This window comes from Arachis ipaensis, chromosome B5 (genome assembly GCF_059453495.1).
Source record: "Arachis ipaensis isolate K30076 ecotype BB chromosome B5, ASM5945349v1, whole genome shotgun sequence".
NCBI lineage: Eukaryota > Viridiplantae > Streptophyta > Magnoliopsida > Fabales > Fabaceae > Arachis > Arachis ipaensis.
In genome coordinates this window covers 86,025,322-86,097,410 of record NC_142440.1, presented here as the reverse complement: position 1 = coordinate 86,097,410, position 72,089 = coordinate 86,025,322, and the positions used below count along the sequence as shown (strand labels likewise).

At 36.7% G+C, this 72,089-nt stretch overlaps 4 non-coding genes across 4 annotated transcripts; 1 reads left to right on the top strand and 3 right to left on the bottom strand.

Moving 5' to 3' along the window:
* The first annotated feature begins 12,223 nt into the window (after positions 1-12,223).
* LOC148564844 (small nucleolar RNA R71) lies at positions 12,224-12,331 on the top strand. The gene has a single exon (XR_015885142.1). It is a non-coding gene; the product is annotated as a small nucleolar RNA R71 (small nucleolar RNA).
* Positions 12,332-27,542: 15,211 nt separating this feature from the next.
* On the bottom strand, positions 27,543-27,650 carry LOC148564843 (small nucleolar RNA R71). The gene has a single exon (XR_015885514.1). It is a non-coding gene; the product is annotated as a small nucleolar RNA R71 (small nucleolar RNA).
* Positions 27,651-38,283: 10,633 nt separating this feature from the next.
* On the bottom strand, positions 38,284-38,391 carry LOC148564842 (small nucleolar RNA R71). The gene has a single exon (XR_015883878.1). It is a non-coding gene; the product is annotated as a small nucleolar RNA R71 (small nucleolar RNA).
* Positions 38,392-43,626: 5,235 nt separating this feature from the next.
* LOC148564841 (small nucleolar RNA R71) lies at positions 43,627-43,733 on the bottom strand. Its single transcript, XR_015883857.1, has one exon. It is a non-coding gene; the product is annotated as a small nucleolar RNA R71 (small nucleolar RNA).
* Between the last annotated feature and the right edge of the window lie 28,356 nt (positions 43,734-72,089).

Genomic DNA, 72,089 nt, shown 5'->3' with positions numbered 1-72,089 from the left:
CTAAACTTTTACCTAACATACATATACTCTATATAACTTTAGGATCATGCCTAGCTACCCAAAATGCCTTCATTTTGCATTACCTACTCATGCATAAGCTTTTTCTTTAATTTTATCACATATGCATTGATTTTTCATTAGCTTATCATTGGGGTAATTTTGTCCCCTTATTTACTTATTTATTGAATATTATTTTTGGATTTTTTTTTTGGAAATTTTTTTTAACTGAAACATAAAAACTGAAATATCATATCAATGCATATGGAATTTTTGATTTTCTATTTTACATGAGTAGGTTCCCAAATTTTCCAATCTTCAAAATCAGCAACATGATACATTCCCTTTATTAACCCATGTTCCCACAGTTTCCCCACACTTAGTTGATACACAATCTCTATCTTAAGCTAACCAAAGATTCAATTGGGGTAATTAATTATTTTTCCGCTTAAGATTAGTGATGTGGTAAAATATAGAATAAATGGGGTTAAAAGGCTCAAAGTGGCTAACAAGGGTGACATAAAAGGGTATGAATAAGTGGGTAAAGAGTTGATAAAAACCACTCAATTGAACACAAGATAAACCATAAAATAGTGGTTTATCAATCAAGAAAAGAATGCATGAGTATGTGAAAAAGTGAAGAATGGGTAGTTAGGTTAGATTTGAATTGCATAGGTTGCTATATAGGTTAGGAGGAAAGTTTAAGTTAATCAAAGATTCAAATTTAGTGTCCACTTGACCATATGCATCCTACCTTGACCCTAGCCACATTACAACCTTTGGATTTTTTGAAAATTAATTTGAAATAGAAAAATAAGGATTTCAAAATTTCTAATGAGAATTCCAGGAATCATGCAATATTAGCCTAAAGCTCCGGTCCAGGAATTAGACATGGCTTACTAGCCAGCCAAGCTTTCAGTGAAAGCTCCGGTCCAAAACAGTAGACATGGCCAATGGCCAGCCAAGCTTTAGCAGATCATTACATACAAAATCCAAATTTCTTAGAAAGACAAAGAAGCTCTTCTCTAATGATAGTTGAATCCTCTGTCCAAAGGGTTAGACATGGCTTAACAGCCAGCAAGGATTCAATATATCACCATGAAACTCTAGAATTCATTCTTAAAAATTCTGAAGAACATAGAATAATTAGAATTTTTTTTTTGAAAATTTTTTGAGAATAAAAAGAATAAAAACAAAAACTTAAAATTAAAATAAAATTACCTAATCTGAGCAACAAGATGAACCGTCAGTTGTCCAAACTCGAACAATCCCCGGCAACGGTGCCAAAAACTTGGTATGCAAAATCGTGATCGTTCATTCCTTTGTAACGGCGCTAAAAACTTAATACGCACGTCCATAATCTTAGTTCTTTGTCACAATTCCGCACAACTAACCAGCAAGTGCACTGTGTCGTCCAAGTAATAAACCTTACGTGAGTAAGGGTCGATCCCACAGAGATTGTCGGCTTGAAGCAAGCTATGGTCACCTTGTAAATCTCATTCAGGCGGATTCAAATGGTTATAGAGTTTTAATAATTAAAAGATAAATAAAACGTAAAATAGGATAGAGGTACTTATGTAATTCATTGGTGAGAATTTTAGATAAGCGTATGGAGATGCTTAGTTCCTTCTGAATCTCTGCTTTCCTACTGCTTTCATCCAATCCTTCATACTCCTTTCTATGGCAAGCTGTATGTAGGGCATCACCGTTGTCAATGGCTACTTCCCGCCCTCTCAGTGAAAATGGTCCAAGATGCGCTATCACCGCACGGCTAATCATCTGTCGGTTCTCGATCCTGCTGGAATAGGATTCAGTAATCCTTTTGTGTCTGTCACTACGCCCAGCACTCGCGAGTTTGAAGCTCGTCATAGCCATCCCTTCCCGGATCCTACTCGGAATACCACAGACAAGGTTTAGACTTTCCGGATCTCAAGAATGGCCACCAATAATTCTAGCCTATACCACGAAGACTCTGATCGTTGATCAGGAGGCTAAGAGATACACATTCAGGCTTGTTTCCATGTCGAACGGAAGTGTTTGTCAGGCACGCGTTCATAGGTGAGAATGGTGATGAGCGTCACATAATCATCACATTCATCATGTTCTTGTGTGCGAATGAATATCTTAGAGAAGAAATAGGCTTGAGTTGAATAGAAAAACAATAGTACTTTGCATTAATTCATGAGGAACATCAGAGCTCCACACCTTAATCTATGGTGTGTAGAAACTCTACCGTTGAAAATACATAAGTGAAAATAGGGTAGACATGGCCGAGTGGCCAGCCTCCCATGGAGGTCTAAGATAGCATAAAACTGATCAAAGATGATCCCAAGATGTAAATACAATAGTAAAAAGTCCTATTTATACTAAACTAGTTACTAGGGTTTACAGAAATGAGTAAATGATGCATAAATCCACTTCCGGGCCCACTTGGTGTGTGCTTAGGCTGAGTATTGAAGCTTTCATGTGTAGAGGTCTTCCTTGGAGTTGAACGCCAGTTTGTAACTTTTTTCTGGCGTTTAACTCTGCTTTGCAACTTGTTTCTAGCGTTTAACGCCAGAATAGGGCAGAAAGCTGGTGTTGAACGCCGGTTTGTGTCATCTAAACTCGAAAAAAGTATAGACTATTATATATTGCTGGAAAGCTTTGGATGTCTACTTTCCAACGAAATTGAGAGCGCGCCATTCGAACTTCTATAGCTCCAGAAAATCTACTTTGAGTGCAGGGAGGTCAGAATCCAACAGCATCTGCAGTCCTTCTTCAGCCTCTGAATCTGATTTTTGCTCAAGTCCCTCAATTTCAGCCAGAAATTACCTGAAATCACAGAAAAACACATAAACTCATAGTAAAGTCCAGAATTGTGATTTTTAATTAAAAACTAATAAAAATATACTAAAAACTAACTAAATCATACTAAAAACTATGTAAAAACAATGCCAAAAAGCGTATAAATTATCCGCTCATCAGGGTTCGATTGCTCAATTACATGTTTCCACCTATGATCATCTCCTTTCTTGCAAGTTTGTTAAATCTTTAATAACTTAATTCAATTGTGGGTTTGGCTTGGTTGTTAATACCTTTAGCCCTTATGCTTATATTGGTTTTCTTGGGAATTGATTTATTTGGACCAAGTAATTGCATCCATTTAGATAGTTGCATGAAGGTAGATTGCATATAGTTTAGTTTCATTGAATAAATGATAGTACCCTTTCTTTCTTTCTTGGTTAAGCATGAGGACATGCTTGGTTTAAGTGTGGGGAGATTTGATGCACCACTATTTCGTGGTACATTTTATGCTTAATAGAGTGGATTTTATCACCTTTTCCCACATTTATTCAATGAAATAGCATGGTTTCATGATTTTCTCCTAATTTGTGCTTAAGAGTGAAAACATGCTTTTTAGGCATTTAATTGGTTAATTTTAATTCACCTTTGATTCCACTAGATGCCTTGATGTGTTTGTTGAGTGATTTCAGGTTGGCAAGGCTAGGAATGGATCAAAGGAGTGAAGATAAAAGCATGCAAAGTGGAGAAATCATGGAAAATCAAGGATTTGGGATGCATTCATTGATGCGCACGCGTAACAAACGCACACACGTGAATTTGAAGTCGCATGGTGACGCATACGCGTGACATGACGCGTATGCGTGGAAAGCAAAAACACCAATCGACGCGTACGCGTGACCCATGCGTATGCGTTGATGCTCGCACATGACCTCATTAAAGTGAAAATGCTGGGGTCAATTTATGGGCTTCCCAGGCTCAAATCCAACTCATTCCAGAGCCTATTACATGCAGAAATCAAGAGGAGTCAAGGGGGGAAAACACATAATTAAATTTCATCATGCTTTAGGATAGTTTCTAGAGAGAGAGAAGCTCTCTCTTCTCTCTAGAATTAGGTTAGATGTAGATTAGGATTTCTTAGATCTAGGTTTAATTCATGCCTTGATTTACTTTTCCTTTACAATTTCTTGTTCCTCTACCTTTGCTTTCTCTACTTTAGCATTTCATTCTTGTAATTGTTTACTTTGTTATTGATGCACTCTTGTTTCTTCTATTTTTCTTTAATGCAATTTATGTTTGATTTACTTTATTGTTGATTTGCCTTATTGTTGTTAATTCCTTGCTTTTGGTAGTTGTAGATCTACTTTCCTTGCAATTTTATCTTGCTTTCCTTTTATGCCTTCCAAGTGTTTGATTGAATGCTTGGAAGGATGTTAGAATAGATTTTGTGTTCTTGGCTTGGGATGGTAACTTAGGTGAACTTGAGTTGCTAATGTCCAAGTCTTAATAATTGGTGTCCATTGACTCTAGCCTTCCCTAAATTAATTAGTGAGATGGCTAAGACTTATGGATTAGGATTGGTGTAGCTCTTTTGATTTTCTTTTACTCGTTAGAGGATTACTTAATGAGATTGATCCTTGCGATTATCATATTGTGGTTAGTGACAAGGATATAGATCCTTAACCATCATTCCTTACCAAGACCTTTTTATCATTTGAGTTTCCATTTACTTTCTTGCAATTTATCTTTCATATCTCTTATCTCAAAACCCCAAAATATATAACCCATAACCAATAACAAGAACACTTCCCTGCAATTTCTTTGAGAGATGACCCGAGGTTTGAATACTTCAGTTATTTTTATTGGGGTTTGTTACTTGTGACAAAAAATTTTTTGCATGTGAAGATTCATTGATAGTTTAGAACTATACCTGCAACGATAATTTATTGTGAAATTCTAAACCATACAAAAATCCGATCATCAGTGCGTGACCTAATCCCCCCACCCCCAAATCCCCAATTGCCCCAAATGTAAACCTAGCTCTATTCTCTCAGTCTTGTATTCTCAGTCTCGAGCTCGAAGCCCTTCCTCCCACCACCTGGCAGTGCCGCAGAAGCCTTCTTCCCAGCACCACCAAAGCCTTCTTCATAGCGCCACCGAACCTTTCCTCCTCGCAGACACCACTACCGATCCCCAGCCAGCACCACCCTCGCAGAGTCGCAGTCGTTGACACACACCGGCGCTACCCCCAGTACCGTTTCTGGCCACCTTGGTATGCGAAATTGTTACTCTGAGGTTGTAAAATTTGTTGTTCATTCTCTCCCTGGCAATGGCGCCAACAAACTGGTGCACAATACCATGGTCCAAACATGACTTCACAACTTCGCACAACTAACCAGCAAGTGCACTGGGTCGTCCAAGTAATAAAACCTTATGTGAGTAAGGGTCGATCCCACTGAGATTGTCGCTATGAAGCAAGCTATGGTCACCTTGTAAATCTCAGTCAGGCGGATATCAAATGGTTATGGAGTTTTCGAAAATAAATAATAAATAAATAGAAAATAAAGATAGAAATACTTATGTAATTCATTGGTGAGAATTTCAGATAAGCGTATGAAGATACTTTCGTTCTTCTGAATTTCTGCTTTCCTGCTGTCTTCATCCAATCAGTCTTACTCCTTTAGATGGCAAACTTTATGTAAGGGCATCACCGTTGTCAATGGTTACATCCCATCCTCTTGTGAAAAAGGTCCAAATGCTCTGTCACAGCACGGCTAATCATCTGAGGTTCTCGATCATACTGGATTAGGATTCACCCTCCTTTTGCGTCTGTCACTACGCCCAGCACTCGCGAGTTTGAAGTTCGTCACAGTCATTCAATCCCTGAATCCTACTCGGAATACCACAGACAAGATTTAGACTTTCCAGATTCTCATGAATGCCGCCATCAATCTAGCTTATATCACGAAGATTCTGATTAAGAGATCCAAGAGATAATCGTCCAATCTAAGGTGGAACGGAAGTGGTTGTCAGGCACACGTTTGTATGGGAATGATGATGATTGTCACATTCATCACATTCATATTGTAGTGCGAATGAATATCTTAGAAGCGGAATAAGTTGAATTGAATAGAGAAACAGTAGTACTTTGCATTAATTCGTGAGGAACAGCAGAGCTCCACACCTTAATCTATGGAGTGTAGAAACTCTACCGTTGAAAATACATAAGTGATGAAGGTTCAGGCATGGCCAAATGGCCAGCCCCCAAACGTGATCAATATGATCTAAAGATGAACTAAAAATCATAAGATGATCCGAAGATTTAAATACAATAGTAAAAAGTCCTATTTATACTAAACTAGTTACTAGGGTTTACAGAAGTAAGTAATTGATGCATAAATCCACTTCTGGGGCCCACTTGGTGTGTGCTTGGGCTGAGCTTGAAGTTTACACGTGCAGAGGCTCTTTCTGGAGTTGAACGCTAGGTTGTAACGTGTTTCTGGCGTTCAACTCTGGTTCGTGACGTGTTTCTGGCGTTTAACTCCAGACTGCAGCGTAAAACTGGCGTTCAACGCCTTTTTTCGTCATCTAAAATCGGCCAAAGTATGGACTATTATATATTTCTGAAAAGCCCTGGATGTATACTTTCTAACGCAATTAAAAGCGCGCCATTTTGAGTTCTGTAGCTCCAGAAAATCCACTTTGAGTGCAGGGTGGTCAGAATCCAACAGCATCAGCAGTCCTTCTTCTACATCTGAATCTGATTTTTGCTCAAGTTCCTCAATGTCAGCCAGAAAATACCTGAAATCACAGAAAAACACACAAACTCATAGTAAAATCTAGAAATGTGAATTTAACATAAAAACTAATAAAAACATCCCTAAAAGTAACTAGATCCTACTAAAAACATACTAAAAACAATGCCAAAAAGCGTATAAATTATGCGCTCATCACAACACCAAACTTAAATTGTTGCTTGTCCCCAAGCAACTGAAAATCAAATAGTATAAAAAGAAGAGAATATACTATAAATTCCAAAATATCAATGAAACATAGCTCTAATCAGATGAGCGGGACTTGTAGCCTTTTGCCTCTTGAATAGTTTTGGTATCTCACTTTATCCATTGAGGTTCAGAATGATTGGCATCTATAGGAACTCAGAGTTCAGATAGTGTTATTGATTCTCCTAGTTCAGTATGTTGATTCTTGAACATAGCTACTTTATGAGTCTTGGCCGTGGCCCTAAGCACTTTGTTTTCCAGTATTACCACCGGATACATAAATGCCACAGACACATAACTGGGTGAACCTTTTCAGATTGTGACTCAGCTTTGCTAAAGTCCCTAATTAGAGGTGTCCAGGGTTCTTAAGCACACTCTTTTTTTGCTTTGGACCTTGACCTTAGCCGCTCAGTCTCAAGCTTTTGGCTTGACACCTTCACGCCACAAGCATATGGTTAGGGACAGCTTGGTTTAGCCGCTTAGGCCAGGATTTTATCCCTTTAGGCCCTCCTATCCACTGATGCTCAAAGCCTTGGGATCCTTTTTATTTACCCTTGCCTTTTGGTTTTAAGGGCTATTGGCTTTTTGCTCTTGCCTTTTGGTTTTAAGAGCTTTTGGCTTTTTCTGCTTGCTTTTTCTTTTTCTTTCTATTTTTTTTCGCCATTTTTTTCTCTTTTTTTTTCTGCAAGCTTTGTATTCACTGCTTTTTCTTGCTTCAAGAATCATTTTTATGATTTTTCAGATTATCAAATAACATGTCTCCTTGTCATCATTCTTTCAAGAGCCAACATATTTAACATTCATAAACAACAACTTCAAAAGACATATGCACTGTTCAAGCATTCATTCAGAAAACAAAAAGTATTGTCACCACATCAATATAATTAAACTAAGTTCAAGGATAAATTCGAAACTCATGTACTTCTTGTTCTTTTGAATTAAAAACATTTTTCATTTAAGAGAGGTGATGGATTCATATTCACTACTTTAAGGCATAGACACTTAGACACTAATGATCATGTAATAAAGACACAAACATAGATAAACATTTAACATAAGAAAACGAAAAATAGAAAATTTAAGAACAAGGAATGAGTCCACCTTGGTGATGGTGGCTGACAAACCCCATTTGTAGGGTTTATCTTGTATTGATTTTTGGGGATTTTATCACCTCTTACCCATATTTATTCAAGAAATAGCATGGTTTTGTATATTCTCCTTTAATTGTGCTTGAATGTGAAAACATGCTTTTTAGGACTCAAAATAGCTAAATTTAATTCACCTTGATTCTATTAGATGCCTTGATATGTTTGTTAAGTGATTTAAGGTTTAGGAGGCAAATGATTGGATCAAGGGAATGAAGAAAGAAAGCATGAAAAGTTGGAGAACTCATGAAGAAATGGAAGAACCGGAAAGCTGTCAAGCCGACCTCTTCGCACTTAATCGACCATAACTTGAGCTACAGAGGTCCAAATGATGCGGTTACAGTTGGGTTGGAAAGCTAACATCCGGGGCTTCGAAACGATATAAGATTTGCCATAGTTGCTACACGTATGGTGGCGTGCACGCGCAAAGTACGCGCACGCGCCGTTGCTGCCACCTAGTTCACTTAAAGCAAAACGTGGCCAGCGAATTCTAAAGCCTTGTGGGCTCAATCCAACTCATTTCTGATGCTATTTAACCCAAGGAGTGAAGAGGGAAACATGTGTTAGTTACCAATTAGTTTAGTTTAGCCTTGTAGTTAGTTTCTAGAGAGAGAAGCTCTCACTTCTCTCTAGAATTAGGATTAGGTTTAGTTCAATAATCTTAGATCTAGGTTTTAATCTTTGCTTTCTTCTACTTCTACCTTTCAATTCTTTGTTGTTACATTGCAATTTCCTTTATGTTGTTCTTATGTTTTGTTGTAGACCTACTATTGTTCATTCCATTTTCTTTCAATTCAATAAGAGGTAATTCATGTAGATCTTGTTTCCTTTAATTGTTGTTGTTAATTCTTTACATTTGATTGTAGTTAGAATTAATTCTTGTGATTGATTTACTATGTTTTCCTTTTGTGCCTTCCAAGTGTTTGATGAAATGCTTGGTTGGATTTTAGAGTAGAGTTTTATGTTCTTGGCTTGGAAAGGTAACTTAGGAACTCTTGAGTTATTAATGTCCAAGTAATTGATGATTGGGATCCATTAACTCTAGTTCTCACTAATTGAATTAGTGGAGAGTTAGGACTTATGGAGTAGGATTGATATAGCTCATTTGACTTTCCTTCACTACTAGTTAGAGGATGATTTGATGAGATTAATCCTTGCCAATTCTCATATTGTGGTTAGTGATTAGGATAGAGATCCTTGACCACCAACCCTTGCCAAGACCTTTTTAGCCATTAGTTTACTTTCTTGCCATTTATCTTTCATGCCTCTTATCAAAACCCCAAAAATAATTCATAACCAATAACAAGACACTTTATTGTAATTCCTAGGGAGAACGACCCGAGGTTCCAATACTTCGGTTTATAAATTTTAGGGGTTTGTACTAGTGACAAACAACTTTTTGTATGAAAGGATTAGTGATTGGTTTAGAAACTATACTTGCAACGAGAATTCATTTGTGAAATTCTATACCATCAAAAATCCAATCGTCAGTGGCGTTTCCTTCTTGAGGAATCAATGATGTCCTTGAGCTCTTCTATGTCTCTTCCTTGTCTTTGTTACTCCTCCCTCATAGCTCTTTGATCTTCTCTAATTTAATGGAGGATGATGGAGTGCTCTTGATGTTCCACCTTTAGTTGCTCCTAATAATTGTGTGGAGGAAAATGTATCCCCTGAGGTATCTCAGGGATCTCTTGATTTGCAGTCAAATGTTCTACCACTGAGCTATAGACCCTTGATGGAAGCTTTTGTCTTCCCTTTCCTCTTTCTAGAGGTTTCTCTGGCTTAGGTGCCATCAATGGTTATGGAAAAACAAAAAAGCTATGCTTTTACCACACCAAACTTAGAATGTTGCTCGCCCTCGAGCAAAAGAAGAAAGAATAGTAGAAGAAGAAGAAGATATGGAGGAGATGGAGGGGTTTGTGTATTCGGCTATATGGGTGGGCTTGGGTGGGAAAGAGATTTTGAATTTTTGAAGGTAGGTGGGGTGTATGGATGTGAGTGGTGAATGGAAAACAGAAGGGATGACTGTGAATGGAGAGAGAGAGAGAGGGTGATATAGGATTATGAGGAGGTAAGGTGAGTGGAGGTATGTGGGGATCCTGTGGTGTCCACAGATCCTGAGGTGTCAAGGATTTACATCCCTGCACCAATTTGGCATGTAAAATGCCTTTGCATGCAATTCTGGCGTTTAAACGCCGAATTGATGCTTGTTTTGGGCGTTGAACGCCAGCTTCATGCTTGTTTCTGGCGTTCAGCGCCAGCTTTCCTCAGTGTGCATTCCTGGCATCTGAACGCCAGGATGCTGCTTGTTTTTGGCGTTCAACGCCAGATCCATGCTCTGTTCTGGCGTTGAACGCCAGCCAGATGCTCCTTACTGGCGTTTAAACGCCAGTAAGTCCTTCCTCCAGGGTGTGATTTTTCTTCTGCTGTTTTTGATTCTGTTTTTAATTTTTCTATTTATTTTGTGACTCCACATGATCATGAACCTAATAAAACATGAAAGAACAACAAAAATAAAAATAAAATTAGATAAATAAATATTGGGTTGCCTCCCAACAAACGCTTCTTTAATGTCAATAGCTTGACAGTGGGCTCTCATGGAGCCTCACAGATGTTCAGAGCATTTTTGAGACTCCCCAACACCAAACTTAGAGTTCGGATATGGGAGTTCAACACCAAACTTAAAGTTTGGTTGTGGCCTCCCAACACCAAACTTAGAGTTTGACTGTGGGGCTCTGGTTGACTCTGTTTTGAGAGAAGCTTATTGTGCCTCTTTTCCATGTTTACAAAAGGATGTCCTTGAGTTTTAAACTCAAGGGAGTCCTCATTCAATTGAAGGACTAGTTCACCTCTGTTAACATCAATCACAGCTCTTGCTGTGGCTAGGAAGGGTCTTCCAAGGATGATGAATTCATCCTCATCCTTCCCAGTATCTAGGATTATGAAATCAGCAGGGATGTAAAGGCCTTCAACCTTTATTAATATGTCCTCTACTTGTCCATAAGCCTATTTTCTAGAATTGTCTGCCATCTCTAATGAGATTCTAGCAGCTTGCACCTCAAAGATTCCCAGTTTCTCCATTACAGAGAGTGGCATGAGGTTTATTCCTGACCCAAGGTCACATAGAGCCTTCTCAAAGGTCATGGTGCCTATGGTACAAGGTATTAGGAACTTTCCAGGATCCTGTTTCTTCTGAGGCAATCTCAGTTGATCCAATACATTTAGTTCATTGGTGAACAAGGGAGGTTCATCTCCCCAAGTCTCATTACCAAATAAATTGGCATTCAGCTTCATGATTGCACCAAGGAACTTGGCAACTTGCTCTTCAGTAACATCCTTATTCTCTTCAGAAGAAGAATACTCATCAGAACTCATGAAGGGCGTAAGGAGGTTCAATGGAATCTCTATGGTCTCTAGATGAGCCTCAGAGTCCTTTGGTTCCTCAAAGGGAAACTCCTTGTTGATCACTGGACATCCCAGGAGGTCTTCCTTCTTGGGATTCACGTCCTCTTCCTCTCTTGTGGGTTCGGCCATGATGGTCAATTCAATGGCCTTGCACTCTCCTTTTGGATTTTCTTCTGTATTGCTTGGGAGAGTACTAGGAAGGGTTTCAGTGATCTTCTTACTCAGCTGGCCCACTTGTGCCTCCAAATTTCTAATGGAGGACCTTGTTTCATTCATGAAACTCACAGTGGCCTTAGATAGATCAGATACTAAGTTTGCTAAATTAGAGGTATTTTGTTCAGAGTTCTCTGTCTGTTGCTGAGTGGATGATGGAAAAGTCTTACTATTGCTAAACCTGTTTCTTCCACCATTATTAAAGCCTTGTTGAGGCTTTTGTTGATCCTTCCATGAGAGATTTGGGTGATTTCTCCATGAGGGATTATAGGTGTTTCCATAGGGTTCACCCATGTAATTCACCTCTGCGATTGCAGGATTCTCAGGATCATAAGCTTCTTCTTCAGAAGATGCCTCTTGAGTACTGTTGGATGTAGCTTGCATTCCATTCAGACTCTGAGAAATCATATTGACTTGCTGCGTCAATAGTTTATTCTGAGCCAATATGGCATTCAGAGTATCAATTTCAATAACTCTCTTCTTCTGAGGCATCCCATTACTCACAGGATTCCTCTCAGAAGTGTACATGAACTGGTTATTAGCAACCATGTCAATGAGTTCTTGAGCTTCTGCAGGCATTTTCTTTAGGTGAATGGATCCACCTGCAGAAGTATCCAATGACATCTTAGCTAATTCAGACAGGCCATCATAGAATATATCCAGGATGGTCCATTCTGAAAGCATGTCAGAAAGACACTTTTTGGTCAGTTGCTTGTATCTCTCCCAAGCTTCATAGAGGGATTCACCTTCCTTCTGTCTGAAGGTTTGAACATCCACTCTAAGCTTACTCAGCTTTTGAGGAGGAAAGAACTTGGCTAAGAAAGCCTTGACCAGCTTATCCCAAGAGTTCAGGCTATCTTTAGGTTGAGAATCCAACCATATTCTAGCTCTGTCTCTTACAGCAAATGGGAAAAGCATGAGCCTGTAGACTTCAGGATCTTCTCCATTAGTCTTAACAGTATCACAGATCTGCAAGAATTCAGTTAAGAACTGGAAAGGGTCTTCAGATGGAAGTCCATGAAACTTGCAGTTTTGTTGCATCAGAGAAACTAATTGAGGTTTCAGCTCAAAATTGTTTGCTCCAATGGTAGGGATGGAGATACTTCTTCCATGTAAATTGGAATTAGGTGCAGTAAAGTCACCAAGCATCCTCCTTGCATTATTATTATTTTCGGCTGCCATCTCCTCTTCCTGTTCGAAAATTTCTGTAAGGTTATCTCTGGATTATTGTATTTTAGCTTCTCTTAGTTTCCTTTTCAGAGTCCTTTCAGGTTCAGGATCTGCTTCAACAAGAATGTTCTTGTCCTTGCTCCTACTCATATGAAAAAGAGGGAACAGAAAAATAATAATAATAGGGATCCTTTTTACCCAGGTATAGAGGTTCCCCTGTGTGAGTAGAAGAAGAAAAGAATGTAATGTAAAGAAGGGAAGAAGAGAAAATTCGAACACAGATGGTAGACGGGGTTCGAATTTGAGTGAGATGAAGTGTTAGTAGATGAATAAATAAATAGAAGGAGATAAGAGAGAAAGAGGATTTTTGAAAATAAAATTTTGAAAAGGGGTTAGTGATTTTCAAAAATTAGAGAGGGATAGTTAGTTAGGTAGTTTTGAAAGAGATAAGAAACAAACAAAAAGTTAGTTAGTTAGTTGAAACAAATTTGAAAATCAATTTTGAAAAGATAAGAAGATAAGAAGTTAGAAAAGATATTTTAAAATCAAAATTTTTTTGAAAAAGATATGTTTTAAAAAGATATGATAGGAAGATATGATTAGAATTAGCTTTGAAAAAGATTTGATTTTTAAAATCATAATTAATGACTTGACTCACAAGAAATCACAAGATATGATTCTAGAATTTAAAGTTTGAATCTTTCTTACCAAGTAAGTAACAAACTTAAAATTTTTGAATCAAAACATTAATTGTTGATGATATTTTCGAAAATTATGAAATAAAATAAAGAAAAAGATTTTTGAAAAATATTTTTAAAATTTTCGAAAATAAATGAGAAAATGAAAAAGATTTGATTTTTGAAAAAGATTTTGAAAAAGATAAGATTTTTAAATTGAAAATTTGATTTGACTCATAAGAAACAATTGAATTTTATAAATTTTTGAAAAAGTCAATCCAAATTTTTGAAATTTATGAGAGAAAAAAGGAAAGATATTTTTTTGATTTTTGAATTTTTAATGATGAAAGAGAAAAACACAAAATTGACTCAATGCATGAAAATTTTGGATCAAAACATGTGATGAATGCAAGAACACTATGAATGTCAAGATGAACACCAAGAACACTTTGAATGTCAAGATGAACATCAAGACTTATTTTTGAAAAATTTTTAAGAAAAGAAAACATGCAAGACACCAAACTATGAAATTTTTCATGTATAGACATTATGAATGCAAGAATGCATATGAAAAACAAGAAAAGACACAAAACAAGGAAATATGAAGATCAAACAAGAAGATTTACCAAGAACAACTTGAAGATCATGATGAACACTATGAATGCATGAATTTTCAAAAAATGCAAAATGAATATGCAATTGACACCAAACTTACAATTTGACTCAAGACTCAAACAAGAAACATGAAATATTTTTTATTTTTATGATTTTCTAATTTTTTTTCGAAAATTAATTTGAAAAAGAAAAATAAGGATTCCAAAATTTTTAATATGAATTCCAGGAATCTTGCATTGTTAGTCTAAAGCTTCAGTCCAAGAATTAGACATGGCTCACTAGCCAGCCAAGCTTTCAATGAAAGCTCCGGTCCAAAACACTAGACATGGCCAATGGCCAGCCAAGCTTTAAGTGACAAATCAAGCATACAGCAGCTGATGGATTAGCAACAACTAGCTTGCTCTTGATAATGTTAGGTTGGAAGCTCAAGTCCAAAAGAATTTAGACATGGCTTTACAGCTAGCCAGGCTTCACATGCTTCATGAAACTCTAGAATTCATTCTTAAAAATTCTGAAGAACATATATAAATTTTTTTTATATTAATTGGGAAAACGAAAAAGAAGAAAATATTTTTGAAAAATTTTTGAAAACTTTTTGAAAACAAAATAAGAAGAAAATTACCCAATCTGAGCAACACGATGAACCTTCAGTTGTCCAAACTCGAACAATCCTCGGCAACGGCGCCAGAAACTTGGTATGCGAAATTGTTACTCTGAGGTTGTAAAATTTGTTGTTCATTCTCTCCCTGGAAATGGCACCAACAAACTGGTGCACAATACCATGGTCCAAACATGACTTCACAACTTCGCACAACTAACCAGCAAGTGCACTGGGTCGTCCAAGTAATAAAACCTTACGTGAGTAAGGGTCGATCCCACGGAGATTTTTGGTATGAAGCAAGCTATGGTCACCTTGTAAATATCAGTCAGGCGGATATCAAATGGTTATGGAGTTTTCGAAAATAAATAATAAATAAATAGAAAATAAAGATAGAAATACTTATGTAATTCATTGGTGAGAATTTCAGACAAGCGTATGGAGATACTTTCGTTCTTCTGAATTTCTGCTTTCCTGCTGTCTTCATCCAATCAGTCTTACTCCTTTCCATGGCAAACTTTATGTAAGGGCATCAACGTTGTCAATGGTTACATCCCATCCTCTTGTGAAAAAGGTCCAAATGCTCTGTCACAGCACGGCTAATCATCTGAGGTTCTCGATCATACTTGATTAGGATTCACCCTCCTTTTGCGTCTGTCACTACGCCCAGCACTCGCGAGTTTGAAGTTCGTCACAGTCATTCAATCCCTGAATCCTACTCGAAATACCACAGACAAGGTTTAGACTTTCCGGATTCTCATGAATGCCGCCATCAATCTAGCTTATACCACGAAGATTCTGATTAAGAGATCCAAAAGATAATCATCCAATCTAAGGTGGAACGGAAGTGGTTGTCAGGCACGCGTTCGTATGGGAATGATGATGATTGTCACGTTCATCACATTCATATTGAAGTGCGAATGAATATCTTAGAAGCGGAATAAGTTGAATTGAATAGAGAAACAGTAGTACTTTGCATTAATTCGTGAGGAACAGCAGAGCTCCACACCTTAATCTATGGAGTGTAGAAACTCTACCGTTGAAAATACATAAGTGATGAAGGTTCAAGCATGGCCGAATCGCCAGCCCCCAAACGTGATCAATATGATCTAAAGATGAACTAAAAATCATAAGATGATCCAAAGATTTAAATACAATAGTAAAAAGTTCTATTTATACTAAACTAGTTACTAGGGTTTACAAAAGTAAGTAATTGATGCATAAATCCACTTCTGGGGCCCACTTGGTGTGTGCTTGGGCTAAGCTTGAAGTTTACACGTGCAGAGGCTCTTTCTGGAGTTGAACGCCAGGTTGTAACGTGTTTTTGGCGTTCAACTCTGGTTCGTGACGTGTTTTTGGCGTTTAACTCCAGACTGCAGCGTAGAACTGGCGTTCAATGACCTTTTGCGTAGTCTAAACTCGGCCAAAGTATGAACTATTATATAATGCTGGAAAGCCCTGGATGTCTACTTTCCAACGCAATTGGAAGCGCGCCATTTGGAGTTCTGTAGCTCCAGAAAATCCACTTTGAGTGCCGGGAGGTCAGAATCCAACACAATCAACAGTCCTTCTTCTACCTCTGAATCTGATTTTTGCTCAAGTCCCTCAATTTCAGCCAGAAAATTCCTGAAATTATAGAAAAACACACAAACTCATAGTAAAGTCCAGAAATGTGAATTTAACATAAAAACTAATAAAAACATCCTTAAAAGTAACTAGATCCTACTAAAAACATACTAAAAACAATGCCAAAAAGCGTATAAATTATCCGCTCATCACACCCGCAGCACCGAGCCACCCAGTACAGCACCACCGAGACATGGAGCCCGAGCCTCCGAGTTAGGTATGTAATTATTTAAATATTTATCATACCGCTCTTCAGTCTCTGAACTAACTTCATCATTGTTAGATTCTTCTATTAACTAGAAAAGGAATTTAAAGGTTCAACATAAAAAAAGGGTAGAGAGCCAACAGAGGGTAGTTGTTTATGGTGAACAAGAACAAAGAAAACTTATTGTCATCAACATAATACTCCTGTGATTTAGGTGTTCTTTGATCCAAACTCATAATGCATAATTATAAGAACAAATAAGTAGTTGATATAGATTAGACAGTTATTGAGCACAACGGAATATTGACGTTAAGATTTTTGCCGGTAAAGAATTTTATAAAAACAGTCGCGTTGTAGATATAGTCTCTAAACCAACAGAAATCCCTTCGTACAAACGTTTTGGTTGTCACAAGTAACAAACCCCTTAAAAATTGATAACCGAAGTATTTAAACCTCGGGTCATCTTCTCAAGGAACTGCAGGGAAGTATGTTCTTATTATTGGTTATGGAGATTGTAAATCGGGGTTTTAAAGATGAGGAACAAGTGATTTGAATTGCAATTAAAATAAGTAAAAACTGTAAAATAAATAAATAACTGTAAAATAAACTTTTGGCAAGGTATGAGAAATTAGAAGTCCTATCCTAGTTATCCTTATCAATGATGATGAAGATTGAATCTTAATTCTACTTAGTTAGTCCTTACTTAAAGCAAAGAAAGGTCAAGTGACTAATTAGTTTGATCTTTAAATCCTAGTTAATCCCTAAGGAAAGATTGGGATTATTGAAGTTCAATTCAATTAGCAAAGATAACAATTATCAATCATGTTGAGTTTGATAACTCCTGAGTTACTGATTTCTTAACCAAGACTAAAGGGGAAAAGTAAATTTACTGGAATAAAAATATCTTCAGATTGGAAGCAACAGTAACATAAAGAAAAGAAAGCAATAATAAACTGAAATACCTCAAATAACATTAATTCAAAGAATAATCTGTAACATAAAAGAATTCATAAATTAAATTGAGAAAATAAATAAAAAGGAATGTTGAACCTGATAAAAAGATAATCCTGAAAGTAAAAGAAATCCTAATCCTAATTCTAAATCCTAAAAGAGAGAGGAGAGAACCTCTCCCTCAAAATTGCATCTAATTCATGAAAAATAACTAATTGGAGACTCTCCCTGAATGGATGTATTCCCCCACTTCATAACCTCTGATCTGTGCCTTCTGGACTTGGATTTGGGCCAAAAAGGGCTTCAGAAATCGCTGGGAGCGTTTTCTGTAATTTCTGGTGCGTGGCCTCTGTCACGCGTCCACGTGGGTCACGCAGTTGCGTCAATTGGAGTTTTCCTTGCCACGCGGTCGCTTCAGTCAAGCGTCCGCATCATATGCGTTTCGCTCAAGGCACGCGATCGCGTCAATCACGCGGTCGCATCACTGCCATTTCGCGCTGGCATGCGGCCGCATCGTCCATGCGATCGCGTTACTGCCAGTTTCTTCAAAAACTCCGTTTCATGCTTTCTTTCCAATTTTGTATGTTTCCTTTCCACCCTTTAAGTCATTCCTGCCTTAGAAGATCTGAAACTACTCAACACACGAATCACGGCATCGAATGGAAATAAAGGGTAATTAAAATAATTACTTTTAAAGCATAGGAAACATGTTTTTCACATACATCACATAATAAGGAAGGGAGTGTAAAACCATGCAATTTATATGAATAAGTGAGTGAATGATTGAATGAATCACTTAAATTAGGCAGAAAATATATCATAAAATATGGGTTTATCAAACATCCATCCATCCTGTTCTAGTTTCAAACATATTGCAACAATAATACATGAATTAAGTAATTTGTTTGATTCATTGATTTCATTGTTGCTGGTTGTATTTTTATTGCTGGTTCAGTTCATTGTTTTATTTGTTTTCCATTGTTTAGGGAAATTCATTGTTTTATTGCTTTACTTGTTATTGATTCATTGTTATTGATTCATTGTTCTGATTGCTGGTTCACTGATCATTGTTCATTTTATTTGTTATTCTATTTTTATTTTATTTGTTGTTGTGTTTCTGCTCTTGATTTTGTACTATTGGTATATTATTATTATTATTATTATTATTATTATTATTATTATTATTATTATTATTATTATTATTATTATTATTATTGTTATTGTTATTATTATTATTATTGTTATTATTGTTATTATTATTATTATTATTATTATTATTATTATTATTATTTGTTGCTCTTTATTTGTTGTTGTGTTTCTACTCTTGATCATTGTTTAATTTATTTGTGGTTGGCTTATTCTTGATTCTATGGTTGAGTTGTTGAAATTGAACAAGGATGGCCTAAGATTGATGAGAAGGTGTAAAAGATTCACTATTATATGATTCTGACCATTTATTTTATACTTTTTCATAACCTCTGTTGCATATAATCTGTTTGAAACCATTTTATGTATTTTTTAGATTTACTTGTGCTGCAGGCGGATATGTACAGCTTAGGTGAAAGAGGAAGAATTTGTGGAATTGGTGTACCACATGAACATTTTTGGAATTCGTTTGGTTGTATTTTTTACTTAGTTTGGTTCTATTTCTTGATTCAGTTTGGAATTGGTGCACCATTTTTGCAAAATTTTTGGAATTAATTTCGTTGTATTTCTTGATTCAGTTCAGGTTGATTATTGTTCTATCTGTTTCTGCTGTTTTTGTAACAAAATTGTTAATGATTTTAATTTGTTGTACTTCTGCTAATTTGTTAGTGATTTATAAGTTGATCATTGTTCCATCCCTAGATATTATTTGATGATTAAAATAGGAAAGGTTTTCGAAACAATTTAAAAACCGAATAACCCGAACCGAACCAAACCAAATTTAATTGGTTTGGTTTGGTTCGGATGGGATTAATAAAAAAACCGAACCAAACCGAACTGCACTATTAATATAACATTGGATCAGATGACTTTTCATTAAAAAATCGAACCAAACCGTACCGCGAACACCCCTAGCGACAGCACCCTCCCATCGAGGAGAGGAGTTCGGGGGTGAAGAGTGGATGATAGTTGGGTGCTGCTATGGAAAAGGGGTTAGGGTTGGGTTCACCTTTGAGTTAGGGAAAAGAGGGGGATGGTGGCTACAGCTTCCAAGGAGGTTTGTGTAAGCCAAAAATAATTAACGATTAATTAACGTAAAATAATAATAAATTAATAGGTTCTAAAAATTTAGAATGTTAATTAGAAAATTTAAATATGATATTTGGACTCAGTAGATTTTTTTGAATTGAAAAATGTAATTTTCTTCGGAAAATTACATAAAAACACGTACCGTTAAATTAACGGGCAGTACCGGCTTAAATTTGTCCGGTACTGTGTAAGAGCAGTAAAAACTATAGAAAAACTTAGGAAAATAATTAAAGTTGAAAACTAGGTGCTAATCCTAAAAGTTTGATCCAATATTGGGCCAAACGAGCCAAAAACATTAACAGGTTGGACCAGGCCCAAGTTAGGCTCAAGACCAACATCATATAAGTCCATTAAGTGGCCATTTGAGCCACTTCCCCCACATTACAGCATCCCCAACGTGAATTGAGAGAAAAGAGAGCAAGGGTTCCACAAACACTATTCACTTCCTCACTCTTTTGCTTATAACTCGAGTTACGATGCTTCGATTCACGTGCTGTCAGTTGCTACGCAAAGCTCTCATCAAGTCCGTTAGTTTTATGTATCCGTGGGCAATCATCCATGGTAAATCCCCTTATTTCTGGTAGTATATATATATTATATATATATATATATATTCTTGGTAACATGATGATTTCTTTTATATGATTTTTTCATAAATTAATTAAATTAAACTCCTATAGGTTATTTTATGAGTTTACATAGTCAATAAATTATTCAAGAATTTGAATATGACTCTAAGTAATGAATGAGAAAAAATAACTATAATCATTCATGTAATAGTATACTAGGATAGATATTCGTGCGATATAGAGAAAATTTGTATTCAATTTATATTTTTGTAAGATTTTTTAACTTTAATATTTTTTTAATCTATGTACTTGAAGTCTCTGATATGGGTAGTGAGATGGATCAGGGACTTGCAAGTTGTGGAGGTTGTTGGATTGCTGATTGGAGTGGCGGGGATGGTACCTGTAAAGACACTCTGATGCCCAAGTCAGAATGGATCTAAGAGGTATATGTGAGTGGAATGGGTAACCTACCTAAGGAGGCCTCTGACTCCTCTTTATATAGTCAGTGATAGTTATCTTTTCTTATCTTATCTGGCTAAGATAAAGGAGGTATTTGAATTCGAATGTTGGATTGGGATATTGGAAGTTATTGATCCGTTTAGGGCAGTGTGGATGGCTCTTAAACCCCACTTTTAGGGTTTATCCTGTGCTTAATTTAAGGGATTTTATCGCCTTTTACCCACATTTGTTCAATGAAATAGCATGGTTTCATGATTGTCTCTTAATTTGTGCTTAAGTGTGAAAACATGGCTTTTAGGCCCTTAATTGTTAATTTTGATTCACCTTTGATTCCACAAGATGCCTTGATATGTTTGTTAGTGAATTCAGGATGGAAAGGCTAGGAATAGATCAAAAGGATGGAGAGGAAAAGCATGCAAGTGGAGAACTCATGAAGAAACAAGGATTTGGGATGCTGAGATCGACGCGCACGCGCAGCAGATGCCCAGGCGTTGAATGTGAGGTCACATGGCGACGCGTATGCGTACATGACGCGTATGCTTGGATAGCAATTTGTCAAGCAACGCGTACGCGTGACCCACGTGCACGCGTCGGTGCTTGCACGTGACCCACTTAAAGAGAATCCGCTGGGGGCGATTTCTGGGCTTTCCAGGCCCAAATCCAACTCACTCTGATGCTATTTAAGCCAAGGATTGAAGGGGAATCAACACACATTAGACATTACATCACATTAGTTTAGATTAGTTTTAGTTTTGGAGGGAAAGTTAGTTTCTAGAGAGAGAAGCTCTCTCTTCGCCCTAGAATTAGGATTAGGTTTAGGTTAATTTCTTAGATCTAGATCTACTTCTTCTCTTGCTTCAATTTTCCTTTTGCTTTATGAAATCTTATGTAGATCTTTATTTCTCTTTCAATGCAATTTATGATTTCCATGTCTTTTCATGTTGCTTTGATTTTCTATTATGGATTTATTGCCTTTGTAGTTAGATTTCTCTTTAATTCTTGCAATTCATGTTGTTTATCTTTATTGACTTCTATGTGTTTGATGAAATGCCTCTTTTAGTTAGGAGTTAGATTTTGTTCCTCTTGGCCTAGGTAGAGTAATTGGTGACTCTTGAGTTATCAAACTTCTTTGTTGATTGATAATTAGAAGTTGCTAATTAACTTGAATGCTACTAAAGCTAGTCTTTCATCGTGATTAGGCTAGGACTTGTGGAATCAAGTTAATTCATCCACTTGACTTTCCTTCATAGTTAGAGGTTAACTAAGTGGGAGCAATGGACAGTTGTCGTCACAATTGAGGAGGATAATGAGGATAGGACTTCTAGTTCTCATACCTTGCCAAGAGCTTTGTTAGTTGTTAGTTTATTTTCTTTGCCATTTATATTTCTTGTATATTACCTCAAAAACCCCAAACATACTTCGTAACCAATAACAAGAACACTTTATTGCAATTCCTAGGGAGAACGATCTAAGGTTTGAATACTTCGGTTATTATTTTTAGGGGTTTGTACTTGTGACAAACAAATGTTTGTATGAAAGGATTATTGTTGGTTTAGAAACTACACTTGCAACGAGAATCTATTGTGAAATTCTAAACCACACAAAAAAACTCATTCATCAAAATGGCGCTGTTGCCGGAGAGTTGCAATGGTGTTGTGTTATTGGTTATTACATATATGTGAATATTGTGAATATGTTTGCTTTTTGTTTCCTTATTAGTTCTTGTTAGTTTTAGGATTTGGGTTCCTTTGTTTCCTATTAGATTTTGTTTTCATTTGCTTTTGCTACTATGAATTCTCGCTTTGGCTATGAGTTTGGTTCTCACTATGTTGTAGGAAATGGAAGCTTCAATGAGAATGTGCATCAAGGATGGGACAATCAAAGGTGGGTGGAGCCATATGCATATGATCAATCCTATTGGCAACAACTCCCACCAATGCACTATGAACAAGAGCCATTCTATGATGCATATCAATCTAATGGTTATGGTGAATTTCCTTGTGACTTTCAAGAACCACCACCATATGCCTATGAGACATATCCTCAACATAGCCCTCAACCATGCTCACAAGCCCCTTTCCACCAAACACCTCCATATGACCCTAACCCATATACACCATACCAACCACCTTTCGAGCCATATGAGCCACATATAGAACCACCACCATTCCAACCTCAATACTTCCAAGAACCACCTCCTCCATACCATGACCAAGATGAGCCACCTCCAATGTACAGAAATTTCCAACCACAAGATGAATTCTACTCTCCACCACAACCTTCCATGGAAGACTATCCATGTCCATCAATCCAAGAGCAATATGATCCTACTTATGTTAGCAATTTGGAACAAGAATCAAAGGATCACCTCAAGGAAACAATGGATTGGCTTCAAGCAACCGTCCATCAAAAGTTAGATGCATGGGATTCATACCATATGTCCACGGAAGATTGCGGACGAGCAACCGAAGAGGGGAGTATGAAGGGGATTGTAGAATCTTAACCTGCAAACAATGGATTGGAGTGTGTTGGGCAACAAGTAGAAGAAATGGAGAACATAGAACCACCACATCCTTATTATGATAAATCACCTTCCTACTATGAACCCTTTCCCCAAGACAATGAGCCCTCTCATCCACCCCAACCTCCAGTGGATGACATCCTTGGTGTTCTTCTGCAAGGGCAAGAGGAGATGAAAATGGATGTACAACAATTCACGGCCACCTTGGACGAGGTGTGATGAGCGGATAATTTATACCCTTTTTGGCATTATTTTTACATAGTTTTTAGTATGTTTTGGTTAGTTTTTAATATATTTTATTAGTTTTTATTCAAAAATCACATTTCTGGACTTTACTATGAGTTTGTGTGTTTTTCTATTATTTCAGGTATTTTCTGGCTGAAATTGAGGGACCTGAGCAAAAAAATCTGATTCAGAGGCTAAAAAAGGACTGCAGATGCTGTTGGATTCTGACCCTCCTGCACTCGAAGTGGATTTTCTGGAGCTACAAAAGCCCAATTGGCGCGATCTTAATTGCGTTGAAAAGTAGACATCTTGGGCTTTCCAGAAATATATATTAGTCTATACTTTGACCGAGATTTGATGGCCCAAACTGGCGACCAAAACCAGCCTAAAACATCTTGGCGTAAAACGCCCAAACTGGCACCAGAATTGGAGTTAAACGCCCAAACTGGCACCCAAGCTGGCGTTTAACTCCAGAAATAGCCTATGAACAAAAACGCTTTAATGCTCAGCCCAAGCACACACCAAGTGGGCCCCGGAAGTGGATTTCTACACTATCTACACTTAGTTACTCATTTTCTGTAAATCTAAGTTACTAGTTTAGTATAAATAGCACTTTTTACCATTGTATTCATATCTCTGGACGTTTAGTCCTTAGACTAGACGATTATGCTATCATAGACCATTATCCACGTTTGGAGGCTGGCTTCACAGCCATGCCTAGACCTTTTTTCACTTATGTATTTTCTACAGTGGAGTTTCTACACCCCATAGATTAAGGTGTGGAGCTCTGTTGTTCTTCATGAATTAATGTAATTACTACTATTTTCTTTTCAATTCATGCCTAATTCTTCTCCAAGATATACTCTTGTACTTAATTCAGTTAAGTCAGAATGAAGGGGTGATCCGTGACAATCACCCAATTTTCGTTACTCGCTTAGCCAAGATCCGCGTGCCTGACAACCACAAAGCGGTCTACATGATGTTCAACGTAGTCATTGGATGACCCCCGGAGTATATTCTCTTGGATATCTAATACACGGACCGAGTCTGTGAGATTAGTATCTTCGTGGTATAGGCTAGAATTATTGGCAGCATTCCTGGTATCCGAAAAGTCTAAACCTTGTCTGTGGTATTCCGAGTAAGATCTGGGAAGGGATGACTGTGACGAGCTTCAAACTTGCGAATGTTGGGCGCAATGACAGTGTGCAAAAGGATCAATGGATCCTATTCTGACGCTAGCAGGAACCGACAGATGATTAGCCATGCGGTAGCTGTACCTGGTATTTTTCATCCGAGACGAAAAATCCGACAGTTGATTAGCCGTGCAGAAACCGTAGATGATCATTTTCACTGAGAGGATCCGACAGCTTGCCATGGAAGGAAGTAACGCATGGTTGGAAGAAGGCAATAGGAAAGCAGAGGTTCAAAAGCAACAAAGCATCTCCAGACGCCTATCTGAAATTCTCACCAATGAATTACATAAGTAACTCTATCTTATTTTATGTTTTATTTATATTTTAATTATCAAAACCCCATAACCATTTAAATTCGCCTGACTGAGATTTACAAGATGACCATAGCTTGCTTCAAGCCGACAATCTCCGTGGGATCGACCCTTACTCACGTAAGGTTTATTACTTGGACGACCCAGTGCACTTGCTGGTTAGTTGTGCGGAGATGTGAAAAGTGTGAATCACGATTTCTGTGCACCAAGTGTTTGGCGCCATTGTCGGGGATTGTTCGAGTTTGGACAACTGACGGTTCATCCTGTTTCTTAGATTAAGTAATTTTATTTTATATTTTAAGCTTTTTATTTTAATTTCAAAAAATGAAAGAAAAATTTTAGTTTTCGAAAAAAAATTTCATAAAAAAAAATTTGTGTTTTTCAGAATTTTTAAGAACGAATTCTAGAGTTTCATAAGATATGTTGAAGCCTGGCTAGCTGCTTAGCCATGTCTAATCTTTTGGACTGAGGCTTCCACTTCTTCTTGACATGCTTGTATGTTTTACGCTAAAGCTTGGCTGGCTATTTGGCCATGTCTAATCTTTTGGACCGAAGCTTTCACTTAAAGCTTGGCTGGCCATCTGTCCATGTCTAATTCTTTTGGACCAAAGCTTTAGACTAACATTGCATGATTCCTGGAATTCTTATTAAAAATTTTGTATCTCTTTATTTGATTTTTCTAAACTATTTTCGTAAAATACGAAAAAGTTAATAAAATCATAAAAACCAAAACTTTTATGTTTCTTGTTTGAGTCTAGTGTCAAATTTTAAGTTTGGTGTCAATTGCATATTTTTAATTATCTTAAATTTTCGAAAATTCATGCATTGTGTTCTTCATTGATCTTCAAGTTGTTGTTGATGATTCTCTCTGTTTGATCTTGAATTTTCTTGTTTTGTGTCTTTTCTTGTTTTTCTTGTGCATTTTTTGAATTATTAGTGTTTAAGGTTTAAAAATTTTTAAGTTTGGTGTCTTGCATGTCTTTCTTTTCTTAAAAATTTTTCAAAAATATGTTCTTGATGTTCATCTTGACCTTCAAAGTGTTCTTGGTGTTCATCTTGACATTCAATGTGTTCTTGGATGCATTAGTTGTTTTGATTTTAATTTCTTATGTTTTGTGTCATATAGTTGTTTTTCTCTCTCCTCATTAAAAATTCAAAAATAAAAAATAATATCTTTCCCTTATTTTGCTCATAATTTTTGAAAATTTGAATTGATTTGGTAAAAAATTTTAAAAATTAGTTGTTTCTTGTTAGTCAAGTCAAAATTTCAATTTAAAAATTCTATCTTTTCAAATCTTTTTCAAAAATCAAATATTTTTCATTTTTCTTTCCTGTTTTTTCGAAAATTCTCCAAATTAATTTTCAAAAATCTTTTTCTTATTTTTATTTCATATTTTCGAAATTAATGCTAACAATTAATGTTTAGATTCAAAAATTTCAAGTTGTTACTTGCCTAATAAGAAAGGATCAATCTTTAAATTCTATAATCATATATTTTAGTTTCTTGTTAGTCAAGTAATCAACTTTAATTTCAAAAATAAAATCTTTTTAATTTCCTTTTTAAATCTTTTTCAAATTAAATTCCAATCATATCTTTTTCAAAACTTAATTTCAAAATCTTTTTCTAACTTCTTATCTTTTCAAACTTTATTGTCAAATCTTTTTCAATTAACTACTTGACTTTTTGTTTGTTTTACTATTTCAAAAACACCTAACTACTTCTCTCTCTCTCTGTTTTTCGAAAATCATTAACCACTTTTTCAAAATTCTGTTTAATTAACTAATTGTTTTAAATTCAAATTTTATTTTATTTTCCTTCTTAAATTCGAATTCTAATTAATAAGTAAAATAAAAAAATATTTTTCTTTTCTTTTGAATTAATTTTTGAATACTCTCTCTCTCTCATCTCTTTCTATTTATTTATTTAATTACTAACACTTCTCTTCTTCTTATATTTTGAACCCTCTCCCTCTCTCTATGTTCGAATTCTTCTTCTTCTCCCTTTTTCATTCTATTCTTCTATTCTTCTACTCACATAAAGGAATCTCTATACTGTGACATAGAGGATTCCTATTCTTTTCTGTTCTCTTCTTTTTCATATGAGCAGGAACAAGGATAAGAACATCCTTGTTGAAGCTGATTCTGAACCTGAAAGGACTCTAAAGAGGAAGCTAAGAGAAGCTAAAGCACAAAACTCTAGAGAGGACCTAACAGAAATTTTTGAAAAAGAATTAGCGATGGAAGCCGAAAATAACAATAATGGTAGAGATGCAAGGAAGATGCTTGGTGACTTTACTGCACCGACTTCTGACTTCTATGGCAGAAGCATCTCAATTCCTGCAATTGGAGCAAACAACTTTGAGCTTAAGCCTCAATTAGTTTCTCTAATGCAATAGAATTGCAAGTTTTGTAGACTTTCATTGGAAGATCCTCATCAGTTCTTAGCTGAATTCTTGCAAATCTGTGACACTGTTAAGACTAATGGGGTTAATCCTGAGGTCTACAGACTTATGCTTTTCCCCTTTGCTGTAAGAGACAGAGCTAGGACATAGTTGGACTCACAACCTAAAGAAAGCCTGAACTCTTAGGAAAAGTTGGTCAATGCCTTCTTGGCCAAATTCTTTCCACCTCAAAAGTTGAGCAAGCTTAGAGTGGAAGTCAAAACCTTCAGACAGAAGGAAGGTGAATCCCTCTATGAAGCTTGGGAAAGATTCAAGCAATTGATTAGAAGGTGTCCTTCTGACATGCTTTCAGAATGGAGCATCCTATATATATTCTATGATGGTTTGTCTAAATTGTCCAAGATGTCATTGGATCACTTTGCTGGTGGATCTCTTCATCTGAAGAAGACGCCTGCAGAAGCCTAGGAACTCATTGAAATGGTTGCAAATAACCAGTTCATGTTTACTTCTAAAAGAAATCCTGTGAATAATGGGACAACTCAGAAGAAAGGGGTTCTTGAGATTGATACTCTGAATGCTATATTGGCTCAGAATAAAATATTGACTGATGAGCGGATAATTTATACGCTTTTTGGCATTATTTTTACATAGTTTTCAGTATAATTTTGTTAGTTTTTAGTATATTTTTATTAGTTTTTAATTAAAATTCACATTTCTGGACTTTACTATGAGTTTGTGTGTTTTTCTATGATTTCAGGTATTTTCTGGCTGAAATTGAGGGACTTGAGCAAAAATCAGATTCAGAGGTTGAAGAAGGACTGCAGATGCTGTTGGATTCTGACCTTCCGTCACTCAAAGTGGAATTTCTGGCGCTACAAAACTCCAAATGGCGCGCTCTTAATTTCGTTGGAAAGTAGACATCCAGGGCTTTCCAGCAATATATAATAGTCCATACTTTGTTCGAGTTTAGATGACGTAAACCGGCGTTGAACGCCAGTTCCATGCTGCATTCTGGAATCAAACGACAGAAACAGGTTGTAAAGTGGAGTTAAACGCCAGAAACAGGTTACAAACTGGCGTTCAACTCCAAGAAAGACCTCTACACGTATAAAGCTCAATGCTCAGCCCAAGCACACACCAAGTGGGCCCCGAAAGTGGATTTCTGCATTATTTACTCAATTCTGTAAACCCTTGTAACTAGTTTAGTATAAATAGGACTTTTTACTATCTTGGGATCACATCTTGGGATCATCTTTGATTAGTTTTATGCTATCTTAGACTTTTGTGAGGGCTGGCCAATCGGCCATGCCTGAACATTTATCACTTGTGTATTTTCAACGGTAGAGTTTCTACACACCATAGATTAAGGTGTGGAGCTCTGCTGTTCCTCAAAGATTAATGCAAAGTACTACTATTTTTCTATTCAATTCAACTTATTCTGCTTCTAAGATATTCATTCGCACTTCAATATGATGGATGTGATGATCGTGACAGTCATCATCATTCTCAACTTATGATCGCATGCCTGACAACCACTTCCGTTCTACCTTAGATTGAATGGATATCTCTTGGATATCTAATACAGGGGACCGAGTCCGAGTTATTAGTGTCTTCGTGGTATAAGTTAGAACCCATGGACAGCCATTCTTGAGAATCTGGAAAGTCTAAACCTTGTCTGTGGTATTCCGAGTAGGATTCAGGGACTGAATGACTGTGACGAGCTTCAAACTCGCGAGTGCTGGGCGTAGTGACAGACGCAAAAGGATCAATGGATCCTATTCCAGTATGATCGAGAACCGACAGATGATTAGCCATGCAGTGACAACGCATTGGACCATTTTCACTGAGTGGACAGGTGGCCATTGACAACGGTGATGCCTAACATACAGCTTGCCATGGAAAGGAGTAGGAAGGATTGGATGAAGACAGCAGGAAAACAGAGGTTCAGAGGGACGAAAGCATCTCTATACACTTATCTGAAATTCTCACCAATGAATTACATAAGTACCACTATCCTATTTTATATTTTATTTATCTTTTACTTATCAATTCATAAAATCAGTTGAATCTGCCTGACTGAGATTTACAAGGTGACCATAGCTTGCTTAAAGCCGACCATCTCCGTGGGATCGACCCTTACTCACATAAGGTTTATTACTTGGACGACCCAGTGCACTTGCTGGTTAGTTGTACGAAGTTGTGAAACAGAATTAAGAACATGAACGTGCGTATTAAGTTTTTAGCGCCGTTACCAAGGAAGGAATGATCACGATTTCGCACACCATTGACTCAACAAGTCAATATGATATCTCAGAGTCTGACTGGAATGCAAGCTGCATGCATCAGTAGTAAGGAAGCTTCCTCTGAGGAAGAAGCTTATGACCCTGAAAATCCTGCAATGGAAGAGGGGAATTACATGGGAGAATCCTATGGAAACACCTATAATCCTTCATGCAGGAATCATCTTAATTTCTCATGGAAGGATCAACAGAAGCCTAATCAAGGCTTCAATAATAATGGTGGGAGAAATAGGTTTGGCAATAGCAAGCCTTTTCCATCATCTTCTGAGCAACAGACAGAGAGTTCTAAGCAGAGCCACTCTGACTTAGCAACCATAGTCTCTAATCTATCTAAGACCACTCTCAGTTTCATGACTGAAACAAGGTCCTCCATAAGAAATTTGGAGGCACAAGTGGGTTAAATGAGCAAAAGATTTACTGAAATCCCTCCTAGTACTCTCTCAAGCAATACAGAAGAGAATCCAAAGAGAGAGTGCAAAACCATAACTATAACCAGAATGGCTGAACCTGGAGAGGAAGAAAAGGCAGTGATTTCCAGTGAGGAAGACCTCAAGGGACGTCGACTGGCCAATAAGGAGTTCCGCATTGAGGAACCAAATGAATCTAAGGCTCATACAGAGACTATAGAGATTCCACTGAACTTACTGTTGCCATTCATGAGCTCTGATGAGTACTCTTCCTCTGAAGAGGATGAAGATATTGTTGAAGAGCAAGTTACTTAGTATCTAGGAGCAATCATGAAGCTGAATGCCAAGTTATTTGGTAATGAGACTTGGGAGGATGAACCTCCATTGCTCATTAATAAACTGAATACCTTGGTTCAATAGAAATTACCTCAGAAGAAACCAGATCCTGAAAAGTTCTTAATACCTTGCATCATAAGCACCATGACCTTTAAGAAGGCTCTGTGTGACCTTGGTTCAAGTATAAACCTCATGCCACTCTCTGTAATGGAGAAACTAGGGATCTTTGAGGTACAAGCTATAAGAATCTCACTAGAGATGGTAGACAATTCAAGAAAACAAGCTTATGGACTTGTAAAGGATGTCTTAGTGAAGGTTAAAGGCTTTTACATCGCTGCTGACTTCATAATCCTAGACACTAGGAAGGATGAAGATGAATCCATCATCCTTGGAAGACCCTTCCTAACCACAGCAAGGACTGTGATTGATGTGGACAGAGGAGAGTTAGTCCTTCAATTGAATGAGGACTACCTTGTGTTTATGGTTCAAGGATCTTCTCCTGTAACCATGGAGAGGAAGCACGAAAAGCTTCTCTCAATACAGAGTCAAACAGAGCCCCCACACTCAACTTCTAAGTTTGGTGTTGGGACGCTTTCATCAAGTTCTGAGTCTCTGTGAAGCTCTCTAAAGAGCTCACTGTCAAGCTATTGACATTAAAGAAGCACTTGTTGGGAGGCAACCCAATGTTATTTAATTATATTTATTTATTTTCCATTGTTATTTTATGTTTTTTTTAGGTTAATGATCATGTGAAGTCATAAAAACAGCTGCATAATTAAAGCAAAATCAAAAACAGAATCAAAAATAGCACACCCTGGAAGACAGACTTACTGGCGTTTAAACGCCAATAAAGATAGCAGAATGGGTGTTTAACACCCAGCCTGGCAGCATTCTGGGCGTTAGACGCCAGAATGGGCAGCACTCTGGGCGTTTAACGCCAGAAAGGGGTGTCTGGCGTCTGGCTGGTGTTAAACGCAAGAAAGGGGTAGCAGACTGGCGTTTAACGCCAGGAAAGGTAGCAGAGCTAGCATTAAACGCCAGGAATGGCACCCAGCGGGCGTTTAAACTCCAGATTGGTGCAAGGAGTAGAATTCCTTGACACCTCAGGATCTGTGGACCCCACAGGATCCCCACCTATCCCCCCTCTTCTTCTCTCCTCTTCACACCTTTCCATAACACTCTTCCCCAAATACCCTTGACCAATCCCATCATTAACTCTTCCCCAAATACCCTTCACCTATCAAATCCTACCCTCTTCCCCACATTCTCTTCACCACTCACATCCATCCATCATAAACCTCACCTACCTCACCATTCAAATTCAAACCATTCCCCTTCCAAACCCACCCCTTCATAGCCGAATTCCCTCTCTCTCCTACCCTATAAGGACCACTCCTCACTACCTTCAATTTCACACATCATACACACTACTACCCCCCTTGGCCTAAACCTTCACTACCCTCCATCTCCTCTATTTCTTCTTCTTCTACTCCTTTCTTTCCTCTTTTGCTCGATGACCAAGTTTGGTATGCAAAAAGCCTTGCTTTTCATTTTTCCATAACCATCAATGGCACCTAAGATCGGAGAAACCTCTAGAAAAAGGAATGGGAAGGCAATTGCTTCCACCTCCGGGTCAAGGGAGATGGAGAGATTCATCTCAAAGGTCCATCAAGACCACTTCTATGAAGTTGTGGCCAAGAAAAAGGTGATCCCCGAGGTCCCCTTCAAGCTCAAAAAGAGTGAATATCTGGAGATCCGACATGAGATTCAAAGAAGAGGTTGGAAAACTCTCACCAACCCAATCCAACAAGTCAGAATCTTAATGGTTCAAGAGTTCTATGCTAATGCATGGATCACTAGGAACCATGACCAAAGTATGAACCCAAACCCGAAGAATTGGCTTACAATGGATCGGGGGAATTACTTGGATTTTAGTTCGGAAAATATAAGGTTGGCATTTAACTTGGCAATGATGAGAGGAGATCCTCATCCTTTCATTAGAAGGGTCAACTTTGATCAAAGGTTGGACCAAGTTCTCATGGACATCTTTGTGGAAGGAGCTCAATGGAAGAGAGACTCAAGAGGCAAGCCGGTTCAATTAAGAAGGCTTGACCTCAAGCCCATGGCTAGGGGATGGTTGAAGTTCATCCAACGCTCTATCATTCCTACTAGCAACCAGTTTGAAGTTACTGTGGACCGGGCTATCATGATCCATAGTATCATGATTAGAGAGGAAGTAGAAGTTTATGAGATGATATCCCTAGAACTTTACAAAGTGGCATCTACTTTGGCAAGGTATGACTTCCCTCATCTCATATATACCCTATGCAATTCAGCCAGAATTGTCATAGAGGAAGACACCCTCATTGAAGAGGACAAGCCCATCACTAAGAAAAGGATGGAGCAAACAAGAGAGCCCACTCATGGACCTCAACAAGAGCATGAGGAAATTCCTCAACAAGAAATCCCTGAGATACCTCAAGGGATGCACTTTCCTCCACAAAACTATTGGGAGCAAATCAACACCTCCTTAGGAGAACTGAGTTCCAGAATGGAGCAACTAAGGATGGAGCACCAAGAGCACTCCATTATCCTCAATGAAATCAGAGAGGACCAAAGAGCCATGAGGGAGGAACAACAAAGGCAAGGAAGAGACATAGAGGAGCTAACGCACTCCATAAGATCTTCAAGAGGAAGAACTAGCCACGATCACTAAGGTGGACCCGTTCTTTAATTTCCTTGTTCTTATTTTTTTGTTTTTCAAAATTTATGCTTTATGGTTTGTCTATGTTTGTGTCTTTATTACATGATCATTAGTGTCTAGTGTTTATGTCTTAAAGCTATGAATATCCTATGAATCCTTCACCTTTCTTAAATGAAAAATATTTTTAACTGCAAAAGAATAAGGAGTCCATGAATTTCGAATTTTATCTTGAAATTAGTTTAATTATTTTGATATGGTGGCAATACTTTTTGTTTTCTGAATGAATGCTTGAACAGTGCATATTTTTGAATTTGTTGTTTATGAATGTTAAATTTGTTGGCTCTTGAAAGAATAATAAAAAAGGAGAAATGTTATTTGTAATCTGAAAAATCATAAAATTGATTCTTGAAGCAACAAAAATCATCTTATAGACAAAGCTTGCAAAAAAAATTGTGAAAAAATAAAGATAAAAAAGAAAGAAAAAGAAAAAGTAAGTAGAAAAAGGCAATAGCCCTTTGAACCAAAAGGCAAGGGTAAAAAAGGATCAAAGGCTTTGAACATTAATGGATAGGAGGGCCCACAGGAATAAAATCATGGCCTAAGCGGCTAAATCAAGCTGTCCCTAACCATGTGCTTGTGGCGTGAAGGTGTCAAGTGAAAAGCTTGAGACTGAGCGGTTAAAGCCGTGCTCCAAAACAAAAAGAGTGTGCTTAAGAGCTCTGGGCACCTCTAACTGGGGAATTTAGCAAAGCTACGTCCCAATCTGAAAAGGTTCGCCCAGTTATGTGTCTGTGGCATTTATGTATCCGGTGGTAATACTGGAAAAAAAATGCTTAGGGTCACGGCCAAGACTCATAAAGTAGCTATATTCAAGAATCAACATACTGAACTAAGAGAATCAATAACACTATCTGAATTCTGAGTTCCTATGGATGCCAATCATTCTAAACTTCAAAGGATAAAGTGAGATGCCAAAACTGTTCAGAAGAAAAAAGGCTACAAGTCCCGCTCATCTAATTGGAACTAAGTTCATTGATAAGTTTGGGATTTATTGTATTTTCTCTTCTTTTTATCCTATTTTGTTTTTAGTTGCTTGGGGACAAGCAACAATTTAAGTTTGGTGTTGTGATGAGTGGATAATTTATACCCTTTTTGGCATTATTTTTACATAGTTTTTAGTATGTTTTAGTTACTTTTTATTATATTTTTATTAGTTTTTATTCAAAAATTACATTTCTAGACTTTACTATGAGTTTGTGTATTTTTCTGTGATTTCAGGTATTTTCTGGCTGAAATTGAGGGACCTGAGGATTCAGAGGCTGAAAAAGGACTGCAGATGCTGTTGGATTCTGACCTACCTGCACTCGAAGTGGATTTTATGGAGCTACAGAACCCCAATTGGTGCACTCTCAATGCGTTGGAAAATAGACATCCTGGGCTTTCTATCAATATATAATAGTCTATACTTTGCCCGAGATTTGATGGCCCAAACTGGCGACCAAAACAGCCTAAAACATCTTGGCGTAAAACGCCCAAACTGGCACCCAAGCTGGCGTTTAACTCGAGGAACAGCCTATGAACGAAAAAGCTTCAATGCTCAGCCCAAGCACACACCATGTGGGCAACGGAAGTGGATTTCTACACTATCTGCACTTAGTTACTCATTTTCTGTAAACCTAAGTTACTAGTTTAGTATAAATAGCACTTTTTACCATTGTATTCATATCTCTGGACGTTTAGTCCTTAGACCAGACGATTATGCTATCATAGACCATTATCCACGTTTGGAGGCTGGCCTTACGGCCATGCCTAGACCTTTTTTCACTTATGTATTTTCTACGGTGGAGTTTCTACAGCCCATAGATTAAGGTGTAGAGCTCTGCTGTTCTTCATGAATTAATGTAATTACTACTGTTTTCTATTCAATTCACGCCTACTTCTTCTCCAAGATATACTCTCGTACTTAATTTAGTTAAGTCAGAATGAAGGTGTGACCCGTGACAATCACCCAATCTTCGTTACTCGCTTAGCCAAGATCCGCGTGCCTGACAACCACAAAGCGGTCTACATGATGTTCAACGTAGTCATTGGATGACAGCTGGAGTATATTCTCTTGGATATCTAATACACGGACTGAGTCTGCGAGATTAGTATCTTCGTGGTATAGGCTAGAATTATTGGCAGCATTCCTGGGATCCGGAAAGTCTAAACCTTGTCTGTGGTATTCCGAGTAAGATCTGAGAAGGGATGACTGTGACGAGCTTCAAACCTGCGAATGTTGGGCACAGTGACAGTGTGCAAAAGGATCAATGGATCCTATTCCGATGCTAGCGGGAACCGACAGATGATTAGCCATGCGGTAGCTGTACAAGGTATTTTTCATCCGAGACGAGAAATCCGACAGTTGATTAGCCGTGCAGAAACCGTAGAGGACCATTTTCACTGAGAGGATCCTACAGCTTGCCATGGAAGGAAGTAACGCATGGTTGGAAGAAGGCAATAGGAAAGCAGAGGTTCAGAAGCAACAAAGCATCTCCAGACGCTTATCTGAAATTTCCACCAATGAATTACATAAGTAACTCTATCCTATTTTATGTTTTATTTATATTTTAATTATCAAAACTCCATAAACATTTAAATCCGTCTGACTGAGATTTACAAGATGACCATATCTTGCTTCAAGCCGACAATCTCCGTGGGATTGACCCTTACTCACGTAAGGTTTATTACTTGGACGACCCATTGTACTTGCTGGTTAGTTGTGCGGAGATGTGAAAAGTGTGAATCACGATTTCTGTGCAACAAGTTTTTGGCGCCATTGCCGGGGATTGTTCGAGTTTGGACAAGTGACGGTTCATCCTATTGCTTAGATTAGGTAATTTTATTTTATATTTTAAGCTTTTTATTTTAATTTCAAAAAAAGAAAAAAATTTTAGTTTTTGAAAAAAAAAATTTTCAAAAAAAAAATTTGTGTTCTTCAGAATTTTTAAGAACGAATTCTAGAGTTTCATAAGATATGTTGAAGCCTGGCTGGCTGCTTAGCCATGTCTAATCTTTTGGACTGAGACTTCCACTTCTTATTGACATGCTTGTATGTTTTACGCTAAAGCTTGGCTGTCTATTTGGCCATGTCTAATCTTTTGGACCGAAGCTTTCACTTAAAGCTTGGCTGGCCATCTGGCCATGTCTAATTCTTTTGGACCGAAGCTTTAGACTAACATTGCATGATTCCTGGAGTTCTTATTAAAAATTTTGTATCTCTTTATTTTCTTTTTCTAAACTATATTTGAAAAATACCAAAAAGTTAATAAAATCATAAAAACCAAAACTTTTATGTTTCTTGTTTGAGTCTAGTGTCAAATTTTAAGTTTAGTGTCAATTGCATCTTTTTAATTATCTTAAATTTTTGAAAATTCATGCATTGTGTTCTTCATTGATCTTCAAGTTATTGTTGATGATTCTCTTTGTTTGATCTTGAATTTTCTTATTTTGTGTCTTTTCTTGTTTTTCTTGTGTATTTTTTAATTATTAGTGTTTAAGGTTTAAAAATTTTTAAGTTTGGTGTCTTGCATGTCTTTCTTTTCTTAAATTTTTTCAAAAATATGTTCTTGATGTTCATCTGGACCTTCAAAGTGTTCTTGGTGTTCATCTTGACATTCAAAGTGTTCTTGCATGCATTAGTTGTTTTTATTTTAATTTCTTATGTTTTGTGTCATATAGTTGTTTTTCTCTCTCCTCATTAAAAATTCAAAAATAAAAAAAAATCTCTTTCCCTTATTTTGCTCATAATTTTCGAAAATTTGAATTGATTTGGTCAAAAATTTTAAAAATTAGTTGTTTCTTGATAGTCAAGTCAAAATTTCAATTTAAAAAATCAATCTTTTCAAATCTTTTTCAAAAATCAAATATTTTTCATTTTTATTTCCTGTTATTTCGAAAATTCTGCAAAATTAATTTTCAAAAATCTTTTTCTTATTTTTATTTCAAATTTTCGAAATTAATGCTAACAATTAATGTTTAGATTCAAAAATTTCAAGTTGTTACTTGCCTATTAAGAAAGGATCAATCTTTAAATTCTAGAATCATATCTTTTAGTTTCTTATTAGTCAAGTAAGCAACTTTAATTTCAAAAATCAAATCTTTTTAATTTCCTTTTTAAATCTTTTTAAAATTAAATTCCAATCATATCTTTTTCAAAACTTAATTTCAAAATCTTTTTCTAACTTTTTATCTTTTCAAACTTTATTTTCAAATCTTTTTCGATTAACTACTTGACGTTTTGTTTGTTTTACTATTTCAAAAACACCTAACTACTTCTCTCTCTCTGATTTTCGAAAATCACTAACGACTTTTTCAAAATTCTGTTTAATTAACTAATTGTTTTAAATTCTAATTTTATTTTATTTTCCTTCTTAAATTCGAATTCTAATTAATAAGTAAAATAAAAACAAAAATATTTTTCTTTTCTTTTGAATTAATTTTCGAATACTCTCTCTCTCTCTCTCTCTCTCTCTCTCTCATCTCTTTCTATTTATTTATTTATTTACTAACACTTCTCTTCTTCTTATAATTCGAACCCTCTCCATCTTCTCCCTTCTTCATTCTATTCTTCTATTCTTCTACTCACATAAAGGAATCTCTATACTATGACATAGAGGATTCCTATTCTTTTCTATTCTCTTCTTTTTCATAAGAGCAGGAACAAGGATAAGAACATTCTTGTTGAAGCTGATCCTGAACCTGAAAGGACTCTGAAGAGGAAGCTACGAGAAGCTAAAGCACAAAACTCTGGAGAGGACTTAACAGAAATTTTCAAAAAAGACGTAGAGATGGTAGCCAAAAATAACAATAATGGTGGAGATGCAAGGAAGATGCTTGGTGACTTTACTGCACCCACTTTTGACTTCTATGACAGAAGCATCTCAATTCCAGCAATTGGAGTAAACAAGTTTGAGCTTATGCCTCAATTAGTTTCTCTAATGCATCATAATTGCAAGTTTTATGGACTTCCATTGGAAGATCCTCATTAGTTCTTAGCTGAATTCTTACAAATCTGTGACACTGTTAAGACCAATAGGGTTAATCCTGAGGTCTACAGACTTATGCTTTTTTCCTTTGCTGTAAGAGACAAAGCTAGGACATAGTTGGACTCACAACCTAAAGAAAGCCTGAACTCTTAGGAAAAGTTAGTCAATGCCTTCTTGGCCAAATTCTTTCCACCATAAAAGTTGAGCAAGCTTAGAGTGGAAGTCAAAACCTTCAGACAGAAGGAAGGTGAATCCATCTATGAAGCTTGGGAAAGATACAAGAAATTGATCAGAAGGTGTCCTTCTGACATGCTTTCAGAATGGAGCATCCTATGTATATTCTATGATGGTCTATCTGAATTGTCCAAGATGTCATTGGTTCACTCTGCTGGTAGATCTCTTCATCTGAAGAAGACGCCTGTAGAAGCCCAGGAACTCATTGAAATGGTTGCAAATAACCAGTTCATGTATACTTCTGAAAGAAATCCTGTGAATAATGGGACAACTCAGAAGAAAGGAGTTCTTGAGATTGATACTCTGAATGCCATATTGGCTCAGAATAAAATATTGATTCAGCAAGTCAATATGATATCTCAGAGTCTGACTGGAATGCAAGCTGCATCCATCAGTACTAAGGAAGCTTCCTCTGAAGAAGAAGCTTATGACCCTAAGAATCCTGCAACGGAAGAGGTGAATTACATGGGAGAATCCTATGGAAACACCTATAATCCTTCATGGAGGAATCATCTTAATTTCTCATGAAAGGATCAACAGAAGCCTAATCAAGGCTTCAATAATAATTGTGGGAGAAATAGGTTTGGCGATAGCAAGCCTTTCTCATCATCTTCTGAGCAATAGACAGAGAGTTCTAAGCAGAGCCACTCTGACTTAGCATCCACAGTCTCTAATCTATCTAAGACCACTCTCAATTTCATGACTGAAACAAGGTCCTCCATAAGAAATTTGGAGGCACAAGTGGGTCAACTGAGCAAAAGAGTTACTGAAATCCCTCCTAGTACTCTCCCAAGCAATACAGAAGAGAATCCAAAGAGAGAGTGCAAGGCCATAACTATAACCAAAATGGCCGACCCTGGAGAGGAAGATAAGGCAGTGATTTTCAGTGAGGAAGACCGCAAGGGACGTCCACTAGCCAATAAGGAGTTCCCTATTGAGGAACCAAAGGAATCTGAGGCACATACAGAGACCATAGGGATTCCACTGTTGCCATTCATGAGCTCTGATGAGTTTTCTTCCTCTGAAGAGGATGAAGATATTGTTGAAGAGTAAGTTGCTCAGTATCTAGGAGCAATCATGAAGCTAAATGCCAAGTTATTTTGTAATGAGACTTGGGAGGATGAACCTCCATTGCTCATTAATGAACTGAATACCTTGGTTCAACAGAAATTACCTCAAAAGAAACCGGATCATGGAAAGTTCTTGATACCTTGCATCATAAGCACCATGACCTTTAAGAAGGCTCTGTGTGACCTTGGTTCAAGTATAAACCTCATGCCACTCTCTGTAGTGGAGAAACTAGGGATCTTTAAGGTACAAGCTGCAAGAATCTCACTAGAGATGGCAGACAATTCAAGAAAACAGGCTTATGGACTTGTAGAGGATGTCTTAGTGAAGGTTGAAGGCTTTTACATCCCTGTTGACTTCATAATACTAGATACTGGGAAGGACTAAGATGAATCCATCATCCTTGGAAGACCCTTCCTAGCCACAACAAGGGCTGTGATTGATGTGGATAGAGGAGAGTTAGTCCTTCAATTGAATGAGGACTACCTTGTGTTTAAGGCTCAAGGATCTTCTCCTGTAACCATGGAGAGGAAGCATGAAAAGCTTCTCTCAATACAGAGTCAGACAGAGCCCCCACACTCAACTTCTAAGTTTGGTGTTGAGAGGCCATCATCAAGCTCTGAGTCTCTGTGAAGCTCTTTAAAGAGCTCACTGTCAAGCTATTGACATTAAAGAAGCGCTTGTTGGGAGGCAACCCAATGTTATTTAATTATATTTATTTATTTTTCATTGTTATTTTATGTTTTCTTTAGGTTGATGATCATGTGAAGTCATAAAAATAGCTGCAGAGTTAAAGCAAAATAAAAAATAGAATAAAAAATAGCACACCCTGGAAGACAGACTTACTGGCGTTTAAACGCCAGTAAGGATAGCAGAAAGGGCGTTTAACGCCCAGCCTGGCAGCATTCTAGGCGTTAAACGCCAGAATGGGCAGCACTCTGGGCGTTTAACGCCAGAAAGGGGTGTCTGGCATCTGGCTGGCGTTAAACGCCTGAAAGGGGCAGCAGACTGGCGTTTTACTCCAGGAAATGTAGCAGAGCTGGCATTAAACGCCAGGATTGGCACACAATGGGCGTTTAAACGCCAGATTGGTGCAAGGAGCAGAATTTCTTGACACCTCAGGATCTGTGGACCCCACAGGATCCCCACCTACCCCACCTCTTCTTCTTTCCTCTTTACACCTTTCCATAACACTCTTCCTGAAATACCCTTCACCAATCCCATCATTAACTCTTTCCCAAATTTCCTTCACCTATCAAATCATACCCTCTTCCTCACATTTTCTTCACTACTCACATCCATCCATCATAAATCTCACCTACCTCACCATTCAAATTCAAACCATTCCCCTCCCAAACCCACCCTTTCATAGCTGAATTCCCTCTCTCTCCTACCCTATAAACACCCCTCCTCACTATCTTCAATTTCACACATCATACACACTACTACCACCCTTGGGCAAAACTTTCACTACCCTCCATCTCCTCCATTTCTTCTTCTTCTGCTCTTTTCTTTTCTCTTTTGCTCAAGGACGAGCAAACCTTTTAAGTTTGGTGTGGAAAAAGCCTTGCTTTTCGTTTTTCCATAACCATCAATGGCACCTAAGACCAGAGAAACCTCTAGAAAGAGGAAAGGGAATGCAATTTCTTCCACGTCTGAGTCATGGAAGATGGAGAGATTCATCTCAAAGGTCTATCAAGACCACTTCTATGAAGTTGTGGCCAAGAAAAAGGTGATCCCCAAGGTCCACTTCAAGCTCAAAAAGAGTGAATATCCAGATATCCGACATTAGATTCAAAGAAGAGGTTGGAAAACTCTCACCAACCTAATCCAACAAGTTGAAATCTTAATGGTTCAAGAGTTCTATGCTAATGCATAGATCACAAGGAACCATGACCAAAGTATGAACCCAAACCCAAAGAATTGGCTCACAATGGTTCGGGGATGGTTGGAGTTCATCCAATGCTCTATCATTCTTACTAGCAACCGGTCTGAAGTTACTGTGGACCGGGCTATCATGATGCATAGTATCATGAATGGAGAGGAAGTAGAAGTTCATGAGATCATATTCCTAGAACTCTACAATGTGGGGAGGTTGATAAACCACTATTTTATGGTTTATATTGTGTTTAATTGTGTGGTTTTATCATGATCTTTACCCACTTATTCATTAAATTAGCATGAAATTATAATCCCTTCCTGAATTTATAACATGTTTGAAAACTGCTTCCTAGAGACTTTAATTATGTATTTTTAATTCTCCTTTATTTCATTCGATGCCGTGATCTGTGTGTTGAGTGTTTCAGACTTTATAGGGCATGAATGAGTTGGAGATTAGAAAGGAAGCTAGCAAAAATGGAAGGAACACAAGAATTTGAGGAGATAACCAGCGAGAAGTGACGCGGTCGCATGGCTCACGCGACCGCGCGAAGGAGAGCGAATCACAGTGACGCGGCCGCATGGCTCACGCGGCCGCGCGGATTGGAAAAGCTCAGGCGACGCGGTAGCGTGGACGACGCGAACGCGTGGTAAGGAAAAGCGCGAATGACGCGTCCGCATGGATGACGCGATCGCGTGACATGTGCGATCTGCATAATCTGTAGACTTCGCTGGGGGCGATTTTTGACCTTATTTCGACCCAGTTTTCGGCCCGGAACAGCAAACTAGAGCCAGAGAATATGCAGAAACAAACAACAACATTCATTCTACACAGTTGACAGTTTTAGAGCTAGTTTTTCCTCCTCTAGGTTTTTCTCTCTAGGTTTTACAATTTTAATTTTGGGAGTTGATCTTAGCAATGGAACATTGGGAAGAGTTATTTTTCCTTATCAAGACCTCGTCATTCTAGTTCGTTCTCTTAACTTGGTTTTATTCTTCCATGTTCTTTGCTTTGTTCAATTTTGTCATTTGAATACTTTCATGATTATTTGAGACAAGGATTATTTCTTCCATTTTAATTTATTTCTCCATTCCAATAATCATGTCTTCTTTTAATTCCCTTTCATGTGTTATGGATTTATTATTTGCAATGAGTGAGTAGTTCCTTCACTTGATGGGGAATTGATTGAAAGGAACTCTTGAGTTGGAAGGATTGAAAGAAAAATTGTAATTGGGTTAACTGTTGAATTGTTATCTAATCACTAACACCAATCCCTTTGAACTAAGTGGGTTGCAACTCGTGAATAGATCTAGCATTCCAACTTGTTTGACTTTCCTTTACCTGGTAAAGGATAACTAAACAAAACAACCATTAATTATAAATTAATCTTGAGATCATTCCATCAATAATAGAAATTCCAACTAATCAACTCCCAGTCAAGGTTTTTATTCATATTATTTAAATTTCCTCTTTTTAATTTTCCCTCTACTTAACTCAACTTCTTGGAACATCTGATTAATAAAATAGCACACTTTTCTGCAACTCGTTGGGAGACGACATGGGACTTAAACTCCCAGTAATTTTTAATTTAAACTCTCTGTGACATATTTCTAAATTGATAGGCAGATTTTCGGTGAGTTAAGAACTATACTTGCAATGTAACTATTTTAATAATTTTTAATTTACCAACTTCTGCCCCTCATCAATTTTTGGCGCCGTTGCCGGGGAGTTGCAATAGAGTGCTAAAGTTATTAATTAGAATTTATTTATTTGCATTTTATTTTATTTTGTTACTATGAGCTGCATGTTTCTTCCGTCAAATGATGCGTTCACTTCCTGATCCGCACTTGCTAATATTCGATCCTGAAATTGAAAGGACTATTTCACGAATAAGGCGAGAACAGCGTCGGTTAGTCCGCTCTGAGGGCGGATCTGAGAGTGAACTTGAGGAAGAAACCAGCCCCCGTTCTACTGATTCGGTTGTTTTATGTGCAGAAGACATGGCAGCTAGGAGAGTTACCATCTAGGAGGAAGGAGCCCCTGATTTTACAATGCAGCCGTTTTAAGTGCATCATCCAGCGGTGGCTATAGATTTTGAAATAAAGACCGCACTGCTAAACTTGATGCCCAAGTTTCATGGCCTACCTGCTCAAGAGCCTATCAAGCACTTGAGAGATTTCCAAGCAGCCTGTTCTACTGTCAGGCGTGATGGTACTGATGAAACTTCAATTTTGCTGAAAGCTTTCCCGTTTTCTCTCGAGGGAAAAGCAAGAAAGTGGTACTACACTCAACCTCTGGCAAATGTATCCAACTGGGATACACTCAGAAAGGAGTTTTTGGAGAAATTCTTTCCATATGAAGTTACTGATAAACTGAGGAAGGATATTTCCACAATTGTTCAGGATGACAATGAAACTCTCTTTGAATACTGGGAGCGCTTCAATAATCTTCTGGAAGCATGCCCCCACCACAGGATTGACAAGATAGTGTTGTTTAGCTATGTCACACAGGGCATGAGGCCCCAAGATAAGACCACATTAGAAAGTGCTAGCAATGGGTCTATGAAGAAGTACAAGACCACTGATGAGGCTTGGCAATTAATCAGTGATTTAGCTGAATCTACTAGGAATCACAGGCAAAAGCAAGGCCGTTCAAAAGCCGTTGCAGAAGTATCCTCTAACAGAGAGACTGCTGCTCTAGCTCAGAGTATATGTGAGATGACCAACTTGCTGAAGCAGATGCAATTGAATCAACAACAAGCTCAGTAAGCTCAACCTCCTCCGCCACAACAAAACCAACAACTAGTCCCACAAAGAATTTGCGGAATCTGTGTTGATTATAGCCATTACACTGATGAATGCCCGCAGCTCCAACAAGAAGACAACATGGTGGCATCCACTCATAACTTCTATGACCGCCCCAACCAAGGATACAATCAAAGTGGAAATAATAACCATGGATGGCAGGACAATTCTAACCAGAATTAGAGGGACAAAAATAACAGAGGAGGCAGAGATAATCAGGGAAATCAGAGGTGGAATAATAACAACAACAAGCAGCAGAATCAACCTTACAGAGCACCTCACCTGAGGCAAAACCAAGGACCACAGAACAATCAATAGCAGACATCTCAATTTACTCATTCTTCTTTATCTCCTAATGAAGAGCTACTACAATCTTTTGAGCGAAGACAACGGACCATGGAAAATAACATGAATAGTATTAACGCCAGTCTGAATGGTCTCACCTCTACTTTGCAAGCTCTTATGTCATAGATTGGATCAACGCAAAATTCCAGTAACCAACCTTCAAGCTCCACTGGAATCCCCTCTCAACCATTACCCAATCCAAAGGGAGGCATTAATGCCATCACCTTAAGGTCTGGAACCACACTGCAGGAGAGGAATCAGGAGGAACCAAGCCCACCAGAACACACCTCAGCTGAAGAGGTAATAGAAATAGAAGATGTTGAAGAGGAAGAGGACATACAGGACATAGCTGAAGAAGAAATAGCTCAACCACAGGAGGAAGCACCAAAAGGCGCAGACACCACAGAGAACACTACTCCAATTCCATTTCCATAACTTGCAAGCAAGCCCAGGAAGCAGCTGGAACCCGACCCCAAAATGGTAGAAATATTCAAAAAGGTTGAGGTAACTGTTCCTCTTTTTGATGTTATTCAGCAGGTACCTAAATATGCAAAGTTTCTAAAAGACTTATGTATCCATAAAGACAAAATTAATGAATTAGAAACTATTCCTTTAAGTAGTTCTATATCTGCTTTAATGGGAGGATTACCTGAAAAATGTAGTGATCCAGGTCCTTGTATAGTTAGCTGTACTATTGGTGGTGTAGTAATTTATGATTGCATGTGTGATTTAGGAGTATGTGTCAGTATAATGCCTTTGTCTATATATGATATTTTGAGGCTCCCTCCCTTAAAAAGGTCGGCAGCTCGTTTTATGTTAGCAGATAAAAGCATTATTACAGTGGCTGGAGTTGCTGAAGATGTTTTGGTGAACATTAAAGGAATTACATTTCCCACTGAATTTTATATCTTGGAGATGCCCCATAATGATTCAGATAAGCCATCATCAATCCTACTTGGGAGACCATTCCTGAAGACATCAAAATTCAAATTGGATGCCTTTTCAGGAACATACTCCTTTGAAATAAATGGCCGCAAAGTAATCTTCAATCTGAATGGAGTCATTGACAAACCCCCAGAAGATCGTTCCATCTTTCAGTGTGATGTCATAGAGGAAAGTGTAGCTGAAGTTCACAAGGAAGAGTTCGAAGAGAGGCACACTGGACAAGGTCTAAGTGTGGGGACCCTCTTAACTGACAATGAAGGCACTTCGTCATCTTCACAAGCTCCTGATAATCCAGAGCCTGCCCATGATCAAAAGTTAGAATTGAAACCCCTCCCTCCACATCTCAAATATGCTTATCTTGAAGATGAGCAGAGGTTTCCAGTTATCATTGCAAGAGAACTTACTTCTCAACAAGAAGAGCAGTTACTTGATGTGCTGAGGAAGCATAAGAAGGCAATTGGGTGGAGCTTGGCAGACATAGTAGGCATCAACCCTCAAGTATGTGAGCACAGAATATTTTTAGAAGAGGAAGCAAGACCTGTCCGTCAATCCCAAAGAAGATTGAATCCCACCATCTTGGAAGTTGTCAAAAAGGAAGTGACCAGACTATTGGAAGCCGGTATCATATATCCCATTTCAGACAGTGAATGGGTAAGCCCAGTACAAGTGGTGCCCAAGAAGTCTGGAGTCACTACAGTGAAGAATGAGCATGGAGAGCTCATAGCAACTAGAGTTCAGAATGCTTGGAGAGTCTGCATTGATTACAGGCGTCTCAACCAAGCTACCTGTAAGGATCACTATCCACTTCCATTCATTGATCAAATGCTGGATCGCGTGTCAAGTAAATCACATTATTGCTTTTTAGATGGTTACACAGGTTATTTCCAGATTCATATAGCTCCTGAGGATCAGGAAAAGACTACTTTTACATGTCTTTTTGGGACTTATGCTTATAAGAGAATACCCTTTGGCTTGTGCAATGCACCAGCTACTTTCCAAAGGTGCATGATGAGTCTTTTCTCTGATCTTATTGAGGACTATATGAAAGTTTTTATGGATGATTTTAGCATTTATGGTGATTCTTTTAGCCTTTGCTTAGATGGATTATCTAGAGTATTAGATAGATGTGTTAATACAAACCTTGTATTAAATTTCGAAAAATGTCACTTTATGGTAAAACAAGGAATTGTATTAGGACATGTGGTATCCAATAATGGCATTTCTGTAGACCCAGCAAAGGTGAATGTTATTTCTAGTTTACCTTACCCCTCTTCTGTGAGGGAAGTCCGTTCGTTCCTTGGCCATGCAGGTTTTTACAGGAGATTTATTAAGGACTTTAGTAAGGTCGCACTTCCCTTATCCAGATTACTGCAGAAGGATATTGAGTTCGAGTTCAGTGAGGATTGCAAACAAGCGTTTGATAAGCTGAAGACTGCTTGTAACATCCCTTCCAGCAAAATACCTTGCTTAAGTCAAGGTATTTCTACTAGAAAGAACGTTACGTGACCTTTTCTAATATTAACTACTTAATTACTGAGCCTTTGTATCGATTTCGCTTTTAGTTTTAAGAAAATGCCAGGAAATTTTGTTTTTTTTATTCATTAAAGTCATAATTCAAACATTCACAAATAAAAATAATCACATAAATATTATTAATAATAATTCTTATACAAAAGGAATCAAATGAATTTCAAATACGATATACTAAACCTACCCCTCTATGTAAAATAAAATCTCGAGGGACAACAGCGAGGGGACTCTATGGAAGTAATTAAAACCATAAAGAAAATCTACTAATCGCTCGCAGCTTCAAAATGCATCTTCAAACCTGTGTCACTGAAAGGGTGGAAAATTTGGGGGTGAGAACCAAACCACATGTTCTCAGTAGAGGTCAAGAATGCCGTGAAAATAAAGAATAAAGCGCAAATAGTTAACTGCATTCATAGACATCTAAAAGGAAACTAACTTTCTTTAAAATCATTAGTTAATTACTCAACCTCCTAAATCCATATTTTTCTTGTAAAACTTTTAAAAGTTTCCTAGACTGTATGAATGACTAACCTGTCCCAGTCATAGGTTCATTAAGTCTATGCTGAACCAGTTTGATTTTTCATACCTTACTATACTATAACATAAAGGAAGTTACCTACGCGGTATAAATGATCATCCTGCTCCAAGCATAGGTTCATTAAGTCTATGCTGAACCAGTCAGATACTTTATACAAAACTAGACTTCCAACACAAACCAGTCATGGCCTCAGGCCCAGGCAATTCAACCAACACCTAATTCACCACAATCCAGCCAATCAATTTTAGACACAAGTAATGAGGTTCAAACACAATCAAGAGCAATTATATCAAATATAGCAATTAACAGTTAACAGAATTATTCATTTAGGCAAACCAATTACAATATGCACACCCAAACAATGTCACATAGATGCATATGATGAATGTCTAGTCCTAGTACAGGCCATGAGCTCATGTGTCGGTTAGCACCTGCATTCCAGACATTTATCCGGTCACGAGTTCACGATTTCCCGGATACGATTTTTCGTTCAAATAAATGCGCATATAATTATTAGCAGCTCTATTGAGACAGCCTCTGCTTTCTACTCGCAGGAAATATACACTCTTGGGAATGAAAAATTACTCTTGGGTTGCCTCAGGGAAACAGATAAATAAACAAACATCTCTTGGGTTGCATTAAGCAACAAACAAATAAATAATATCTCTTGGGCTGCATTAAGCAACAAATATATATATATATATATATATATATAATATCTCTTGGGTTGCATTAAGCAACAAACAAACATCTCTTGGGTTGCTTCAAGCAACAAACAAACAAATAATATCTCTTGGGTTGCCTCAAGCAACAGATCATCATACAATAAGTACTTTACTCTTTCCTTTTTCTTTCATAATTGCAAATTCGCAAGCGGGACTAGACCCACGCCCTTGCCAACAATCTCATAGATCAAATATTCTTTTCTTAAAAGAATCATTGAAGTTATTATTATTAAATAAGCCTTGAATATTTATTTTGATTAAGTCCTTATATTTTTTATAAAAATTTGGACATAATCTCCTTTAAAAATAGGACTTATCCACCCTTACGGGTTCCTTCTTTCTCAACAATTCATCAGCCTCTTTCAGCATTTGCCACAGCAATATATTCTCAAAAATATTTGATAATAGAAAATCTATTTCTTAAATTCCATATCCAAAATAATTACCAACACAACTTGGCAGCCTGATTTCCATTTTGGTTTTAAAATATCAAATGAATTTGGAATTGCGCAAACTTTATATCCATGCGATCGTCTCAGATTAAGCTTTCTATTAAATCAAAAATCATAATTTTTCGCTGACTATAGCTTCGGGAATATAAGCAAAACCGTGACTATTCTGCAGTGTTTTAAAACCAGAAGACAGCAGCACCATACAACATTTGAAATTTCATATAAAATCCAAATTAAATCCAGCTACCTTCAAAATTAATGTGGTTAAACATAACTCATCCAAATTTCTTTCTCAATTAGTTCCAGGGTCATACCATTTTTAATGAAGGAGTTACGTAGCTTGGAAGTTAGGTAATTTTCTGCAGAATTCTGTTTTAGAAATAATTGAACACAACCTCTTCCAAGTCCCATAACTCGCTTATTAAAACATGGAAAATCCTGAAATTTAAATCACATATACTAAACATACTTAATTTTCACCTCCAATTGGTTGCATCTCAATATCTATCCAGGATCAAAAGTTATAAACTCCCAAAGTTAATAATTTAAGAAAACAGAATCTGGCTTTTTCTGCATAATGCATCATCTTTCAAAAATTCGTATCTTTGAAATTACAAGTCCAATTGTTCTGAAATTTTACGGCATTAAAATAATAGGAATAAAGTTTTATTTAAAATTGGTTCCATTTCAAAATTCAAACTGCAGAATTCCCAGTAGAGGAATCAAGTTGCTGCTGCGTTAAACGTTCTGCAGAAAAACCAGTTTTGACATCCATGATTCAAAAATTCACCATAAATCATAAACTTAGTGAAAAAGTCTCAAATTCAGAAGTCCAGTTCCCTATACCCCAAAGCTCAATCCGGACTTGGTCCCACGCAATTCCGATAATCACAGAAATAGTTATTGTTTTTCAAAGTTTCCGGCTTCCTTTAAAAATAATGCAGAAAATCAAGTTTTACATTTTAATTTTGAAAAATCATAACTAGTTCTATAATTAATTCAAACTTCTCAAAATTAAGTCCCAACAACAACTTTTATTATACTTTACTCAGCCTTTACTCTTATATCATTTCGATTATCGTTGAATAACTGATTCACTTCCAAAGTCACCTTTTAATTTCAAAAATCAGATTTTCAGCAATCTATTTAGTATTCAAAATCCAACCCTTCAAAACCCCTCAAAACCAATTCCAAATCAACCACCAACTAAGTTCATTAACATTACAATATACCAAATAACAACTCAACGGCAACAAATCCAACATAACCCATTAAAATTCAGAAATTCTCAACAATTAGTCATCAAGCAATTCCCAATCCACATAATCAATCAATATCACAAATCAACAATTCCAAATCACAACCTCAACCATTCCAATCACAATTTCAGCCACAATTCAATAATTACATAATCAATCGATTACTCACAGCTATTAAATCTATTTGCAGTTATTCAATAAACCTTGTAGGTATTCTTAAATTGAAATCGTTTTAAACCCCCTACCTCAGTTAGTCGAAACCGTCGAATTTAAATGTGGCGATCCCCTTCTTTTTCCAATTTACAATAGCTAGTACGGCCGGAACAGTAGCAGTAACCTCAGTTCTTCTGGGGAAGCAACAACAATGACATCGGTGGTTCCGGATAAGGACAGCAATACCGAAGAAAGACAGTAATGATTGGCAGCTAAGGAAGATCAAGAAAACGAGGCATGTTATAGTCAAGGCAATAGCAAACCAAATAATGGCAACAGAACACAACTCAATGCTACCAGTGAAAAGCAGAATAGAACAGCAACGGCAGAGTAACCTACGATGAATATGAAGCATGGAGGCGATGGAAACAATGGCGGCAGACCTTCGGTGGCAGCGACGCGGTGATAACAGAGATCAGACGCGACAGAGCGGGTGGCACAGGCAGCCTCTTCTTTCTTCCCTGCGAGCTTCTTTCCTCACGCATCTCTTCTCCCTTGCGACAGTAATGACATCGCAACAGCAGCGGTGTGACGGGTTCGGTGGAGGCATGATGAGTATTTTGGTGAAAAATAAATTTTTCCCAAAACACACGAATCTAACCGGCAAGTGCACCGGGTCGCATCAAGTAATAAAACTCACGGGAGTGAGGTCGATCCCACAGGGATTGATGGATCAAGCAATTTTAGTGGGTGATTAGTTTAGTCAAGCTGACATTTAGTGAATTGTGTGAAATGTAGCCAACAGAAAGTAAATTGCAATGAATCTTAAAGATGCAGAAAGTAAAATTGCAAGTAAGTTAAAGAACAAGAAAGTAAAATAGCTGAAACTTAAATTGCAAGAAAAGTAAATTGCATGAAAAGTAAAGGGGCTGGGGTGTTGGAAATTAAAAAGAGCAATAGATCACGCAACTGGAAATTTAAATTGCAGGAAGAATAAAGGAAATTGGATGCTGGGAATCAAAACAGAATTGAAATTTTGAAGTGCAGTGAATTAAAAGCAGCAAGAAAAACAAAGAGAAATTTCAGAGGGAGAATGAAACAGAACACCTTCAATTCTCCACCCAAGATTCAAAACAAAGAAAATTAAAGAGAGAGCTCTCAAATTCTAGTGCTCCCTAGTGGAGCCAGCCCTCCCCACAAATATGAAAATGATGCCTTATATAGGCTTTACAAAATGGAAATGAAAATGAATTTAAAAACAAATTACAATTAAATGAAATTCCTATTTTATCTATTTCTTGTGCCTTTGAGTGATGATCATTTGGGCCCTTGCTCTTGATGGAATTGGGTTGATAAAGGCCTCGGTTGATTGCTCTTGGAGTTTGAAGAGGAACCGAATTGAACCGGGTTGAGTTTGCAAAAGTTGGACCAAAAGTTGGAGCTAAAGTTAGGGGTCTAACTTTGGCTCCAACTTTTCATAGCAGCCCACAAAACTTGCTGGTATGAACGTTGGTGCCAACGTTAGGGGTCTAACTTTGACCCTAACGTTGGCCTCCCTTATGCACATTTATGGCGCCAACTTTGTCCTCTTGTCATGTTGCCAATTTTATGCCCAATATAGACTATCATATATGGTTGGAAAGCTCTGAATGTCAGATTTCTAACCCACTTGGAATCACTTCAATTGGACATCTACAACTCAAGTTATGATCATTTGAAGAGGGCATGGTCGCTGGCTTTGGTGTGCAGCGTTTGAGGTAACGTTTGCCTCAAACGTTGGCGAAAACGTCAGTTCTGGAGGCTCAAACGTATTGTCCACCCCATACTATTATACATTGTTGGAAAGCCCTGGATGTCTACTTTCCAATGCCGTTGGGAGCACATCAATTGGAGCTCTACAGCTCGAGTTATACTCCATCGAAGGTGCAGAGGTCAAGTGGCCTCACTGCATGTTGCCACCATGTTCATTTATGCACATTGCGGGGCAGTTTTCTCCCTCAATTTTAGTGTCCACCATGCACTGCCATAAATGCTTGGAAAGCTTTTGATTCCTACTTTCCAATGCTTCTTGAATCACCTCATTTGGAGCTCTGTAGCTCAAGTTATTCTTGTTGGAAGTATACCCCTTCAAGCTGTTGTGGTGTGTGGCGCCAACGTTAGCCTCAAAGTTAGGGGGCTAACGTTGGCGCAAACTTTTGCCCCTCTCCCTTGTATTTTCATGTGCCAACATTAGCCTCCAAGTTAGGGGGCTAACGTTGGCGCAAACGTTGGGTGGCCAGGGAGGAGTTTCTCATGCCAACGTTAGCCTCCAAGTTAGGGGGCTAACGTTGGCGCAAACGTGGGGTGCCCAGGGAGTAATCTTCATGCCTAACGTTAGCCCTCACGTTAGGGGTCTAACTTTGAAGCTAACTTTAGGTCCAACTTTTTGCTTCATGGTTCAATTTCACTTATTCCATTGTCCTCTCTTTACTCCTAGCCCTTCCTTCTTGCTTCACCCTTTCTCCAAGCTTTCTTCACCTATAATTAATCAACCAAACTCATCAAAGCTATGCTCAAAATCATGAGGTATTCATTCTTTCATAATATGCAACAAATATAGCATAAAACCTCATGAAATGGCATGAATTCATACATGGTTGATTCAATTAAGAGAAACATGAAAATTTACCCACTTGGCTTGCTTATGGCTCAAGAAAGTGCATAAAACCTATTGAAAACAAAGGAAAAAGGCATAGAAAAACATGACATGATGACATGTCATCACAACACCAAACTTAAACCTTGCTTGTCCCCAAGCAAGAAAAGAATCATGCAATAAAGATTGACAATCCAAGGTAAGAAGAATAGCAACTCAATGTTCATGGTAAGCTAGTTTTCTAAGCATGCTACAATCACAAAAGAAATGTAAATGATTGATGCTTCCATCTAGCTCAATTTATGAAATCTTTCTTTTATATTTCTTCCTTGAAACAAACTTTTGATTTTCTTATTTAGCTTCTCCTTTTGGGTGCTTTGCCTCATGAGTTGATAACAAAGCTACGACTTCTAAATGCTTTGTTTTCAAGTATTACCACTTGATACATAAGCACCACAAGCATTTGATTAGAGGACTTCATTAAGCTCATTTTTCTTTTCTTTTCTTAACTCTCTAATCATTGATGCTCAGAGCCTTGAGCTTTGAGGGAGTGCTTTTGCGCTTTGAGCCTAGCCTTGACTTCTAAGTGTTTTGTTTTCAAGCATTTGGCTTGATACATAAACACCACAAGTACTTAGCAAATAAATTGCCATTGGTACTCAGAGCCTTCAGCTTTCTCACTCTTTCCCTTTTTCTTTTCTTGCTTTATTTTTGCATTTGCTTTCAAGGTTTTAATGATTTTCAAAAGATTTCACAAAATGTCCTAGATGAAAACTTCAATTAAGTAAAATTCAATGCAATTAAGCAACAATCAAACATACTAGCTTCCCAATACTTTTATGCACATGCTAAAATCTTCTTTAATGCCTTGTTTGTTTATGATCATGATACTTTGTTGCTTTTGAATTCACAAAATTCAAGTTGGTAATCATAATGACATAGCACCATGTTGCAATTTAGAAATCAAACTATGCCTTTTCATACACACATGCATACAGAGAAGGTACAGACAATCATGCAGTTTATGGTGCTTGAAACAAATGAGAGGAAAAGGAACTTTACAACCTTGTAGTTCATCTTCTCTATTATTGTCATTTTCCTCCCATTCTCTTCCTTCCCATACCAAACTCAGAATGCTTGCTTATCCTCAAGCAACTATTAGAACCGTGGCTATGGGGCTAAGATGGATCATGAATGTCTTACACAAGGAATGTTAGTAGTACATGTGTTTCAAGCAAGAAAAATTAAAGATAATAATCAAGGCACAAGATACAGAGACATTGTGATTGCATACTTAAGAAGGTGAGCATAATACTTTGCATAGAAGATAAGTGGCACACCAAACTTAGTGTGACACTTTCACTTTGGAATCAATGCAAGTATTCAGTCAAGATTTGAAGCAAATTGTGTTGCATAGCAACACCAAACTTAGAATGCAATCCTATGTCCATTTATTTGAACTAAAACTAAACAAAAGAAACTGTTATATGTTAAATACAATCACCAAATGAAGAGTCTGTTATGAATAAGGATGTCTTGGTGATGTATTAACAAAAACAGTTAATGAAGGAAAGCATTAAAAACAAGTAAATAAATGAAACAAAGAGAAAACAAAAATTATCCAACTAAGAAGAAAAATAACACTGTAAAAGGCAATATGATTATGCAGACAAGTGATGTTGCTGGATTGATTTGCATAGAAAAATAGGTGGCACACAAAACTTAGAATCTTGGTGTGTCACTTTCATGTAAAATTGATGCAATCATTCATGAAGATGGAAAACAGTTTGTTGCAGGGCAACACCAAACTTAGAATGTAACCATATGCCAATTTATTGAAATTTAAACAAAGCAAGGAAAAGAAATGTACCTACTATCTACCTGTTCTTTACTTTCTTCCTCTTCTTCCAATTTGTTAAGAGAAATGACTTCAAAGGAGGAGAAGATTCAGCTATTACCCCTTGTCTTGGTCTCTCCTCAGCAAGCTTTCTTTTGTACATGGCTTGATTGAGCTTGCTTGCTATTGGTCCAGGGGTTGGATTGCTTGTGGTTGACCTCCTCTTGAATGTTGTCCTTGGTAGTTTGGTCACAATCCTCTTCTTGGTGCTTTTGTTAATTGCCTTCACTTCTTTGAATCCATGTTTTGGTGGTTGTGTGATTGTTGGAGTTTTGTCTTCATCAAGAGTCTCTTGCAATGGTGGTTCTGTGAATTCTTCCTTCATGTACTTCTTTGCCTCACTTGAGTTTGGAATGACTTCTTCACTTTCTTGCTCCTCCACTTCCTCTTTTACACCCAACATTTGTTTCAATCGCTCTATCATGGGGGAGGTTTGTCGATCTTCCCAACATTTCTTCATCTCCTCGTCATACCTTTCAATCATGGATTCAGATGTTGAGGCATTTTGGTCCAGGGAGGTTTGTGAGAGTTGTGAGTTTTCATGTTCTCTTGTCATCTCAAGTGCAGTTTCAGGTTCAACCACCTCATTCTTCATTGAAAGTTCACTTGATGCAGTGGCCTCCTTATCTTGCTCTTCCACTTTCTCCTTCATATCCATCAATTGGCCTTCATTTTTCTTGCTCAGTGGTTCTAAGCTCCTCTTTATTTTCTCTACTTCTCCATTCATATTTTTGAAGAAAGCTTCTTGCCTTTTCTCGGATATTTGTGCTTCTTTCGCATATTTTTCGAGCTTGGACTCAAGCTCTGAAAGCCTTGAGTGGTTCATGGAAGTTTGTGTGGGTGGTGAGTTTTGAAAGGGGCTTTCGGTTGAAGTATGGTCAAGTGATGATATCTTTGGATGATTATCATATGGAGCACTAGAATTCCCTTCCCAGCCACCATTAGAATCATGACTTGCATTATTTTGTGGTGGAGGGAAATATCCCATATGATTTTCTTTCTCATCTTGTGGTTGTGAAGCAAATCTCCATGAATTGGAGTGCTCAGAATGTGTATTCTCTTGGTGATATTCCCAGCCACCATTAGAGATTGGTGATGGTGGGTGATATCCCATAGAATTTGTTTGATCATAAGATGAGTTGAACTCCATTTGAGTTTTGTAAAACACACAACCAAGGAAAATTGAAATTACTCATATCAGAGATGAGAATTTCTTAGTGAGGCAAAAACTCAAACACCTTGGTTTCACTTTGAAACAGAAAACAAAAATAAAGAAAATGCTTGATCTAGACTTCTCACCCACTTAATCATTGTTGATCTAATCAATCCCCGGCAACGGCGCCAAAAACTTGATGAGTATTTTGGTGAAAAATAAATTTTTCCCAAAACACACGAATCTAACCGGCAAGTGCACCGGGTCGCATCAAGTAATAAAACTCACGGGAGTGAGGTCGATCCCACAGGGATTGATGGATCAAGCAATTTTAGTGGGTGATTAGTTTAGTCAAGCTGACATTTAGTGAATTGTGTGAAATGTAGCCAACAGAAAGTAAATTGCAATGAATCTTAAAGATGCAGAAAGTAAAATTGCAAGTAAGTTAAAGAACAAGAAAGTAAAATAGCTGAAACTTAAATTGCAAGAAAAGTAAATTGCATGAAACGTAAAGGGGCTGGGGTGTTGGAAATTAAAAAGAGCAATAGATCACGCAACTGGAAATTTAAATTGCAGGAAGAATAAAGGAAATTGGATGCTGGGAATCAAAACAGAATTGAAATTTTGAAGTGCAGTGAATTAAAAGCAGCAAGAAAAACAAAGAGAAATTTCAGAGGGAGAATGAAACAGAACACCTTCAATTCTCCACCCAAGATTCAAAACAAAGAAAATTAAAGAGAGAGCTCTCAAATTCTAGTGCTCCCTAGTGGAGCCAGCCCTCCCCACAAATATGAAAATGATGCCTTATATAGGCTTTACAAAATGGAAATGAAAATGAATTTAAAAACAAATTACAATTAAATAAAATTCCTATTTTATCTATTTCTTGTGCCTTTGAGTGATGATCATTTGGGCTCTTGCTCTTGATGGAATTGGGTTGATAAAGGCCTTGGTTGATTGCTCTTGGAGTTTGAAGAGGAACCGAATTGAACCGGGTTGAGTTTGCAAAAGTTGGACCAAAAGTTGGAGCTAAAGTTAGGGGTCTAACTTTGGCTCCAACTTTTCATAGCAGCCCACAAAACTTGCTGGTATGAACGTTGGTGCCAACGTTAGGGGTCTAACTTTGACCCTAACGTTGGCCTCCCTTATGCACATTTATGGCGCCAACTTTGTCCTCTTGTCATGTTGCCAATTTTATGCCCAATATAGACTATCATATATGGTTGGAAAGCTCTGAATGTCAGCTTTCTAACCCACTTGGAATCACTTCAATTGGACATCTACAACTCAAGTTATGATCATTTGAAGAGGGCATGGTCGCTGGCTTTGGTGTGCAGCGTTTGAGGTAACGTTTGCCTCAAACGTTGGCGAAAACGTCAGTTCTGGAGGCTCAAACGTATTGTCCACCCCATACTATTATACATTGTTGGAAATCCCTGGATGTTTACTTTCCAATGCCGTTGGGAGCACATCAATTGGAGCTCTACAGCTCGAGTTATACTCCATCGAAGGTGCAGAGGTCAAGTGGCCTCACTGCATGTTGCCACCATGTTCATTTATACACATTGCGGGGCAGTTTTCTCCCTCAATTTTAGTGTCCACCATGCAGTGCCATATATGCTTGGAAAGCTCTTGATTCCTACTTTCCAATGCTTCTTGAATCACCTCATTTGGAGCTCTGTAGCTCAAGTTATTCTTGTTGGAAGTATACCCCTTCAAGCTGTTGTGGTGTGTGGCGCCAACGTTAGCCTCAAAGTTAGGGGGCTAACGTTGGTGCAAACTTTTGCCCCTCTCCCTTGTATTTTCATGTGCCAACGTTAGCCTCCAAGTTAGGGGGCTAACGTTGGCGCAAACGTTGGGTGGCCAGGGAGGAGTTTCTCATGCCAACGTTAGCCTCCAAGTTAGGGGGCTAACGTTGGCGCAAACGTGGGGTGCCCAGGGAGTAATCTTCATGCCTAACGTTAGCCCTCACGTTAGGGGTCTAACTTTGAGGCTAACTTTAGGTCCAACTTTTTGCTTCATGGTTCAATTTCACTTATTCCATTGTCCTCTCTTTACTCCTAGCCCTTCCTTCTTGCTTCACCCTTTCTCCAAGCTTTCTTCACCTATAATTAATCAACCAAACTCATCAAAGCTATGCTCAAAATCATGAGGTATTCATTCTTTCATAATATGCAACAAATATAGCATAAAACCTCATGAAATGGCATGAATTCATACATGGTTGATTCAATTAAGAGAAACATGAAAATCTACCCACTTGGCTTGCTTATGGCTCAAGAAAGTGCATAAAACCTACTGAAAACAAAGGAAAAAGGCATAGAAAAACATGACATGATGACATGTCATCAAGGCACAACGATGGTGACGTGAAAGTGCAGCTTCGACAGTGATGAAGGTGCGACAGAGACACAGCGGCGCTACCCTTCGCGCATAAGCTCTCCTCGTGTTTGTCCTCTCCCTCGCGAGCGTTCAGCTTCTCAACGGCTTCAAATCTGACGGCGATGTGACCTTGCTTCAGCGGTGGTGATGGCAAGGCGAGTTAGCAACGGCTGCACGGCGATGGGCATGAATAACGGCGCAGGCGAGGTGCTGCGGCGGCGAGCTGGACGGCGCAGAGTGCGGCTCCCTCTTCTCTGATTCCAAGCTCTCTGTTCTCCCTTTCCATTTCTTTGTTTCTTTCTTTTGTTTGGGTGTTGGTGTTTTGGAAGAAAGGTGGGGTGGGGGCTGTGTTCTGAGGCTGGGGAAAAGGGGAAAATTAGGATTAGGGTTTCTGATTTCCAATTTGGGAATTAGGGTTAGAAATTAGGGATTTTATAAAAGAATAAAGGATAGCTATGAATAGATATTTTGATAAAATTGGAAGGTAGAGTAATTTTAAAATCAAATATACTCTCTTAAAATATTTAAGAACATCATTTATCAACATATTGCTAAGTGAAATTAATTATTTCTAATTTAAATTATAAAATAAATATATTAATCACATTTTTATAAAATACAGTTTAAACTCAATACTAATTAGTTAAATTAAATGATATAACTTTTTATTATTTTTCTATCACCGAAACTTTAATTTCAATTTACAAAATATCTAATTATAATAAAATTACTTAAACTTAAAGTATTTATAAAAATCCATTTAATCATTCCTAATAAATTAATCTCTAAAAGTTCAAACTAATAAAATAAACCATAATTCATTCATATTAGAAATTACCTAAATTAAATTATATAATACTTTCATTACTAAATTTTATTTCCAAAGCATTTGAAATAACCAATTATAAAAATTACATAAGAATATTAATCAACTTAAACTCCAAATATTAATAAAACTAATTTAATTACTGTTAATTAATTAATTTATAAAATAAGATATCAAATTAATAAAATAAATCGTAACTTTTTTTTTCAGGATAATAGTTACTTAAATTAAATTATACAATTCTTTTTTTTATTTTTCAATTACTAAAATTATACAAAATATTCCATTATAATTAGATTACTTAAAAATATTAATTGATTCGAAATAAAACTATCTCCGAATCTATTTAATTATTTCTAACAAAATAATTTCTAAAATTATAAAGTTTAAAATTAATAAGATAAAATCATAATTTATTTATAATTAGATTTTCAAAAATGCGGGATGTTACATTCTATCCAACTTACAAAAATTAATATAAGATGGAGAAAAGATTCATATTCACATCCCCTTTTGAATATTTTAAAGATACCAAGAAAACCATATAACATAAACATAGAAAAGAATATATTAGGTGGTGCAAAAGTTGATAGAAATAATTTGACGCAAACCATATTTCAAATCCAAAATCAAATAGGCACAATATTCGTTCAGAACTTTTAACAAAGCACGACCACTTCCTCTTGTCGCCTCAAAATTAAACTCCTTATAACTTCGTATACTGACTAGATTCACTTTCCGTACGCACAAATCGCGTCCCTAAGAACTACCGCATATAAGGAATACGAAACTTGAGAAGAGAAAGACAAACGGCACGAAAGGTTTATGCGAGAAATTGGAAGAATACTCAAGTTCGGAATCGTACAAAATGGTATTTCGTAAGGATTTGAAGGAATACGTAAGATTATCAAACAACAAGGATATATATAAGCAATGAAATATACCGGAAGGAGAATTAAATTGAAAGCTTAAGAAAGGATTTTGAATTAAAGAGTTTTGATATGAACAGTAATAGAAAAGATAGTACAGCAATTTAGAACAATTTCAACTTGAAACAGAAGGAATTAGTTTATCTTTTTCAAAGGAAAATATTTAAACCTAACATTTTTCAAAAGTACTAAACTTAGTATAAATAATACGTTATATACCGATTTTAATTTCAGATCAAAGCAAATCATGCATGGTTTGTAAATTAAAGCTTGTTTGGTGTTAAGGGCAAAATATTTTCTTTAAAAATCTTGGAGGATACTTAAATACATAATTAGGTAAGAATAGCTATAAAAGTATAATAAAGTTGGCTGAAAATCAGCTTCTATTTAAAGAATAAATTTTGAAATAAGATTTTCTATAAATCAATAAAAGATAAGTGGTATATCACAGATAAACAAGATTAAACTATATAAAGAAGTTTTAGAGTTTATGTAAGAAAGTCTAGACCGAATTAAAAACAATCCCATCAAAATTTAAGCAAGGGTTGTGGATACAACCAAGTAAGAAAAGTTGTAAATTGAAATTTTTCTCGAAGAGAATCTGAAGCAAGTACTCAAGAAGGAAATTTCAAGAAATAGTACGCTGTACCGAAATAATTCCGAATTGAGAGCAAGGAGCATAGAGTTTGTAAGGTAAGGATAAATGTTTCAAAAGATTCAAGCAATAACCAGATACAGAGTCAAGCAAGGACATGTACGAATGATAATACAAGATTAGCAAGAAAGAGATCAGAAACTAGAAATTTCAATACAATTAGTAGAGAAAGAGATAACACTAAGCACGAATAAAGATCATACGTCGAAATGGAACTAGTCTTTAGAATTTAGTTTCTAACGTCCCCAAAACCTCGTGATTCGCATTAACCTTATCACTTCTATTTCGTCTATGATAACCCATTAGTATTTCCATATACATAAATCATTAGTATTAAGTTGGCCAAACTTGATAACATGAGGTATGCAATGGTAATCTAATAGCATTAATCATCAAACAGTCATGCATATAAAACACAAACTCTTGTCATCAGAACAAGCTATAAAGCATGACAGACACTCAGAGTATCCAATGAAGCATAGTCAGTCCACTCCCAAGGCTCTACAGGAAGGACTGCTCTGATACCATATTGTAACATCCCTTCCAGCAAAATACCTTGCTTAAGTCAGATTATTTCTACTAGAAAGAACGTTACGTGACCTTTTCTAATATTAACTACTTAATTACTGAGCCTTTGTATCGATTTCGCTTTTAGTTTTAAGAAAATGCCAGGAAATTTTGTTTTTTTTATTCATTAAAGTCATAATTCAAACATTCACAAATAATAATAATCAAATAAATATTATTAATAATAATTCTTATACAAAAGGAATCAAATGAATTTCAAATACGATATACTAAACCTACCCCTCTATGTAAAATAAAATCTCGAGGGACAACAGCGAGGGGACTCTATGGAAGTAATTAAAACCATAAAGAAAATCTACTAATCGCTCGCAGCTTCAAAATGCGTCTTCAAACCTGTGTCACTGAAAGGGTGGAAAATTTGGGGGTGAGAACCAAACCACATGTTCTCAGTAGAGGTCGAGAATGCCGTGAAAGTAAAGAATAAAGCGCAAATAGTTAACTGCATTCATAGACATCTAAAAGGAAACTAACTTTCTTTAAAATCATTAGTTAATTACTCAACCTCCTAAATCCATATTTTTCTTGTAAAACTTTTAAAAGTTTCCTAGACTGTATGAATGACTAACCTGTCCCAGTCATAGGTTCATTAAGTCTATGCTGAACCAGTTTGATTTTTCATACCTTACTATACTATAACATAAAAGAAGTTACCTACGCGGTATAAATGATCATCCTACTCCAAGCATATGTTCATTAAGTCTATGCTGAACCAGTCAGATACTTTATACAAAACTAGACTTCCAACACAAACCAGTCATGGCCTCAGGCCCAAGCAATTCAACCAACACCCAATTCACCACAATCCAGCCAATCAATTTCAGACACAAGTAATGAGGTTCAAACACAATCAAGAGCAATTATATCAAATATAGCAATTAACAGTTAACAGAATTATTCATTTAGGCAAACCAATTACAATATGCACACCCAAACAATGTCACATAGATGCATATGATGAATGTTTAGTCCTAGTACAGGCCATGAGCTCATGTGTCGGTTAGCACCTGCATTCCCGACATTTATCCGGTCACGAGTTCACGATTTCCCGGATACGATTTTCCGTTCAAATAAATGCGCATACAATTATTAGCAGCTCTATTGAGACAGCCTCTGCTTTCTACTCGCAGGAAATATATACTCTTGGGAACGAAAAATTACTCTTGGGTTGCCTCAGGGCAACAGAGAAATAAACAAACATCTCTTGGGTTGCATTAAGCAACAAACAAATAAATAATATCTCTTGGGTTGCATTAAGCAACAAATATATATATATATATATATATATATATATATATATATATATATATATATATATATATATATATATATATATATATATATATAATATCTCTTGGGTTGCATTAAGCAACAAACAAATATCTCTTGGGTTGCTTCAAGCAACAAACAAACAAATAATATCTCTTGGGTTGCCTCAAGCAACAGATAATCATACAATAAGTACTTTACTCTTTCCTTTTTCTTTCATAATTGCAAATTCGCAAGCAGGACTAGACCCACGCCCTTGCCAATAATCTCATAGATCAAATATTCTTTTCTTAAAAGAATTATTGAAGTTATTATTATTAAATAAGCCTTGAATATTTATTTTGATTAAGTCCTTATATTTTTTTATAAAAATTTGGACATAATCTCCTTTAAAAATAGGACTTATCCATCCTTACGGGTTCTTTCTTTCTCAACAATTCATCAGCCTCTTTCAGCATTTGCAACAGCAATATATTCTCAAAAATATTTAATAATAGAAAATCTATTTCTTAAATTCCATATCCAAAATAATTACCAACACAACTTGGCAGCCTGATTTCCATTTTGTTTTTAAAATATCAAATGAATTTGGAATTGCGCAAACTTTATATCCATGCGACCGTCTCGGATTAAGCTTTCTATTAAATTAAAAATCATAATTTTTCGCTGACTATAGCTTCGGGAATATAAGCAAAACCGTGACTGTTCTGCAGTGTTTTAAAATCAGAAGACAGCAGCACCATACAACATTTGAAATTTCATATAAAATCCAAATTAAACCCAACTACCTTCAAAATTAATGTGGTTAAACATAACTCATCCAAATTTCTTTCCCAATTAGTTTCAGGGTCATACCATTTTTAATGAAGGAGTTACGCAGCCTGGAAGTTAGGTAAATTTCTGCAGAATTCTGTTTTACAAATCATTGAACACAACCTCTTCCAAGTCCCATAACTCACTTATTAAAACATGGAAAATCCTGAAATTTAAATCACATATACTAAACATACTTAATTTTCACCTCCAATTAGTTGCATCTCAATATATATCCAGGATCAAAAGTTATAAACTCCCAAAGTTACTAATTTAAGAAAACAGAATCTGGCCTTTTCTGCATAATGCATCATCCTTCAAAAATTCATATCTTTAAAATTACAAGTCCAATTGTTCTGAAATTTTACGGCATTAAAATAATAGGAATAAAGTTTTATTTAAAATTGGTTCCATTTTAAACTTCAAACTGCAGAATTTCCAGTAGAGGAATCAAGTTGCTGCTGCATTAAACATTCTGCAGAAAAACCCGTTTTGACATCCATGATTCAAAAATTCACCATAAATCATAAACTTAGTGAAAAAGTCTCAAATTCAGCAGTTCAGTTCCCTATATCCCCAAGCTCAATCCGGACTTGGTCCCACACAATTCCGATAATCACAGAAATAGTTATAGTTTTTCAAAGTTTCCAGCTTCCTTTAAAAATAATGCAGAAAATCAAGTTTTACATTTTAATTTTGAAAAATCATAACTAGTTCTATAATTAATTCAAACTTCTCAAAATTGAGTCCCAACAACAACTTTTATTATACTTTACTCAGACTTTACTCTTATATCATTTCAATTATTGTTGAATAACTGATTCACTTCCAAAGTCACCTTTTAATTTCAAAAATCAGATTTTCAGCAATCTATTTAGTATTCAAAATCCAACCCTTCAAAACCCCTCAAAACCAATTCCAAATCAACCACCAATCAAGTTCATTAACATTACAATATACCAAATAACAACTCAACGGCAACAAATCCAACATAACCCATTAAAATTCAGAAATTCTCAACAATTAGTCATCAAGCAATTCCCAATCCACATAATCAATCAATATCACAAATCAACAATTCCAAATCACAACCTCAACCATTCCAATCACAATTTCAGCCACAATTCAATAATTACATAATCAATCGATTACTCACAGCTATTAAATCTATTTGCAGTTATTCAATAAACCTGGTAGGTATTCTTAAATTGAAATCGTTTTAAACCCCCTACCTCAGTTAGTCGAAACCGTCGAATTTATATGTGGCGATCCCCTTCTTTTTCCAGTTTACAATAGCTAGTACGGCCGGAACAGTAGCAGTAACCTCAGTTCTTCTGGGGAAGCAACAACAATGACATCGGTGGTTCCGGATAAGGACAGCAATACCGAACAAAGACAGTAATGATTGCCAGCTAAGGAAGGTCAAGAAAACGAGGCATGTTATAGTCAAGGCAATAGCAAACCAAATAATGGCAACAGAACACAACTCAATGCTACCAGGGAAAAGCAGAATAGAACAGCAACGGCAGAGTAACCTACGATGAATATGAAGCATGGAGGCGATGGAAACAATGGCGGCGGACCTTCGGTGGCAGCGACGCGGTGATAACAGAGATCAGACGCGACAGAGCGGGTGGCACAGGCAGCCTCTTCTTTCTCCCCTGCGAGCTTCTTTCCTCACGCATCTCTTCTCCCTCGCGACAGTAATGACATCACAACAGCAGCGGTGTGACGGGTTCGGTGGAGGCACAACGATGGTGACGTGAAAGTGCAGCTTCAACAGTGATGAAGGTGCGACAGAGACACAGCGGCACTACCCTTCGCGCACAAGCTCTCCTCGTGTTTGTCCTCTCCCTCGCGAGCGTTCAGCTCCTCAACGGCTTCAAATCTGACGGCGATGTGACCTTGCTTCAGCGGTGGTGATGGCAAGGCGAGTTAGCAACGGCTGCACGGCGATGGGCATGAATAACGGCGCAGGCGAGGTGCTGCGGCGGCGAGCTGGACGGCGCAGAGTGCGGCTCCCTCTTCTCTGATTCCAAGCTCTCTGTTCTCCCTTTCCATTTCTTTGTTTCTTTCTTTTGTTTGGGTGTTGGTGTTTTGGAAGAAAGGTGGGGTGGGGGCTGTGTTCTGAGGCTGGGGAAAAGGGGAAAATTAGGATTAGGGTTTCTGATTTCCAATTTGGGAATTAGGGTTAGAAATTAGGGATTTTATAAAAGAATAAAGGATAGCTATGAATAGATATTTTGATAAAATTGGAAGGTAGAGTAATTTTAAAATCAAATATACTCTCTTAAAATATTTAAGAACATCATTTATCAACATATTGCTAAGTGAAATTAATTATTTCTAATTTAAATTATAAAATAAATATATTAATCACATTTTTATAAAATACAGTTTAAACTCAATACTAATTAGTTAAATTAAATGATATAACTTTTTATTATTTTTCTATCACCGAAACTTTAATTTCAATTTACAAAATATCTAATTATAATAAAATTACTTAAACTTAAAGTATTTATAAAAATCCATTTAATCATTCCTAATAAATTAATCTCTAAAAGTTCAAACTAATAAAATAAACCATAATTCATTCATATTAGAAATTACCTAAATTAAATTATATAATACTTTCATTACTAAATTTTATTTCCAAAGCATTTGAAATAACCAATTATAAAAATTACATAAGAATATTAATCAACTTAAACTCCAAATATTAATAAAACTAATTTAATTACTGTTAATTAATTAATTTATAAAATAAGATATCAAATTAATAAAATAAATCGTAACTTTTTTTTTCAGGATAATAGTTACTTAAATTAAATTATACAATTCTTTTTTTTATTTTTCAATTACTAAAATTATACAAAATATTCCATTATAATTAGATTACTTAAAAATATTAATTGATTCGAAATAAAACTATCTCCGAATCTATTTAATTATTTCTAACAAAATAATTTCTAAAATTATAAAGTTTAAAATTAATAAGATAAAATCATAATTTATTTATAATTAGATTTTCAAAAATGCGGGATGTTACATTCTATCCAACTTACAAAAATTAATATAAGATGGAGAAAAGATTCATATTCACATCCCCTTTTGAATATTTTAAAGATACCAAGAAAACCATATAACATAAACATAGAAAAGAATATATTAGGTGGTGCAAAAGTTGATAGAAATAATTTGACGCAAACCATATTTCAAATCCAAAATCAAATAGGCACAATATTCGTTCAGAACTTTTAACAAAGCACGACCACTTCCTCTTGTCGCCTCAAAATTAAACTCCTTATAACTTCGTATACTGACTAGATTCACTTTCCGTACGCACAAATCGCGTCCCTAAGAACTACCGCATATAAGGAATACGAAACTTGAGAAGAGAAAGACAAACGGCACGAAAGGTTTATGCGAGAAATTGGAAGAATACTCAAGTTCGGAATCGTACAAAATGGTATTTCGTAAGGATTTGAAGGAATACGTAAGATTATCAAACAACAAGGATATATATAAGCAATGAAATATACCGGAAGGAGAATTAAATTGAAAGCTTAAGAAAGGATTTTGAATTAAAGAGTTTTGATATGAACAGTAATAGAAAAGATAGTACAGCAATTTAGAACAATTTCAACTTGAAACAGAAGGAATTAGTTTATCTTTTTCAAAGGAAAATATTTAAACCTAACATTTTTCAAAAGTACTAAACTTAGTATAAATAATACGTTATATACCGATTTTAATTTCAGATCAAAGCAAATCATGCATGGTTTGTAAATTAAAGCTTGTTTGGTGTTAAGGGCAAAATATTTTCTTTAAAAATCTTGGAGGATACTTAAATACATAATTAGGTAAGAATAGCTATAAAAGTATAATAAAGTTGGCTGAAAATCAGCTTCTATTTAAAGAATAAATTTTGAAATAAGATTTTCTATAAATCAATAAAAGATAAGTGGTATATCACAGATAAACAAGATTAAACTATATAAAGAAGTTTTAGAGTTTATGTAAGAAAGTCTAGACCGAATTAAAAACAATCCCATCAAAATTTAAGCAAGGGTTGTGGATACAACCAAGTAAGAAAAGTTGTAAATTGAAATTTTTCTCGAAGAGAATCTGAAGCAAGTACTCAAGAAGGAAATTTCAAGAAATAGTACGCTGTACCGAAATAATTCCGAATTGAGAGCAAGGAGCATAGAGTTTGTAAGGTAAGGATAAATGTTTCAAAAGATTCAAGCAATAACCAGATACAGAGTCAAGCAAGGACATGTACGAATGATAATACAAGATTAGCAAGAAAGAGATCAGAAACTAGAAATTTCAATACAATTAGTAGAGAAAGAGATAACACTAAGCACGAATAAAGATCATACGTCGAAATGGAACTAGTCTTTAGAATTTAGTTTCTAACGTCCCCAAAACCTCGTGATTCGCATTAACCTTATCACTTCTATTTCGTCTATGATAACCCATTAGTATTTCCATATACATAAATCATTAGTATTAAGTTGGCCAAACTTGATAACATGAGGTATGCAATGGTAATCTAATAGCATTAATCATCAAACAGTCATGCATATAAAACACAAACTCTTGTCATCAGAACAAGCTATAAAGCATGACAGACACTCAGAGTATCCAATGAAGCATAGTCAGTCCACTCCCAAGGCTCTACAGGAAGGACTGCTCTGATACCATATTGTAACATCCCTTCCAGCAAAATACCTTGCTTAAGTCAGATTATTTCTACTAGAAAGAACGTTACGTGACCTTTTCTAATATTAACTACTTAATTACTGAGCCTTTGTATCGATTTCGCTTTTAGTTTTAAGAAAATGCCAGGAAATTTTGTTTTTTTTATTCATTAAAGTCATAATTCAAACATTCACAAATAATAATAATCAAATAAATATTATTAATAATAATTCTTATACAAAAGGAATCAAATGAATTTCAAATACGATATACTAAACCTACCCCTCTATGTAAAATAAAATCTCGAGGGACAACAGCGAGGGGACTCTATGGAAGTAATTAAAACCATAAAGAAAATCTACTAGTCGCTCGCAGCTTCAAAATGCGTCTTCAAACCTGTGTCACTGAAAGGGTGGAAAATTTGGGGGTGAGAACCAAACCACATGTTCTCAGTAGAGGTCGAGAATGCCGTGAAAGTAAAGAATAAAGCGCAAATAGTTAACTGCATTCATAGACATCTAAAAGGAAACTAACTTTCTTTAAAATCATTAGTTAATTACTCAACCTCCTAAATCCATATTTTTCTTGTAAAACTTTTAAAAGTTTCCTAGACTGTATGAATGACTAACCTGTCCCAGTCATAGGTTCATTAAGTCTATGCTGAACCAGTTTGATTTTTCATACCTTACTATACTATAACATAAAAGAAGTTACCTACGCGGTATAAATGATCATCCTACTCCAAGCATATGTTCATTAAGTCTATGCTGAACCAGTCAGATACTTTATACAAAACTAGACTTCCAACACAAACCAGTCATGGCCTCAGGCCCAAGCAATTCAACCAACACCCAATTCACCACAATCCAGCCAATCAATTTCAGACACAAGTAATGAGGTTCAAACACAATCAAGAGCAATTATATCAAATATAGCAATTAACAGTTAACAGAATTATTCATTTAGGCAAACCAATTACAATATGCACACCCAAACAATGTCACATAGATGCATATGATGAATGTTTAGTCCTAGTACAGGCCATGAGCTCATGTGTCGGTTAGCACCTGCATTCCCGACATTTATCCGGTCACGAGTTCACGATTTCCCGGATACGATTTTCCGTTCAAATAAATGCGCATACAATTATTAGCAGCTCTATTGAGACAGCCTCTGCTTTCTACTCGCAGGAAATATATACTCTTGGGAACGAAAAATTACTCTTGGGTTGCCTCAGGGCAACAGAGAAATAAACAAACATCTCTTGGGTTGCATTAAGCAACAAACAAATAAATAATATCTCTTGGGTTGCATTAAGCAACAAATATATATATATATATATATATATATATATATATAATATCTCTTGGGTTGCATTAAGCAACAAACAAACATCTCTTGGGTTGCTTCAAGCAACAAACAAACAAATAATATCTCTTGGGTTGCCTCAAGCAACAGATCATCATACAATAAGTACTTTACTCTTTCCTTTTTCTTTCATAATTGCAAATTCGCAAGCAGGACTAGACCCACGCCCTTGCCAATAATCTCATAGATCAAATATTCTTTTCTTAAAAGAATTATTGAAGTTATTATTATTAAATAAGCCTTGAATATTTATTTTGATTAAGTCCTTATATTTTTTTATAAAAATTTGGACATAATCTCCTTTAAAAATAGGACTTATCCATCCTTACGGGTTCTTTCTTTCTCAACAATTCATCAGCCTCTTTCAGCATTTGCAACAGCAATATATTCTCAAAAATATTTGATAATAGAAAATCTATTTCTTAAATTCCATATCCAAAATAATTACCAACACAACTTGGCAGCCTGATTTCCATTTTGTTTTTAAAATATCAAATGAATTTGGAATTGCGCAAACTTTATATCCATGCGACCGTCTCGGATTAAGCTTTCTATTAAATCAAAAATCATAATTTTTCGCTGACTATAGCTTCGGGAATATAAGCAAAACCGTGACTGTTCTGCAGTGTTTTAAAATCAGAAGACAGCAGCACCATACAACATTTGAAATTTCATATAAAATCCAAATTAAATCCAACTACCTTCAAAATTAATGTGGTTAAACATAACTCATCCAAATTTCTTTCTCAATTAGTTTCAGGGTCATACCATTTTTAATGAAGGAGTTACGCAGCTTGGAAGTTAGGTAAATTTCTGCAGAATTCTGTTTTACAAATCATTGAACACAACCTCTTCCAAGTCCCATAACTCACTTATTAAAACATGGAAAATCCTGAAATTTAAATCACATATACTAAACATACTTAATTTTCACCTCCAATTAGTTGCATCTCAATATATATCCAGGATCAAAAGTTATAAACTCCCAAAGTTACTAATTTAAGAAAACAGAATCTGGCTTTTTCTGCATAATGCATCATCCTTCAAAAATTCATATCTTTAAAATTACAAGTCCAATTGTTCTGAAATTTTACGGCATTAAAATAATAGGAATAAAGTTTTATTTAAAATTGGTTCCATTTTAAACTTCAAACTGCAGAATTTCCAGTAGAGGAATCAAGTTGCTGCTGCATTAAACGTTCTGCAGAAAAACCAGTTTTGACATCCGTGATTCAAAAATTCACCATAAATCATAAACTTAGTGAAAAAGTCTCAAATTCAGCAGTTCAGTTCCCTATATCCCCAAGCTCAATCCGGACTTGGTCCCACACAATTCCGATAATCACAGAAATAGTTATAGTTTTTCAAAGTTTCCAGCTTCCTTTAAAAATAATGCAGAAAATCAAGTTTTACATTTTAATTTTGAAAAATCATAACTAGTTCTATAATTAATTCAAACTTCTCAAAATTGAGTCCCAACAACAACTTTTATTATACTTTACTCAGACTTTACTCTTATATCATTTCAATTATTGTTGAATAACTGATTCACTTCCAAAGTCACCTTTTAATTTCAAAAATCAGATTTTCAGCAATCTATTTAGTATTCAAAATCCAACCCTTCAAAACCCCTCAAAACCAATTCCAAATCAACCACCAATCAAGTTCATTAACATTACAATATACCAAATAACAACTCAACGGCAACAAATCCAACATAACCCATTAAAATTCAGAAATTCTCAACAATTAGTCATCAAGCAATTCCCAATCCACATAATCAATCAATAGCACAAATCAACAATTCCAAATCACAACCTCAACCATTCCAATCACAATTTCAGCCACAATTCAATAATTACATAATCAATCGATTACTCACAGCTATTAAATCTATTTGCAGTTATTCAATAAACCTGGTAGGTATTCTTAAATTGAAATCGTTTTAAACCCCCTACCTCAGTTAGTCGAAACCGTCGAATTTATATGTGGCGATCCCCTTCTTTTTCCAGTTTACAATAGCTAGTACGGCCGGAACAGTAGCAGTAACCTCAGTTCTTCTGGGGAAGCAACAACAATGACATCGGTGGTTCCGGATAAGGACAGCAATACCGAACAAAGACAGTAATGATTGCCAGCTAAGGAAGGTCAAGAAAACGAGGCATGTTATAGTCAAGGCAATAGCAAACCAAATAATGGCAACAGAACACAACTCAATGCTACCAGGGAAAAGCAGAATAGAACAGCAACGGCAGAGTAACCTACGATGAATATGAAGCATGGAGGCGATGGAAACAATGGCGGCGGACCTTCGGTGGCAGCGACGCGGTGATAACAGAGATCAGACGCGACAGAGCGGGTGGCACAGGCAGCCTCTTCTTTCTCCCCTGCGAGCTTCTTTCCTCACGCATCTCTTCTCCCTCGCGACAGTAATGACATCACAACAGCAGCGGTGTGACGGGTTCGGTGGAGGCACAACGATGGTGACGTGAAAGTGCAGCTTCAACAGTGATGAAGGTGCGACAGAGACACAGCGGCACTACCCTTCGCGCACAAGCTCTCCTCGTGTTTGTCCTCTCCCTCGCGAGCGTTCAGCTCCTCAACGGCTTCAAATCTGACGGCGATGTGACCTTGCTTCAGCGGTGGTGATGGCAAGGCGAGTTAGCAACGGCTGCACGGCGATGGGCATGAATAACGGCGCAGGCGAGGTGCTGCGGCGGCGAGCTGGACGGCGCAGAGTGCGGCTCCCTCTTCTCTGATTCCAAGCTCTCTGTTCTCCCTTTCCATTTCTTTGTTTCTTTCTTTTGTTTGGGTGTTGGTGTTTTGGAAGAAAGGTGGGGTGGGGGCTGTGTTCTGAGG